General features: G+C 46.6%; 1 long non-coding RNA gene across 10 annotated transcripts; it reads right to left on the reverse strand.

Moving 5' to 3' along the window:
• Positions 1–2372: 2372 nt before the first annotated feature.
• LOC103669564 lies at positions 2373–17062 on the reverse strand. 10 transcript variants are annotated; one of them, XR_005837619.1, is made up of 5 exons: positions 16832–17062; positions 15209–15949; positions 9007–9210; positions 7285–7417; positions 2373–3459 (listed from the first exon to the last, which is right to left on the reverse strand). It is a non-coding gene; the product is annotated as an uncharacterized LOC103669564 (long non-coding RNA). The 10 variants fall into 10 exon arrangements; XR_005837617.1 differs by having other exon boundaries at positions 16815–17062; XR_005837620.1 differs by lacking the exon at positions 16832–17062 and adding an exon at positions 16699–16821.
• Between the last annotated feature and the right edge of the window lie 40481 nt (positions 17063–57543).

Consider the following 57543-nt stretch of genomic DNA (forward strand, 5'->3'; position numbering starts at 1 on the left):
AGGAGACTTCCAAAACACATGGTCTCCATAAGCCATGCACCTCCAGGTAGGGGGCCTGGAAATGATCGTGACTGTACAAAATGATACAGGTTTGTCCATCTCCAATTTGTAACAATCATCAAGGTCCTTATTCAACTGCAAAGCCACTAAGCCCTTCCAAACAGCCACAGTTGAGTAAGTATTGAAAAAAATAATAATGTAAATATAATCCTCAGGGATCGCGGAGCAAAGCAGAAGATCAACCGTCTTCCGGGGGCAGCCTCCATGCATCAGGGCTAGCAACTTTCCAGGGGTCCCCTCCTTTGCGGACGACCTCCTCAGACCTGGGGGAGACTCTGCTGGCTGTGGGTAAGCCTAAAATCAGCTGCTGGGAACGTCACTGGTGGAATTATCCTCAAGGATACGATTACTGTGTGAGCCAACAAGACTGTGGTTAAGAAGTCAGAGTTCAGACAATCCCAAACTTGAAAACGTTTTCACATGCCGTCATTCAAAGGCTTCATTTTTTTTTTACGATTAATAAATTGTTTTCAAGGCACCTGTTGCCAATACTTAATTTTCACTGAGCAGTTTTGTAGAGAACGTGGCCAAGTGTCAGTGTATAGTTCCTGCTTGATGTTGCGTATAATTTTTAGGATATTCTGAATGGCATGTGCTAATTATTTAGTACAATAGCTAATTTTATGGCTCTGAAAGACTGTAACAGAAGGGCTGTAATTACTTATAATAGGAATGTCTCGTTTTTTGTTAAAACCAAAGTGTGGGAGGCAAAAAAGAAAATAAAGGATAATTTTACACTATCCTCGGAAGAATGAAATAGTTAATATTTTCAGGACTTTGCTACTAGTAACACTGGAAGACTAACCATATGTCCTAGACTTCGAAGGAAAACATTGTAGCTTAGCGAAATTTACAGCAGTTTCTAAAATACGTGTTTAGATTTAATTTCCCAAAGCAGATGAAAATCCTTTCTAAATTGTGTCTTGTGCCACGGTTTCCTGTGTAGCATAGGTGTTCTTAAGAAAGGGGGAGAAAACTTGTCCAGATTTTCAGTAGCTGGAGGGTCTTCTTGGAGGTCCACGGGAATAATGAGAAAGCTGCCTATCGCAGTGGCGTGAGAGCAGCGGAGAATTCACACGGACAGCATTTCCTTCCATTCTCAAGACAGCCTTGTCGGAGGGGCAAGAGGGAAACTGAGGCTCACAACCCTTTGACAGCAGCACCAAGGGTTTTAAACTCATGGCTTTTGAAGCGGGAGCTCCACTCCCGGGAATCTACACCCAAAAGACAGTCACAGATGTGGTGTCCCATTCACGTATCAAACGAGCACGTTTCCCTCAGCATTTTTATAATCATGAAAAATGGGAAGCCATCGAAATATTGAGAGATGGTTTATTAAATGATGCCATGCCCAACCCAGGGACTTCAAACTGTCATTAAAATTATATTCTAATGAATATCTACTGAGAGGGGGAAATGCTCACAACTTAATATTAAATGCAAAAAACCAAACATACATTTGTAAAAATTATATATAAACACAGAAAACTACTTAGAAGGAACACATCAGAATGTTAATAATTTTCTCTAGGTGGTGAGTTTACAAACAATTTTAATTTTTGTCTTAGACCTTCCTGTATGTTTTTTTTTTTATTCTACAGTAAGTGTTTTCTGGTTTCCAATATCAAAAATAGGTATTGTTTAGAAATATAAGCATTAAGAGAGTCATCTTGTAGTCAAAAGCAGAGAACTGAGCCAGAGTCTCGAAACTTCCCCCAAATCCACTCTTTTTCTGGAATCACAAGGGTTCATGGACTCTTCCCACTCAAGCCCAATTGGAAGCAGTTTCCTTTCTGGTCCATCTTCTGCCACCCAACCCTGTCCTCCCTCCCTCCCCCAGCACTGTTTTCCCGGATTTCAGTCTTTCCCCTTCTGTCCACCCCTCATTCCTTGCACCTAACCCCACCCTGCCTGACAGCCCAGAGTCCAGTGGTCTGCAAAACCTGCTGCAGAGAGAGCATGGTGGCGGGGGCGTCCCTCTGCCGATCATTAATGATTCAATGTATGTGCCAACCATAGACAACATCTACATTATTAGGTCTGACTGCAAGGTCACTTCTTTAAAAAAAAAAAAAGATGTCTTTATTTATTTGAAAGATAGAGAGGGAGAGCAGGGGAAAGGGAAGGGCAGAGAGAGAGAGAGAGAGAGAGAGAGACAGAGAGAGAGAGAATCTCAAGCAGATTCCATGCTGAGCACAGAGCCCGATGTGGGGCTTGATCCCAAGACGGTGAGATCACAACCTGAGTCAAAACCAGGAGTCGGATGCTTAACCGACTGAGCCACCCAGGTGCCCCTGCAAGATCACTTCTAACTGTGCAGATGAAGAAATTAAAAATGACCTCATTGGCCACAGGACTTCAGATTGACCCATGTCACAAATATATATACCTGTAAATGAGAACCACAGAGGGGAGAGAGACCACCGAGGTGAGCTGATGGGTGCCCCCCCGTGCTCCGGGTAACCAGAAGCCAGACTGAGAGGCTGGAGGCTGGAGCTGGGGACAAGGACAGGCTCCATGGCTTGGCTGTGATGTCCTCACCACAGGTGTCTCTGGACCTCGGTTTCCTCATACATAACACAGGAGTAGTATCTCCCCGGTCTGCCCTATGGTGTACTCAGGAAACATGTATTGAGCACGTGCTGTGTACCCGGTGCAAGGCATATAGCAGTGGACAGAAGAGACGAGGTCCCTGCCCCGTGGAGCTGCCATCTTAGCAGCAGGAGAGTGACGGCAAATACAGAAGCACATGGGCGTGGCCTGCGACCGCAGGAGGTGGTGGGTGCCAGGAAGTCAAGCAAAGCAGGGGAGAGATGGAGAGACCAGGGTGGGCGGGCGCCCCCGGAGGGCGTCAGGGAAGACCTTTCTGGGAAGGCGACGCTGACAAAGACCTCAGTCAAGTGGGAAGCACAGATACTCTCCAGGTAAGACAGACAGATCTCCTGATGAACGGGACTAAGTGTATGAGAAAGAGAGGAATCAAGATATCTGGTGTGGACACGATCAGAACAGAAATGAAAGTGCGAAACAGCACCATGCCAAGGGTCTTGTAGACATCGAATGTTCGGTGGAGTTTCACTAAATGACCAGCAGTGCTCCTGGAGCCCCCAGGTGTCTGACCCATGAGGTGACACAGTGGGGCTCAGCCACAACGACGATGATGGTGATGATAGCGGCGATTCCGCCCACATCTGTCGTCACCCCACAGTTTTCCAGACACTTGCTCCTCCCTCGCCATTCCTTTTCCACCGCAGCCTTACAGGTACCCCCTCTCCTACCTGCCCCGGGGTGGAAAGCTGTCCCAGGAACTTCCTGCAGGTGGCAGTTCGCTGGTGGGGCATTCAACCCTCTCCACGGTTTGACCCCAAAATAAGTACTTGCTTCTCCTGTTTTCTTCTACTGTTCAAAAAAAAAAAAAAAAAAAAAAAAAGTCACCGCATGGCTAATTCCTCTAACTTAATTTGACTTCAAATATGCATACAGACCTACACTCGGTTTATTAGAGGAGAAAAATGTGAGACAATGGAGGCCCCGTTGACACCTGCAGAGCCTAGGAAGCCTGCCCACATTTTCTAGAAGAGCCATGAAAACCCAGAATTCAGGGGCCACGCTGGTAGCCCAGCCAGAGCCCACCCTCCACCTCTAACACGCGGGGCACGTGACTGCCCTAACCCCGTGGTTTTGCCCAAAGAAGCGTGGCTGATGTGATCAGTTTGAGGAAAAGTGGTACAACGGGAACAGGAGCAGTTCTTCCGATATTAAACCCACATTTCTACAGGAACGTTTTTATTCCTTCCGCTAGGACCTCTTTCCTTCCTCTTCTGATTTCGTACAGAAAAACAGCACCACAGCCAGTAAAAAATCCCTGTCTGCAACCTCCAGGATCTAGATTTCATTTTCTGTATCTTTCCCACAAATCACAATTCATTTGCCTGCAAAAATTACTCTGAAAACTTCAATTTTCTCCCTTGTTTATTCCTCCCCATGTTCTAAAGTCGCATTACTCGCTGTTAATAAAAATGGTTAAACCATTCAGTTAACTGTTTTATTATCAATTGCTATTTATTGTGAACAAGACTTCGGTTATTATGTTATTCAAAAAGCATTTGGTAATGTGCTTCTGAAAAACAGCTCTACAAAATAGTTTATTAGTGCATTAATTATATGACTTTTGAACCCCCAAACAAATGTAATGATAATACGAAATATGTCAGCCTGGTTTGCCAAATGCGGAAGCCTGCGATGTTTCTTATCCTATGTGCCAATAATATAAATAAGTGTGTGTTGTTAGGCAGGCATCTAACTGGCGTACTCACTTCCAAATAGCCTTAATATTTATTATAATGCCAAAGTAATGTCAACATTATTTACAGATTATGAAAAATAATTTAAGGCTTGAGCAAACTTGCTGTTGGACTGTAACAAGTTTCCTGATCACAGAAATATTTATTGTGATGCAGTCAGCACACACACACACTACTGTTTCCAATAATGAGCAAATACGATGAAGTTTTAACTGTTTGAAGTCTTGTCAAAATATTTTTCGGTAGGACTGGAATCTTCCGATGTGCCGAGGAACACTATTGATTATATTGTGTCGTTGGTATAACCTCACCTTTTGTATCCAAAATTTTACGGCAAATTGTTAGCTTTCCCGAAGAGCAAATAAATCATTATCCTAAATATAGGCTGTCAGGCTAGCTCAGTACTTAGCACAACCTTAAAAATTAGGCGTCTTATCTGTGCTTTTGGTAGAACGACTACTTTATTTAGCAATGCATTAAAATAAAGACTTCTTGATTGGCTCGGTAGGAAACAAAGGAGGGGAAGCCGAGAGATAAGCCGCGTGAACACATCTTAAAAATTACACAATGCTGTGCAATAAACATGAGCTCTGTTTGGATATTTTGGGTTTTCACGGAGTGGTGCAAGGAGGAGGAAAATGGTCCCTAAAAAACATCCACGAGCGCCAACAGAAGAAAACCAGCTTCTCTGCTAGGTGGTGTGAACGGCGCATCGGCCTAACAACGAAATCAACCGGCCAACGTCAGAGACGCGTTAGGAAATGTGGTTTCCAGCCTGGCATGTTTGACAAGCTCACGTCCACAGAGCCAGAATCTCTCCTGCCTTCCTTTGACTTTCCCATAAGTATTCTCAGGTTTGTTTGTTTTCCTTTTTCAAGCCTCTAGAGTCCCATTCCTTAGCATATAGTTTTCATTTGGTTCAATTCTTCTTTAAGACAGTCCAACCTGTTCAATTTTGAAGATGTCTTAATTAGTCTAATCCTGATTGGGCTCTTTCCAAAGCTCCTGTTGGCAAAGTCAGATTTCAATTAACATTCTGCTTCCATACTGCAAATGCCCTTGCTCAGACTTTTTTTTTTTTTTTTAATGTGCTATTTTGGATGCTACCTCTCTTCAGCTTTATTCTGCCTCAGAAATCAGACGGCTCCTAAAATGTTTCAAGGCACCAGGCACAGGGAAGAGTTCTGGCAAGGACTGTTCTCTGAAATGCTCAAGAAACATCGTTCTGTTGACCAGCATCTCGTTCGCGCGATGGTGAGCTTCAAGAGGACGAGACGGGCACATTCTCCTGGTTCTCCAAAAATCCGGCATCGGATCCTTTCCTTTACTGGCGACAGATTGTTGAGACCAAGGATGTGGCGATACGGTCCTGCCTCAGAGTTCTCAAGCAGCCGGTGGATAGGTGTTCAAGGCTTCCAAACACGTTAATGCATTCAGGCCCCACGTGAATCCTGTGAGGTGTTACCTGTGCCCATTTTACAGATGAAACTGCCTCGAATTCAGAGTGTTCAACTGACCTGCCCAAGACTACAGAGCCCATCAGTAGCCACGTGAGACTAGACAGTCTTCCGCTTGACCACACGATATGATGAAGTGAACACGCTTAATAAAAAAAATTTACAGATAAAAGAGGAATACAGTAGTGCCATGTTTATTCATTAGGAACTGCAGATGAGGTCTCGAACTGAAGGTAATGCCGAAGCTTTCTTCCATGTAGCCACTCTCTACTCTTGACTCAGACAGTCTGAGTTCGAAGCCCAGCTCCAGGACCTTGGACAGATGCACCTAACTTCTCTAGACCTCAGTTAATTCGTCAGTAATATGGGGATGTCAATAACGCCTATTTCATAGGGTTGCCCTGAGGATGCCATGAGGCTCCTCACACGTGTCTGACACATAATGAACTCCATGACCCCTTGAACAAATATTAGCTGTCCACCACACCGTTTCTCAACCTTAGCCCCAAAGACAATCTGGGCTGGATGATTCTTTGCTTGGAGGACTTTCCTATGCAAATGGGGGATGTTTTGCTACATCCCTGGCCTTTATTCACTAGGTACCATAGCATCTTCTCCAGTGGTGACAACCAAAATGTCTCCAGGTATTATCAAATATGGCCTGGGGACAAAGGGAATGCTGCTATGATATGACGCCCCAAGGCTGCCCAGTCCACTATGATAATCACTAACCACGTAAGGCTATTGAGCACTTGAAATATAGCTAGTGCCACACAGGGCAACCATAGTCTGGATATACTGGGTTAAATAAAATACATTATTAAAATATTCTCACCCGTTTCTTTTAACTTATGTTTTTACTCTGGCCGAGAGAAATATAAAGATGACACTCATGGTTTGCGTTAGGCTTCTCTTGGACAGCCCTGTGCTAAAGGCTTCAATCCCACCTCGAGGAAGTTCACTCCTGATGGCTATCTCAAGCCCAGACCCTTGTTTCTACTTGGCCGTCAGGCACCTCTATTGTCTAACAACTCGGTGTCAGACTCGCCGCAAAACTCATCATCTTTCCTCCATCCTGAGCCACCATCGTCTTCCCAGGTGACCAAAACTTGAAGACTGGATATCATTCTCAATTCACCCTTACACTCATCCCCTCCCTCTCAACCAAAGTCTAGTATTCGATTTCCCAGTCTGTCCCAGTGTTTCTAAATCTGAAAAGGGAATAACCAAAGCTAGGGTCTGCAGAGAAAAACTGGAAATGACCTAATTGCCATAACAGGGGCCTGGTGAGTAAACGACAGCCCATCTCCATGATGCAACACCATGCAGGATTAGAATCACAGGTAAGAATATTTAGTAGCAGGAATCATGTTTAGGAAGCACACGCAGGAGAGCATAGATTGGGACACAGCATAAAAACATGGTCTTATTTTTGTCTCAAAAGTATATCCATTGATACTCACCTAGACACATGCATGAAAAAAGCTAGATCTCTTACATGGCAGTTTGTGGACAGCTGGTGAGAACACAGATGAATTGTAGTTGAATTGTGTAGTATGCTCTGCTCCCAAGCTTTGCAATGAACACGAATTACTCCTATAAGAAAAGAAAAAGTGTATGTTCCCATCTTCCCTGTCGTGAGCTACAATCCTCGTCCCACTCATGGGTTGTTCTAGCAAGAGCATTACATTTGTGAAGCCATTTTTTAAATATAGGGGCTGATAAGCGTCACCCAGGCATTAGAATCTGATGGTCAACAGGGATGCTGTCACTCAGAGGACATCGGCAGTGTCTGGAGACGTTTTGGCTGTCAGAACAGGGAGAGATGTTACTGGCATGTAGCAGGGGGAAAGCCAGGGATGTGGCTTAACATCTTACCATCGGCAAGACCGCCCCCCCAAGCAAAGAACTGTCCATCCCCAAAGGCCAAGAGTTGAGATCACTATTGATCAGTATCACTGCTGAGAGACAGTAGTCTACAGCTAACACTTACTTGTTCAAGCGGCCTGGACCATATGGCCAGACAAAGAAGTAGTTCCACGGGAGCTATGAGCTCAGCTCAGAACCTTCAACTGTCCCTGACTGCATCTGCCTGACACCAAAAATCCCAATTAAAATCAAAACGTACTAACTTGCGTGAGGCTAGACAAGTTGCTGGGAATCGCGTGGTCACCCACAGGCGAGATAGCGAAGGGGAAGTAAACAGGAAGTACCTTCTCACACTGAGAGGCGACGTCTGGGCGTGTGCAAGTCTGGGAGGGCAGAGCCATCTGCCGAGAGCGGCCCTGCTGGACCTGTTTTGTCGAGAGTCTACAGTTTTGAACACGGTTTGTCTGGCGCCCTTCACAAGCACTACATTAACTTGCGTTCATTTGAAATTCATCATTTCCAAAGAGATATGAGACACTGGAGGCTTAGTTTCCAGGATTTTAAATGTCAGGCATCCAAAATGTGCTGTGGAGACACAGCAGCTGGAAGACGATGTTTTTGAAATTTATCTACAAACAGAAGCAGCTCCCCGAGCCGGGCTTTTTCAAAAACCAAAAAAAAAAAAAAAAAGCATTCCTCGGAACACACACGACCAGAGCCCTGATGGGCATCCTTCTTCCAAAGACAGAACAGTTCAAGTGAAAGATGAAGCGTTCACTCTCGACCTGACCTCTCGAAAGTGCGAGACAAGCCAACCTTCAGCAGAAGTGCACACCCAAAAAGGAATCTTCCTTCCACACTCGAGGAAAAATTAAATGTCGGGCCCCAGCCACACTGGCCTCCTTGCTGGTCCTCAGACATTCCCAGCACACTCTAGACTCACGGTTCGTGCCTGGGCTGGTCCTTCTAGAATGTTCCTCCCCAGATAACCATGCGGCTCCCACACGTAGCCCCTTACATCTCCCTTCCCTTCTCTAAGAGGCCCGCCCTTACTCTACTCTTTGATACTGCGATCTACCCCCTCCCCTACTCCTCCCCCTGCCAGCATTCTCCCCTCCTTACCCCGTTCTGACTTTTCTTTTTCCTAACACACTGCACAATCAGATTTATCATGCATGTCATTTATTGTCTCTTCCTCTGAAGAATGCAAGTTCTAGGAAGGCAGGACTTGTTTCAGTCACTGGTGGATCCCAAGCTCCCAGAAAGGGGCTAAGGAATTTACTGAGCATCTTCTCTGGGCTCGCTGTGATACTCACCGCGGTAGGAAGGACACAGCACACGTGCCTGCTGCCGCGTGTAAGGAAATGACAAGCCAGGTGAGCAAAGGCAAGTATCTGGGAGGCAAAGTGACTAGGAGATGCTTAGACCAGCTTGAGTTGGTTTCTGTTGCTTGCAACCAAAAGGCATCTGAGCAGTAAGACCCCACGATCGTTGCTGGTTCTCCAGGACTATGAGGGAATCTGTGGAGAGGGTGAACGTGAGGGTGGGTTGGAGCCAAGTCTTCATGGAGGAACCATGCACTCTCAGGTCGGGCAGCAGCCTGGGAGAGCACCAGCCTCCCACTGAATGCCCGGCTCCTTGCCTCCACTTCACCACCCAGCACTAGATCAGCTCACGTGACCTACTCCTCTGAGCTCTGCCCCTGAGTCTTCCGGTGCCCAGAACGGAAATGCAGAACTGCCGGCAGAGTCTGGCCACAACCGCTCTAGGGCTACAGGTGATACGTCATTCATGCAGCCCTATTGGCAGCCGCAGGCACCTTTCACCAGCGCCAAGACGATCTGCCCAGGACATCGAAAGGATTCACTGAACAGAGCAGACAGGTGAGACCCTTTCCTGTGAGGAAAATGCAGCAGAGGCACAGGAATAAACTCAGAGCCAGAGCTGAGGACCAGAGGCCGAAAGCCACAAGCTGAACCATGAACAGCAGGACCCCAAATATCAGGAGAGCTGCGGCCACAAGCTTGGAGTCCAAGGGCTCTGAAGCAGCAGTGGGGCTAGGCAGGTGGTTTCAGCCCATGAGCATCGGTTCCCTCCCTGTCACACGGGAATGTTCACTGTGGTTACCCCCAAGGGTTAAAGGAGGTAACACACACAAAGTCAGAAGCTCAGAGCGAGCACCACCTATGACCGGCTATTTCTCCGACCATTGGACCATCACGGCAGGGGGTCCATGGTAGGAGGCTTAAGAGATAACAACTACGTTTTAGGGAAAATAACCAGACAGGTATAAGGAAGAATTGATGAAGAGCTGCCAGACAGAGAAGCAGTCGGAGATGTGAGTGACAAGGGTGGCCATGACCGGGGGAAAGGACGGAGCCAGGACAGCAGTGGGGGACGGATTCGCATAAAGGAAGGAAGCTACCCTGTGTGTGGCCAGGGTCCTCCACGCACCAAGAAGTGCCCAGCAACCAGTAGATGCCCCGTCAATGCTGCTGAGTGGATGCGGGAATGATACATAGATCTGTGTGTGCATATATTCATGTATGCATGTGTATTTAATGCATATGTATAAAAACACACATAATATAGTTAACATTTATACATATATAAATACAAAAATACACATTTCACTTTCAAAAGGATTTGAAGCTGTTCGTAATAAAAATATACACATGGAATGGGACAAAACAAATTAAAAGAGAGCTGAAAGGTTCTGCTTTTAGGAAAAAGGAATGTGCCAGGAAGCTCCCTCCTTCAGGGGCAGCATGTATCTCTAAGCTTCCCACTGGCCAAGGTGATAAAGGAAACCCGCTGTGTTACTAATTCCACTGCCCCACCAATCAGCCTACAAATGAATCCAGAAGAACAAATGTTGTCTTGAAAACATCGGGCCACACATAACTCAGCTCTTCGCATGAGACGTATTTGGGCAGGATGGCAAGCAACTTCACCGACAGTTTCAAAAACTACAAAAATGTTCAGAAATATGATTTCTTTTTTATGTCAAAATCTCTACAACGCAAGGGTATCACATGAAATGATGGCTCAGCATCAGCCGTGATCCCCCCGATCATGGTATTTTTGGAAATCTTGAACTGGATGCATTTTCCTTGCCGCTGTCTATGACTTGGAGCTCACGGGCACAGGTCATCGCCCCACTGAAGGCCAGTTGACAATGCCCTTCCCGGGAGGAGGCTTAAGAAGAACTCTTCCCACCCTTCATGTTCAGTGTGCCTGGGGGCCCACTTTCAGTTACTAGAGTGAGCCACGCTTCACCGGGTGCAAATAGGCTTCCCTATACATCCCGGTGTGTCCGTGCATCCAGGACAAAATACGTCAGGCATTGAGTATAACACACATTGGATAAGATCTACCACTGACCTTCTATTGCTTTGTGGGCTCCTTTGTGGTCTCATTCGGTAGTCAACCACACTGCTGATCTCTGGCGAGGTGGCACAGGCAGCCAGGGTGCCTCATGCTAAGGGCAGGGGGACCTCTGTGCCCTCAGCTCGCTCTCCCTCTAGACCGAGATGGACGGAACGTACAGTAACCCTGGCTCAACAGAGGTGCAGGCAAAGCCCTGTGGGTGCTCCTAGGGGTAACACGGTGTCCTGCAAGGACCACCCATTTCCCTGCCGATGCTGCGAATGAATATAAGGGTCATTCCCACCTGCAAGCTCACGCACTGACAGGTGATCTCTCCGGAGGCTGGAGGCTGGAATGCCGCCTCGTGTAGTATAATTAAAAGAAACAACCAAAAAGTCCTTGCCCCCCCCTCAAGAAAATCAGAAACCCAGACAGCATAAATAATGACAAGGAGCGTCTTTCATGCACCAATGACAAGTGGGGAAGTTGTGCTCTCAACAAAGGAGGCGTACAATGGCAAGCTCTCCGATGAATAGGGACAGCGTCTGTCTAACTTGGTGCAGCACGCCACAGACTGCCAAGTACCTGTGGGTGCTTAATAAGTGCCTTTGACGGATGATGAATGCCATCATTATTAAATCTGCCATTATATTTTTTAGTGAATGAACCTTCCTTATCAATCTTTATAACCACGATTTCAATGGTATTAATTCAGTCATTTCCCATACCAAGTGCTTTTCTAAATTCTAGTCCTCAAGCCTTGTCAAAAAACAATGCATTTGATTTTTGCAATGTCACATGCCAGTATCAAAGAAAATTTAACTTATATGTTATCTGCTCAAATGGTTACGGCAGAATATGGTTCCTAAAGAACATAAAAGAATTATTTTCCAGCTTCTAACCTACAGCAATGCTTTTAGTGGAGGCTCCTTTCAACGTGGTTGATATTAGCAATACTTGATTTTCTAACACAAAGAACCATTGTTTCTAGGAGTGGTTGCTTAAAACGTAAATACTTGGATATGGCTTGTGAACTGTAATCATTTCCATTTTATTTTTTTTTTAACACTCCCCACATAAACCAGGATGGGCACAAAACTGAAAAACACAGACACCTTTTCATAAGCACAAAACAGTGGCCCCTCCAATTCTATTGGTCATTTTTACCTCGAGCTGCCTCGTTAGGCTTCAGAGTCAAGCTGAGGACCCTTCTCAATCCGGCCCAAATATTCTCTTTCTCCCATCTCTTATTTCTAGCACTCATTGGTCAAAATACAAGAACTCCTCTCTTCCTCTGCCCCCCTCTCCCTCCCTCCTCGCCTCCTCCTTACATCTCCCTCCGTTGTCCCTCCTGTCCCCAGAGAAGGAAGAGGAGACCAACTGCATAAGCACACATCAGGCTTGACATTCAGCAATATGAATGGGAATAAGACTGAGCCCTCCCAGCAAAGTGCTCACTGTTGCGTCAGGAAGACAGAGCATCAAGGGCAAAGTCTCATTCCACTTGGGGACGGCCAAAGCAGGCTGAGCAGAGTGCCAGGGCACAGGGCGTGGGGCGTCATCCTTTTGCAGGGGAACTCGGACAGAAGGAGGCTTTGAAGGTGGTGGCAGGCAGAGGTGGTGGGAGAAGCCCGTGCAGATGGAGGGGAAAGCCCAGTTAACGACGCGGAGACAAACCAGTGCCCAGTGCATTCGGGGAAGAGTAAGAGCCCAGCTGGGCTCCCAGGAGCAGTGAGGCCAAAGGTGGGACCGGCTCAGGTTATGGAGGGGGGTACATCCCACGCTAAAAGTCTGGCTGGTACTTGGCACAAAGTTATACAACGTGTGTTTCGTAGTAGGTGCTCGGTGTTCAAGACACGTGGGAGTCATGAAATATATTTAAGTCCCACTGTGCACAACTGAGGCAGACCCAGCCAGGGTGAGGCCTGAAGCTTAAAACAGTGAGGGTGGAGGTCTTTAGGAAAATGAATTATTTTATTTATTTATTTATTTATTTATTTATTTATTTATTTATTCATTTATTTATTTATTTTGAGAGAGAGAGAAAGATCATGTAAGCAGGGGGAGGGACGAGGGGCAGAGGTGGAGGTAGAGAGAGAATCTTATTAAGCAGGCTCCTTGCCCAGGGTGTATGGAGCCTGGTGCAGGGCTCAATCTCACCACCCTGAGATCAGGACTTGAGGCCAAAGCAAGAATCAGACAGTTAACCCACTGAGCCACCCCAGCGCTCCCAAGAAGGTGAATTTAAAAGCATAGGACCCTGGGAAGATGGGGGAGGAGCCTGTGCTGGTGAACGCCCCCTCCCCCCTGCCCCAGCCAAAAGTTTGGGCCTCTGGGAATGGCCCCTCCTGCTCTGCAGTGAGAAGAGCTGGATGCAGGGGGAGGACGCACTAGAAAGGGGACCCTGTGCCTGAGTGAGCACAGACTTCTTTCTCTCTCGTCCCAGCATGTCCTGTGGCCCACACGCTTGCTGTCACACGTTGTGAATTAGGTGGAAAGGTTTCTGCCCTTTCCAGCCACTGCTGAGCTCAGTGCAGGGCCTGCACGAGGGAGGGGCTCTCCTAATGCTGGGCCAGGGAGGAAGCATGACAGGGGACATCTGATCTCTCCCGCTGCAAACTGCCTCTCTCGTTCTTTCTGGAGACAGGAACTGAGCACATCTTCTCTGCCAAGTGCTGGGAATACAGCACATGAGCTACGGTCAAGGGATTGGGAGTAAATACAAAGGTCTTTCTCACTGCCCCTGAAAGCTCAGAGCCCACGAGAAAGACAGGCAACGGGGTAGTCACACTGCGTATCCCCCGAACGCCTGCTGCAGGCAAAGCATTCCAGCAACATATCTCATTTAATCCTCTCGATCCAGGAGTCAGGCAGTATCATTACATACACCCCCCGCCCCTGACAAAATGAGGTCACAGGGCTAGGGTGTGAGGGGAGGGTCAAAACATGAAGTCTAACTGCAGAGCCCCGATTTGTAACCACACACACACACACACACACACACACTCCAGACACCCAGTATTTAATGGCAACATAGAAATCCGAATTCAGGGGCGCCTGGGTGGCTCAGTCGGTTAAGCATACGCCTTTGGCTCAGGTCATGATCAAGCCCCACAGCCAGCTCCCTGCTCAGCGGGGAGCCTGCTTCTCCCTTTCCCTCTCCCTGCTTCTCCCCATGCTTGTGCTCTCTCTCTCTGTCAAGTAAATAAATAAAATATTTTTTTTTAAGATTTTATTTATTTGACAGAGATAGAGAGCCAGCGAGAGAGGGAACACAGCAGGGGAGTGGGAGAGGAAGAAGCAGGCTCCCAGCAGAGGAGCCCGATGCGGGGCTCGATCCCAGAACTCCAGGATCACACCCTGAGCCGAAGGCAGACGCTTAATGACTATGCCGCCCAGGTGCCCCAATAAATAAAATCTTTAAAAAAAATCCGGATGCAGCTGAGGGCAAGAGTGCATGCGGGGGGGGGTACAGCCAACTCGGGGGGATCACGGAGGGCTGCAAAACAGAAGGCTTGAGCTGAGTATTAAAGAATCAATAGAAGTTCGCCAAGCAGATGAAGAGGAAGGAAAAGCATTCCAGACAAAGGGAACAGCAAGTACAAAGAGAGAATGCTAGAAAACCCGTGGTCTGTGGTTTCACACTCTGGCAAAGCCACCCTCAATAGGCCGTCACTTGTACCTGGGAGGGGACAGGCATGCGGGACCTTTTTGGGACCGTTCCTCCAGGCGACCGTTAGGAGGTCCAGCAGGGAACTGTGGCAATAAGGAAGTGAATGGGGGTGGTTCTTTCCTCTGAGTGTTAATTCTTCAGGAGCCCAAATGAGGCTAACAAAAGAGAAATTACACGCAATACTGTGTCGTGGCACTTTGACATAAGTGTCAGCTTAGAATTTCAAATAAAATTAGAAGATTCTTCTAATAATTATATAGGATGGCAAATAAGGTCCAGGGGCAGGCACATGTGGGAAGAAGTGACTAATCATATTTTGCAAAAAAGCATCGGGGGCTGACCCTTCTCGGGATAATATTGCGGGGAAGTCAGACCCGAGGAAAGGTTACCAGTGGTTAATGTTAAGTAGTAATCCATCCGCCACGCACCCGCTCCTCCATATTCATAGACAACTACCCCCCATCCATATTCATTACCGTCCGAAGAGTTTTAAAGTAGCAAATGCAAGCTTGGAGGATTTCAGTTCCAATAAAAGTGCTTCCAGTGACGGACGCCACAGGCTTCCCCCACGAACGTTGGAATTAAAGTCAACTCATAAAGGAGGCTACCAGGTGGTAGGGCTGGGACAAGACCGGTCTTCCTTCGAACATCGAGAAGTGCCTCCTTCCATCGGGCGCTGGCCAGATGCCAGGCACAGTGCCCAAGAGCTTCCAAGTGCGGGCTCTGGGCTCAGATAGCCTGGGTGGGAATCCCAGCTCCAGCGCTTCACGCAGGGGGCCAAGCTATGCCAGCACACCCTGGCTCAGTTTCTCCCATCTCAACTGCCCTTCACAGGATGAACGTCAAATGAGACCATCCACGCAGCCACACCTTTGGCCCCGTGCTTGTCAGAGCGACAGAGGGCTCAGCACCGTTCAGAGTCCTGGTGATTCTTGTCTGGTGCTTCCAACACACGGTACGGGGGCCCTCGGCCCTGCAGTAGAGACGAGAAAAGGCACAGTAACGTGCACGAAGCCACCACAGGTGGGTCTGCTCCCCCCATGGCGCACCGTGCCTTCCAGCACGAGGCTTTGGAAGTTCTTGGGAAACTGAGATATGGCGCAACATGCCTTCCAGCGCAAGGCTTTGGAAGTTCTTGGGAAACTGAGATATGGGCACCGTCCCACCATGAGCCTCAATAAAGCTTCAAGGCCTCGGACTTCCTTGTAGATTAGCTTCTGAAAAGAACAGAACGCTATTAAAACTCTTCCAAGAATAGAGGTAACTTCCAACATCCCCTCTGCCACGCACGGTCGGGTTTTGGCTTTTCATTTTTAACATAATTTTGGCTCTTCGGTGAGATCCCTTCATTCTTCCACATGTATCGCGCACCTAGATTCGTGATACTTGTCCCTGTCTGTATCGCTTAAAACTGGGTGATTTCCAGTGTTTCAAAGTGCTTTCAAAGGCACGAGCGTTTGCTGCCCTCACAACAACCCCAAAGCCAAGGTAAATGTGTAGTATTGTTGTGTGCATTTTTTCAATTTCACAGAAAAGGGAACAGGCACAAGAAAAGGTAAGGAATTTGCCTAAAAAGTCACGCTGCAGTGGGAGAGTATTAGTCCAGGATTTTTGACCTGGGGAAGGGTGAGCCTCTAAATTCTGCTTGGGAGCCTGGTAGGGGATGTGGGGGAGATCCTATGGAGGAATCCGCGGTGCTAGCGAAGGTCCAGCTGGAGCGGGCAGCCTTAAAGCTCTTTCTATCCTACATTCTCTGAGGATCCCGGGGGTGCGTTGTCTGTTTGGCTATGAAGCCTGACTTATGGGTAAGTGGGAGGTGGTGCAGGACAGAGAGGCGGGCTCGGAGGAGAGCTCTGTGGGGCCCGGGATCATCAGGCTAGAAATACACATATATACGAAAGACAACAGAAACAAAGGTCTAGGCATCGCGGAAGGACAGGACGTAGTGAGGACCCAGGACACTGACCTTGCTCTCCAAGTGGTGTTTGTCAGGGTCAAGTAAGTCCTGGCCAACAGCTCCCTCCCCTCCTCACGCACACCTCCCAGATTTAGACAAACGAGGGAGAAGTTAATTCACTTTACCCTGAAATGAAACCCACCCCGGTTGCAGAGAGTGGGTGGAAAGGCAGGAAGCCGCGACTGCCCCGAGATAAAGCAGAGGCAGGGGCGCTGGCAGATCTTGATCTGGAGAAGCTTCGCCCTTGCCTTCTCGCCTGCGTCCCTGCAGCGTTCAGATCGCCAGCCGCATCCGCAACCGCGAGCGCTCACTTGCGCCCGGCCGGCGCCGGAGATGGGGGCAGATTAGGGGCACGCAAGGCGGAAGGGCGGATGCGGAAAGGAAACGCAAGAAGGGTGAAAACTGGTATTGAATTCAGCTCAACACGCGGGAGAGTAAAAACACACCTCACTCAGAAACAAAACAAAACAAAACAAAACAACACAAAAAAAGAACTCCCGAGCCTCTGGCCACGGCTGCGCCCCAGCCCGGCTCACAGGCCTGTGGTTCCTGGACAGCCTTGGCGTCCCCCGGTGGCAGGGTCCCCAGGGCGAACCTGCGCCCGCCCCACCCCCACCTCCTCTGGCAACTGCGGGTCTGGAGGAAAGCTCTGGTCAAAATGGGCTGCTCTTTAGAGAGAGAGAAACATTCGTAGTGGGGAAGTTCTCCAATCTGGGAGGATTTCCGAACGTGCACAGGGGCGCTTCTTGGGGCCCTAAAGCGGGTGGGTTCCATCAGTCCGGGCTGTCAGCGCAGGTCCCCGCGCAGCCCCTCGGATGTCACCCCCAACCTGCAAGGCGCCCTAGCGCTTGTTCGCGTTTGCAAACCCCGGAGGGGGAGGAGAAGGGGTGCCCCCTGTCCAGGGGACCAGGCCCCTCTGGGGGTGGCTGCTCGCGTTACCCACAGGGTCACAGCCCCTGTAGGAGAGGCCAGGAAGCCAAGACAGCCTCCGGGCTGCGCCTTGGGAATTCTGCGTTCTTAAGCTCCGGGGAGGGCGCGCCACCCCCGCCCAGCCCGGCGGTCCCCACGCTGCAGGGTTGACCCGGGTGAGCGCGCTCCTCCCCAGGTCCCGCCCCGCCCGGCCTCCTTTGTTTTTGTGCGGTTTTTTTTTTTTCCTTAATGTATTGTTCTTGTGGTTAAGTTCTGCACAGCCACGAATGAGATGAACGTTCCGATCCAGGGGGGTTGCCCACCTGGGCCCTGCACCACACCAGCCCTCGGCCCGCTCCCCAGGAGCCCAGGAAACTGTGGCAGCCTCCTTGCCTCCGCTGTCGCCCGGTCTTCCTTTCACCCCTCAGCTTCAGGGTTGCAAAGGCAGAGACTTTCCGCAGCAGCCACAGCAACAGGTAGCTGGAGGCATGGGCTCTGAAAGCGGGTCGCCACCCTGTCCCTTTGCCCGTGCCACACCACCCGTCCTCCTTGGCTGTCGCTGCGCCCTGCTGGGTGTGCCTGGCGTCCTGTGCGGTGCCAGCGACTGCAGACCCGCGCAGCGGCTTCCCAGCTTCCCTGAGCATTTTGTTCAGAAGGGGCATGAGCCGGGTTGCTGCCAGGACCTAAAAACACGACCTTGATGGGGCGCCTGGCCGGCCCTATCGGTGGAGCATGCCACTCTGGATCTCAGGGTCCTGAGTTCAAGCCCCACGTCCTGTGCAGCGTGTTTAAAACAAAACAAAACAGAAAACCAGTCTGCTTTGCAAATAGACTGTAAAACTGGAAGAGCTTGAGGCTTTTTTGAGGGTCCTAGAATTTCTTTTTTAGAACTTAAGAATACGGAACAGGTACCTCAAATAATAAAGTAACCTTCTACACAAATAGTGCAATGGCATGAATTGTGCATCAATAACAGGTAAATATCGTGGTGTATTTCAGGCAAATGACTGCCTATTGAGCCGCAGTGTACCATGTGAGGAGCAGAGCCTTCTCATTTCCACAGTGACCGTGGGTCCCTGCTGGGTGAGAAGCTCAAGTCTACTTTGAGACCTTCAGTAAATATGAGGCCCTCCTGAAGCCCCAGGTCTCCTCCACCAGCCCTGAGGAAAATGTCAGAGGCCAAAGTTCAACTCCTTCATTTACAAAATGGGTAAACTGAGGCCCAGAGAGGTCTAAGATCAGTCTCGCCCAGGGCAGTGGAAGTGGGGCGTAAGACAGACTTCACTGTTCTCTGGTTACACTCACGGGGGCAGCATGGAGAGCACAGTGCCCCACCTGTGGGTAGTTCTAGTCTCAATCCCATTCTACCGATGAGGAAACTGAGGAACAAGGAGGGTAAGCAATCGCATCAAGCACTCCTACACTACAGGTGAGGCTGCGTCTCCTCTGCCCCAGCTTCAGGTCAAAGAAATTCCCTCTGGTCTTCCCATCAGCGGACCAGGGTGGGTTCAACTTCGCTGTGACTCTGCCCAGACCTCCACCGCTGCGGAATTTCAAAGTTTCTCAAACTTGGATGAAATGCCATAGAATTTTTTTTCTTCTCGTGGCTCCCTCATTCCATAAGCGAAAAACAGATCCAGAGCAGGGCTCCTGCGAGACGCAGGTTGCAGGCAGGTGTATGGGTCCGGGCGTCGAGCGCAAAGCCGCAATTCCTAGATCTGCTGGGCTTTATTATTTTAAAAGGTAGAAGTTCACAGCTTCCTGCACGAAAGTCTCTTCATTTTCTTGGAGCCAAGCTTAAATGCCTCTAAAAACTTGGCCTGCCATTATTCTGTAGCTGTTAATTAAGCTCTGAAACTTTACATTATGTTTACAGTGCAGTGTGTGAATTGCAAAATAAATTAGAACCCACAGCAAAGAAGTTGGAGTTTTCAATAAATGGGACAAAAATTAAGGAAGAGTGTCTTCTTAGCAAGTACATGCACTCTGCTATTTCTCCTAAGGGAGAAAATGGACTTTTGAAAAAGCACACGTTACTTCTGAAAAATTAAACGAAATACCAAAGGGTTCGCGCTTTCCCCTGGCATGGCAGTCTGGATTGGGTAATTCTGCACAGACAAGATAGTGAAGAAGAAAAGAGAAAATAAGTGTAATGCACGAGAAAGGCATTCCTTCGCCATATAGGAAACTAAAAACACAAGATGGTATAAATCACTCATACAGTTAAAAGCAACAACAGAAAACAAAATTATAGTACGGTTTCACACAAGTTCTAAAGCAGATTCCAGGTAAATTTTATATTTGCATTTGATTTTTTAAGCAACCTGTACTAAATTCAGGAGGCCAAAAATAGGTTTAAAAGAAAGGCATAAACAAAACTCCACACAGGGATAAGCAGCTGATGTTTTGCAAACTTGTAGCCTGGAAGGCACTCTTAAAATACACTCTTTAGAGCGTTATTACTCAGTTTTTAAAATGAAATATGTATGCTTTCTTCCTTCTGTAAATTTCATTTTTGCGGGAAAAAAAAAGGGTTTAGGAGGTCTTGAAACCTCGCCCTGAAGATTATTGTTGTAAAATGGAGCAGATATATAAGCTTTTACGAACAGAAGAAGGAAAGCTTGTGTTTAAATCAGATAAACTCATTTAAAAAAAAAAAAATCCTGCCAAATCTTTCACAGCAATTCGATTCTTAAAATTTTAAGAGATTAAAGAGCAATCTTCAATCCAACTTCTTGAAATATTTGATAATTTGTTTTAAAATTAAGGATTTGACGTCTGCCTTCTCAAAACAAATGCAAAAATGGTATACATTTTAATCCATCCTGGCAGTCCAAGCATACTACTTCTCCGTGTCCTGTTATAAAAGCTGTGAGTGCATCTAAAAATAGAGAAGAAAAGAAAGACTAAAAAAAAGTTGAAGAAGGAGTGTCTCTTAAAATGTATCTGGTTTAAATCTGCATTAATACAGTATATTTCCTAGAATATCCTCATATAAATGGTTGTTAACAATATAAATTACCTAATTCTGCCCCACAAAAAATAATCCTATTGTGTTCCCTAATTTTAAAAACCTGGCATTTCAAAACCTTTCTAAGAATTCTAAGCAATATGATACATATAATGAAGAACCATAGAGGAAGAGGCTTAACGCGCAGGGACTTGGCCCTTTGCAGACCCTTGTCCCGTCCACCCCCCACCAACACCGGGAACATAATAGAGATGCAGATAGGCCAAGCCGATGTGAGGCTTTGTGAAGGGCAAATAATGAAATTACAATTCTTGCTCTTTCTTTTTCTGGCTTCCTCCCTTCTTAAATTTCTTCCTCTTTTTTTCTTTTTAAAAATTCCCATTTATTTGAGACATGGTGTGATGGAAGTTGAAAAGATTGGTGTTTGGAGCCAAGCGTTTCGAAGCCTTACACAAGCTCCTGGTTCCTAGCTGGGTGACGGTGGTCAGATGCCAAATGTCACTGAAGACTTGGTTTCCTCCTATCAATGTGGATGTGGACGTGGACGTGTTAGAGGTATAGAGAGATAAAAGTATAGATTGAGATATAGGTGTGGGCGTGAATACAGAGAATGGAAAATCAGGGGTGTGGAAATACGGACATAGATGTGGATACAGAAAAAAGACAAATACAGGTACAAAAGAGAGAGAGACATGGAAGTAGAGCTGTACGTGGATGACGTGGTATTGATAATGGTGGCGTTTACCTTGCCTGCCTCGAAGGCTCCGTGGTCACCAGATGACAGCATGCACACTATCGTTCTTTGCAAATTTAAAGCGTGAGGAGTAAAAACGGCACCTCCACTTGCATGGCATCTAGTGCTTTTTCAATGAATTTAGCGATTCGAAAGCTACGTAAGTAAGAGGGTTTGGGGAGAAAGTATCCTAATTAGAGTTCACCCCCGTATTCACTCTTCCATGCATTTATTCACTCCACAACCGTGTACTGAGTGCTTTGTAGGTAGGGAAGGGAGTTTGTTTTTCTCAACTTGCTTTTAAGTATAATTTCTTTAAGCACCTTCCCTCCTCCAGACGCTGTAGGTCACAAGCAGCCACGGACTGCTTGTCATCTCAACATCAGAAGGCTAGATGGTATTTGTCCCGCTTGGCTAATAAGGAAACGGAGGCCCAGAGAGCAGGTGGAGACCCACAGCTAGTCGGGGGGGAGTGTATGGATACAGGCTCTATCCTCAGCAGCCTTTGTCCTCCATGACTTTTAAGAAAAAATAAGAGCTCACGGAGATCCGATGCCTTGATTTGTCTGCGGGCACATGTCTCCAGACGGGGATAAATACCCCAGCTAACAATTCCTACTCTCGCAAAGGATTATCTCACCGGCAGAGGTAACAGGGGAAGGTCCTCAGGACAGGGATGTTGTAGCGGTTGTGTTATTCTCATTCGGAACGCCCATGAGCACAGTCAAGGGGGAAATGGCTGTGTGCACCCCAACTCACCTTGAAGCCTCTGTGCACGGCAGACTCATTCATCGTGCCAGGCAGGGTGGCCGCATCATTTGACAGAAGAAGAAATTGAGACGCAGAAACACTGAGTCGCCAGGGTCACACAGCAGGCAGATGGAGAAGCCCGGACGTGGACCCGTGAGCCGCGGCCTCGGGTCAGAAGTCAAGGCTGGCACATTTTTTCTGAGCACAAGCGAAAGCGGGAAGGGTGGAGGAGGGGCGCTTTTGCTTGGATTAGAATCGTGAATCGCCGCCGAGCAGGAAGAAATCCTGGGGCCCAGGGCTTCTTGGCCTCCGATTTCACGGGTGCCCTCTCTCGGGAATGGAAACAGGCACCCGTGCTCAGATTTCCTTGCGAGCGAGTTGAAGGAGGCACCTCTCTGTCCTGGGACACCCAGCAGCACCCACAGAAGGTTGCCCACTCTGCTAACAGTGCGGGGCTGGCCCTGCTGGCCGCCTGGGCTTGGTGGTTCCAGTTCTTTCTGTCCCCTGGTAATTGTACGTTTTCTGCAGTTCTCCTGTGTTCATGGTGCTGCCGTGCCGCACAAATGATGACGGACCAACTCCAAGCAGTCCTTTCTTGGTCGCCCACACTGGCTACAAAGATGTGCGTGACCTTGTGAATAAGAAATATTCCGGGGGCGCCTGGGTGGCACAGTCGTTAAGCGTCTGCCTTCGGCTCAGGGCGTGATCCCGGCGTTCTGGGATCGAGCCCCACATCAGGCTCCTCCGCTATGAACCTGCTTCTTCCTCTCCCACTCCCCTGCTTGTGTTCCCTCTCTCGCTGGCTGTCTTTATCTCTGTCAAATAAATAAATAAAATCTTAAAAAAAAAAAAATTCCGAATTCTCCATAAACAGGAAGAGGATGAAGAAAGACAAAACGCCCAAGTACCTTCTCATTGTCGTCCTTATTGGTTTGTCTGTGACATGCTTTCCATCCCCAAGGCCATCGGGACCTACCCACTGACACTTTGAAGGCCGATGCAAATTTCAAAGAAACAGGTGGAATGAACTTTGGACTAGAAGTTAAGAAATGGAGGTCTAGCCCTGCCTCCAAGGCAAGCGTATCTTTACTTTCTTCATCTATGCAGTAGGGATATAAAAATCTGCCCCGCTTGGATATACAGCAGCAGGGATGACGAAGAGAAAGGCGATGGCTACCCTCTACCGCGTGCTTATTTTGTGCCAGCTCGATCTTTATACATTTACATCCAATTCTCACCGTTACCCTGTGAGGTAGAACTATGTCCTTATCTCCAGCTCACAGAAGTGGCAACTGAGGCACAGAGAGGTCAAGTTACTTCTCCAAATCACAGAGCTGGTAAAAGGCAAAGCTTTGGATTTGATTCTAGGTCAGTTTCACCCTGAGCGTTTATGGGTCGAGTTTGAAAGCGCATCTAAAAATGCTTTTGCAAGGTTGGGGGGAAAAATGCATCCAAACACTAGAAGTTATAAAACACGTTAAACTTTTTTTGTTTTGTGTTAATTTACAGGGTTTTAGTGGGGTCTGGAGAGCTGATGGTAGTTTTGTCTCAAGTTATCAAGCTGGGCCTTGTGCACTAGAAATCTCCCCGATCCCTTCCACCTCTGAAATTCTAAGTTTTTCAAAATACAATGCTGCTATTGATGGGTCTGCCCCAGAGAGGAAGGCAGGACGAAGGTCTGAGGGAAGCCCAAATGCCAACTTCTGAAACATCACGGCACCTCACGGCACCCATGGTGACCTTGGGGAAGGTCATGGTGCCTCTCCCCTTAGCCCCAGGCCCTTCACCTCTAAGCTGGGGATCTAAAACTGCCCATCACACCAACCTGACTGGATTGGATTCAGGATGAAGGGAGAGGAGCAGACAGCTCTGGAAACAAGAGATTCCTGTGTTCAGTGTTTATTCTAAGCCTATGCTTGAGCTTTCCTCCACACCCCAGCGTTCTCTCCTGGTTGGTTCTCCACGAGTCTCCTTTAGGGGCCATATGCTGAAAAGGCAGGTGTTTATCTGGACGGTGGGCGGATTTCAGTGCCCTTCATCCTCTCTGTTGATGAGCGTGGTTCTTAGAACCAAGCTCTGCAGGCACCGTCCCTGCTTGCTGTCCCCGCTCCCCGCTCTCCCAGGACCCTGAGTTTTTCAGAGCGGATCTGGAATTGCAAAGTTCAGAAAGAGAAGCACAGGCTTTCTTTCTGTGGCTTGTTGTGTATTTCTGATGACACTCCCACCGTGTTGCGGTGAAAAACGGCATTATCAGCCATCTGCACAGGGGAAAGAAAAAAAAAAACCCAACCCAAGTAGTCTATCACTTTTAGGTTTTAGGGTAATAGTGGCTTTTACCTTCTTGCTTTGATTCATTACCTTTGCAAAAGCGTAAATCTGTCATTTTGGCACTAACTTCTATCATATGCATATTAATAAGAATAATAATCACAACATCAGTGATTTGGGATTTTATAACTGAGTTATTTTCCTTAAGTGCCAGGGCAGAGTTGGCTAGAAAGCAGCACAAATATTGCAAAGGATCGTTCCTTGGAAATGCATTTCAGAACTTTACAAGCATTGTTTTGGAGTCAAGTGGGAGTGCGCCTCACAGAACTTGCCTTTTCTAAACTCAAAATCACCCCCTGCTAATAAAACAGTACCACATCTCCCTTTTCTGGTAGCCTCTATGAAGCCAAGAATGATCTGCTGAAGTTGGAACCAATCCTTCTCCAAAAGTAATCAGTCACACCCTGATTAAGAGTCATGTTTTAGCAAGTATACCTATTTCCTTTTATTTAAGATATTTATAAGGTGCCTACAAGGCACTCAATGCTGGGCTAGGATTTAGGGACTCAGAGCTGCTGCATCTGATATGTCATGGTATGAAATCAATCTCCAGAGTATTTCTCTATTAACGTTTGTTTTATAATATGTGCAAGAGTCTTTTTTCAGGGCAGTAAAACAATGTTTCATTAATGATGGAGACAAATTAGTGTGTGTGATCCCGGCAATTTTCACTTTAAACATCAGGCCTTCTCTTGCTGAACATTCTTACAGCAAGCTGATCACAATTTGACATGCATACAATTTAGGAAGATTGATTCATTATACAATTTTTAAAATTCCGGAATTGCAATTGTCAAATAGCGATTATTCTGCTAAGGGGTTTTGATGTTCTGAGAGTAGCCTTAAAAATCCAGCCGACTGCATACGCTTGCAAAAATTTCAAAGCCAAATAAAACATTTGGCCCTGAAACGCGATGTTTATCATAGAGAGTTAGTATAAACTCAGCCTGAAAGAGCTACATCAGATCCCGATCCCACTAGCCATTAGGACCAAATAATACAAATTGATTTGTCTTTTCGGCGTGAAGGGGTTGTGAAGAAAGAATGTCAGGGAGAAAAGATGAACATTTGTTGAATGTCTTCTCTGTGCCAGAAAGTGGGTGAGGCGCTTTCATATGTATGAGCTACGTATCAAGCAGATAATCCCATCCCTATGTAAGGATACAGAGGAAGGAAGTATTAACTCAGAGGTGTCAAGCTACTTGTTTGAGGTCACACAGCATCAAGCGGCTAAGTTAGCCATCATATGCTAATCAGTCTGACCCCAAAGCCCGTATTTATCCTCCCTTCCTCACCCACGGCACTTCTGATCGGAAATCAGCTTTATTTTATTTTATTTTATTTTTCTGGTGACACAAGAAAGGTACAAGCATCTTTAAATATTGGGGAAAGACTAGTCAAAAGGAAAATGTCACCTGTAGTCCAAAAGTCCACAAATACTAACATCTCTTTCCAGTCTTTTTTCTGTGTATTATTATCATCTTCACCACGCTGCTTTGCAGAATGAGGAATGAGCCCACTCACAAAGCCTCAAGACAACTCTAAGCGTGCATTGTCTACAATTTTTAATGAAAAGTTGATATTTTTAAGTTAAAAAAAAAAAAAAAGTAAATCTCCAGACCACCCCGGGCAGCAGAATTTAAGCCCATTTGCAATCCTAACGCAGGTGGGCTCCGAGGGCCAGAGCAGCTCAGTCCCGGTGGCCTGGTCGTGTGGTCTGGCTCATCCTATTCTGTTTTTCTCTGAGCACCACCTACACCCCGAACACTTCGCTGACAATCCTCTGCCTTTTCTCCCCCAAACACAATGGAAAGTTAATTGAATGTTTTATGCCTTCGCAATATCAAAGAAATGAAAAGAACGTAGGTTTCAACCATATTTCAATAATAAGTACATTAATTTTTACCTTTTAACTGACACTTGTACTAATTTCCTTAAATGCTCTCTCTGCTTCTTTTTTGATCTGTCTGGCTTTGTTGGGCTGATGATGAAGGCTTACTTCAAATGCAAAAAGATTAGCTCTCTTTGCCTTAATAGCACAATTACAGATCGTGTGATGTCTCCATCATGAAAGAGAGCAGGGACAGACTTTTAAAGTCACACGAGTTTATTACAAAAGTGGCAGTAATAATTTTAATTACTTTACTCTACAAAAGATATCAAAATTGCCCTAATTGTCTGGTGGCATTTAGGAATTATTGTGGGTAAAATGGGAGAAAAGCATTTAGTAGAGTTTTCCCCCATTAATTAGACTTGGGTCATTGTTTTAATAAAGTACCGTGACACATTTTTCCTTGAGCCCAAATGTCATAGACCCCAGGTATACAACAGTTCTGGAGAATGCAGAGTAAGTTTCTCTGTATAATATTCGAAATGAACTAGAAACGATAACTCTAAGTACTATTTGTGGCTTACTATTTAAAGCCCAGGAAAAACAAAGAATAAAATCCTTTAATTTTGTCAAACGCGTACAATGTTTAAATTCAGCAGTGACTACAGTTCAAAAGACCAGATGTTCTTGTGTATTTATATAATTATTTTGCACAATAGTTTACCACTGGCAAAAAAAAAAAAAAAATTTCAAAGCATATTGTTGTATTTGGCATTTCTACACTTGACAAAAAAATCTAGAGACTGCATTATATTCAATTAATTCTAATTTTATTAAAGCTGAAAAGAGAGAGAACCAAATGAAGAGACAGTCGTATTAGTCTTACACTAAATTAAGTCCAAGGATAAGAAGTAACATTGATCTGAGAATAAAAAGCCTCAACTCTAATGCATTTAGGTTCACAGGGGAGAAGCTGAAGCAGTTTGACCCATTGTCAGTCTATTTTAAGATGAACATTTGTTAAATTCTAATGAAAAATGTTGCACTTAAACTCTGGCAAAGAGACAATTAGTACTTCCCCCAACCCTGCCAAGACTCAAAAAAAAAAAAAAAGAAAGAAAGAAAGAAAGAAAAAAAAAAGCCCCAGAATTTAAAAGTTAAGAGGAAAAAAAAAAAAACCTATGAGAGATAAGCACTTTCAAAATAATCTTCTGGAAGATGCTATGTTTTGATAAAATTAGATGCTTTGCACGAAATTACCTAAAACTAAGGACGTCCCGATTTGTGCTGTGTGCGGACGCTCAGGTCGGAGATGAGACAGGTTCCCGTAATGAAGGACTTTTCTGACAGTAAATTTATTAATTAAAAAAAACAGGCTTTTTTCAATAAAAGGAATGATTCTGGAATACAATAGAATGAGTGTTCTAGAGTATAATACAGTTAAAATATGAGTGAGGTGGTTACATTTATATCTTTCTCACTCTTTGTTCACATGGATGATCGGTGTGAAAAATGTCCTGGGAGGAGGAGACCCGAAGTACTTGATTATCACATCGCGAAGGGAGAGTGAAAACCTTTTCTCATTTACTATTATCCAGATTTAGTAACCTATTTGTTTTTCGTAGACCAAAAGTAAAAGAGAAAGAAAAATTTACTTTTACTTAAGAGGCAAGAGAACCCAGGGGCTCAGAGCAGCTGTTTGCTTGAGAGACAGGAAAAGGGTCTTTTGTGGCTCCTGGGGACACATCGTTGCATCCGGAGGAACAAACGGGCAGGGGCGCTGGGCTGGAGGCTGGCAGGAGAGTTCCCTTTGGAGGGAGGTAGCATTCGGGCTCTCAGGCTGGTCAACTGGACAAACCCCTTTGTCGACTCCATTGTCCGGCGTTCGAACCGGCTCTTTGCCTTCGCCACTTTGGCTCCTAGGTGCTGACTTCCCTTACCGTCCGTATTACCTGGCGCTCTGTGGATGCTGGCGTGGAATGTTCACATGGAATGTGACCCCATGAAGGCAGAGACTGTATTCGCCTTCCTCATCACTCTCTCTCTACATTGCTGGACACACAGGACGCTCAGGAAGTAAATAGAGACGCGGAGGAGAGACCGCGTATATATCATCCTACCTGGAAAAATCATCCTCCCCAAATGCTGCGCATCCAATGAAAAGCAATGCACGGCCCTGAGCTGGGTCAAAGACTGATCCCTTGGAAAGCCACTTCAGCATTCGGGGCAAGTAAGAACCACCTGGCCTCCTTCCCCGGCCCTCCTGAAGCTTTGCGCGGATGCCCCGGGGGACAGCGCAAGCCTGAAAGCGTTTCGGTGAACCTGGACAGTCCCTGGCTCGCCCTTCGCTGGATTAATAACTGCTCCGGGGACGTGCCTGTTCACACGAGCACATTGTTCCGTTAGCAGTTTGCACTTGGTGGGAAAAGATGGCTAGGCAGGCAGCTCCGTCCTTGCCAAATTCTCGAATGTGTGACACCGCAAGAAAGACACCGTCAGGAGCAGTTGCTAATTTATTTTAAGTGCCCCCTGAGTTTTTAATTTATCTGGAAAAATAAATAGATAAATCCGAGGCGCTTCCTGCCAACCCGGCCCAGCACCGGCTCTGCCAGTGGCGGTGAAGGTTTGNCGACTGCAGCCAGCAAGAGGTGTCGGCGGGCGCAGCCAACGAACGAGGCAGGGCGAGCGCCGACTATTCCTGGTTGCATTAGAATAGGATCTATCACATTTGTATAGGGCTGACCTTTCCTTTTCCTAAATTGGCTGCCGACACACATGCTAATTTTTTTTCCCCCTCTTCAGATAGTCTGCAATTCCAAACAGTACCGCGGGCTTCTCCAAGCCCGGATTCAGTGGCAAGTCTGGAATGCAATCAGCCTAGTTTAGAAATTCATTATCCAAAGTGAGGAGCCCGGCGAATATTATAGTTTCATAAATATGCAGATTTTGTTTATTTAAACATTTTTTTATTACACTTTGTGTTTTCCTAAATTGGGTCATCATTTTAATATAATTGGAATCTGATGTGTGTCCTGTTTTCCTTAAAAGCCATCTGGTTCATTTTCAACGTTCAGAAACCAAATTATTTGCAGTAATATTGGGCCTTGCTCATTGCTCCTTTTGAACCGACTCATGGCTTCGGGGTGTCGGACCAAGGAAGCCCAAGGCCATTTTGAGAGGGACAGGCTCTCCTAAAGCGCTTCCAAGCTGGACCGCTGAGAGCCGTGTCATGAAACTCTGGGGCGGACCCGAGCCAGCAGCGTTCACCTGCAGAGTATAAGTAAGCAGGGTCCCATCGGGCACCATCTTGGATGAGGGCAAATGACTGCCAATTCCCAGTGCGGCTGAAAACATAGAATGTAGCTCCTACATTCTGTCCTCACCAGATCACGAGCTCCCTGAGGGCAGGAGTCTTATGCTCTCAACACATCCGCTGCTCCACCTTTCCAAGGACTGAGCACCTAATAGGTGTTGAAGATGTATTTGTTGATTGAGGGGGATTCCAGAACTCCAAATTACAATAAAGTAGTGTGGTGTATTAGTTATCCGTTGCTGCATAGCAAATCCCTCCAAAGCTTTGCGACTGCAACAGCCACATTTACTATCCCAGAGATCCTGTGGGACCAGGAATCCAGACACGGCTTAGCTGGGTCCTCCACGCACAGGCTCTACAAAAGCAGTCAAGGTGGGGTGCCTGGGTGGCTCAGTCGGCCAAGTGTCTGCCTTCAGCTCAGGTCATGGTTCCATGGTCCTGGGATCGAGCCTTGCGTTGGGCTCCCTGCTCAGAGAGTCTGCTTCTCCCTCTGCTCCTCCCCCTGCTTGTGCTCTCTCTCTCTCTCTCTCTAATAAATAAAATAAAATAAAATAAAATAAAATAAAATAAAATAAAATAAAATAAAATAAAAACAAAAAACAAAAGCGGTCACGGTGTCTGCCAGGTCTGCAGTCATCTCCGTGCTCAACCTGGGCAGGGTCTGCTTCCAAGCTCCTGAGTCCTCGCAGATTATAACTCTCGGGGTCGCTCTCAGTTCCTTGCTCTGTGGGCCTTTCCATAAGGCTGCTCACGATATGACAGCTGGCTTCATCGGAGCAAATGAGTGGAGACCAAGGGACAGAGCATGCAAGATGGAAGTCCAGTTATCTGCACCCTAATCTCATCCCATCCCCTTTGCTGTCCTTACTGGTAAGAAGAGAGTCCAGCCCACAATCCAGGCTGGGAAGCACACAAGAACAGGAGTCCCTGGGAGTCCAGCCGGAAGCTGCTGGTCTACCGTACGTGTGTGCAATAGGAGCGCTATAGGTCGCGTTTAAGGCACGACTTCAACAACACAGCCAAGCCTCGATTCAAGACAAGAAATTGAAATGAAATGACCAACTACTCAGTCTAAAGAACAGCTGTACCCCCTCCTAAAAGCTCACCGGTATCGTTTTCTTCTTCATTTATTTAGGGATATACTGAAGAATAAGGTCGACATTTCGTCTGAAGTCCACCAGTAAGAAAATCTTTACAAGTTACACATATAATCCATGTATCATTTCTTTGACCAGCAAATATTTATTAAACCGCTCCCAAAGCAGAGCAGAATTCCGAGTCAGTTAAGTGCCATCGGTCCCGGCCCAGGGTGAGCCAGCTCTGCACGCCCACTGGTCACCTGTCTGTAGGCAAGTGTTTTACTCTCTTTCTCCATTCGCTTGTTTGTAAACGAGGATAACCACACGATTCCCTTAAAGGGGTGATTGTCAGAATGGTGGGAGCCGAGGGTGTTTTTCAGAGGTCATGACCCACTTGTGAATCTGAAATCAGTTTAGGGCAAGGCTCAGCAAGGTTTTCCCTGGAAAGGGCCAGGGGGTATTTCGCTTAGGCTTTGCAGGGCTAATGGTCTCTGTCACAACTCTACCTTTGGAGTGCAGAAGCTGCCATAGGTAGTGGGTAAATAAATGAGGGTGGCTGGGTTCCAATAAAATCTTATTAACAAAAGCAGGTGGCAGGTTGGATTTGGCCCAAGGGCCACAGTTTGCCAACCCCTGGCTCTGTGGATTACAACTAGCATTAAAAAAAAAAAAATTAAGTAGAATAGAAACATCAGTGTGTATTGCACATAGAAAAGAATGAGTGTGGTTTTTCTGAAATTTTGATTTCAGCCGTGGTGTAGACATAGATACCGCTATGGCTACCTGCACACACACATCATTTACGGGGTTGAAATGTGAGATGTATTTGTTTCTGTAGTTTGCGATTTAAAAAAAAAGAACAAGAAAGTCACAAAGTTGATGCACGCGGTGTCCTTTGTACGGCACCTGTCCCATGGCACCAGCCGAATCAATGGGAGCCACATACAATTCCATGTCCTCAAGGAGGACACCGTTTGAAAGCAGCCAATAATTGTGAGGACACCAGCCCTCCGAGAGGCTAACTATGAGCCTGTCCAAGGAAAGAGATGGGGGCTGGTTCGCGTCTAGCCCAGTTATAGGGAGTCCCCTAGAAGGATGGGGATTTCCTGACTGAGAAAGAAATAAGCTCCAAACTAGACTTGGAAGATTGGGAGGATATGGATTTTCTTTAAAAGATTTACCCATTTATTTTAGAGAAAGAGTAGCAGGGAGGGGCAGAGGGAGAAGGAGAGAGAGAATCGCAAGCAGACTCCACACCCAGCACAGAGCCCGACCTGGGGCTCGATCTCATGACCCTGAGATCCTGGCCAGAGCAGAAACCTAGAGTCAGACAATCAACCGATTGAGGCACCCACGCACCCTGGGAGGATATGGATTTTCAGTCCTGAAAGCGTTGTCATAATTAGCTGGCCGTCATCAGTTTAATTCTTCCCGAGAATTGTGCTTATTAAAGCATTCATTCATTCATCAGCAAATACCTACGGAGCAATTCTCACATGGCAACCACTGTTCTCATACTAGTGACATGGTAGCAGCCGCAACAAAATCGCTACCCCGTGGAGTTTATGTTCTAGGGAGAGAGGTGGAAAGTAAATGAACAAGTGTATAGATGGTATCGAGTATTGATATTACTTGTCAAATAGGGTAGGAACGGAGAGGTGGAGGCCAGCAAGGGGAACATTTGAGAGACATGTGACAAAGCCGGGGAGCAAAGCTGTGAATTCCTTGGGGGGGGGGGGTTCCAGGCAGGGAACAGCCAGTGCAAAGACTCCAGCCGGAAACAGCAGGGCTGCTCCACCTAGTTCTGTGCGAAAACTCAAAGAAGGTGAGAAGAGCCTCTGACTTCCAGAAGCAAACAGCCTACCCCTGCACGATGCTCTGGCTCCCTGGTCATTGCTGCCGAGTGGCAAGTCAAGGATTTGCGCCCCTTGCCTGGCGTGCTGGTTACGCAGTCTCCACGAAGGGAAGAAATCTGGTCAGAGTAAGAATCCTGCTTTTCTTCTGCATTGACTCCAGCAACTGTAATTGTAAATTACATAAACCCGGAATCACTGGCGATGGATTTTAGACCAACACATTTCTGCGCACGGAAGCCCGGTGGAGGGTATCCCAGAAGTAGCTCTCACTGCAAAATTATGTGATTTTCTTTTTCTTTTTGCTTTTAGCAATGCTTTATGGAAGTTTGCTTTTCCCCTCAAAATAAAATCAGTGTGTGTCTTTCTAATCAGCACCTATACCATAAGTGGTATTCACGTTTTCTCCCTCGTTCATGTCGTTAGTATTTGAATATGATTTAGCTTGAATGATGTATTTTGAGAATTTCAGGGTGAAATGAAATTCGATTTGGAAACTCTCCTTCCTGTTGGACTGCCTCCCCCCAGCACCATGCTCCCATACGTACACACACACATGCACAGACATCACGCAGGCACACACCCAGGCCCCCATTCACACACCTAAGTATTCCCACAGGTGGGTCTGGTCACAAAGCCTTTATTTGCTCCCATCTTGGTGCAGGGGAGGGTCACATAATGTTAACGTCCAAAAGGAAGCAAAGTGTTTGCCTGTCTATGAGCCAGCCATGACCCAGGTTCTGCCATGTGCCATGTAAGCCCCCCACGTTCAGGAAATTCAAATCTAGCAAGGGAGTCCAGACTCAGAGGACCTACTGGGCAGAGTGTTTCCTGAGTTCAGCAGTCGACGCATCTCTCGGGAGGTGTGTTAGCACGTGGAACACTTGGAAAGCAGCACAGGAGACCAGGGTGTCAAAGTTACCATCTCTCGTTTCTTGAGTATCTGCTATACTAACAGGAGGTGCAAGGTCTCAGGTACTCACTATCCATGATCTCATTTAACCTTGCCATTGCCCTGGAGTGCGGTGCTCTGATCCCCTCCTACAGATGGCAGGATGAGGACCTGACAGTAAATTGTTTGATCACTCACCATCTCAGGCTTATTAAATGTTCATACATGTAGGAACTGGTTTTGGATTCCAACTCCTAAACTTTGTCACTGTATGACCTTGGCAAATTGCTTACCTTCTTTATTCATCTGTAAAATTAGTATAACAGAAGTGCCTTCCTGTGGCAGAGACTACTGGTTACCTATCGAGTATCCACTCTACTCTTCATCCTTACTAAATCAACCCTGGGATTACCAAAGGCAGCAATGTACCCCACCTCTCTTGCACACAGGGATGGCTAAGGAGATTTAGGTGGACATCATCAGATGGGGCTCCTGGGGAAAATTTTTAAAGAGAGCCAACTAGTCTATGAGGTTCACCCTCTTGCCTTTGTCCTAGTTTCCCTTCTGCTGCCTGGAATGCAGGCATGATAGCTGGGGATACAGCAGCCATCTTGCAACCATGAGACAACATTGAAGATGGAGGTAAGAACTAAGGATGGCACAGCAGAAAGTTGGAAAGATTCTGGTCACCATTGCTGGAAATTGGAAAGATTCACTGTAAAGTCACCATAGCAGCTGTGTGGAGATCATGTAATATGAAAGAAAAATGACATCTAAAAGCTTTAAGACACTGTTATTTTGGGTTATTAACAGCTGAGCACAGTTTCTATCTGGTATAATACCTTATAGATTTGTTGAGATAATGTAAAAATAATGTGCTTTTTTTTTCTTTTTGGTACCTGGGCTACATACTCCACAAATTTGAGATATAATTATTGTTGTTACTCAATGCTTATATATGCATAAAGTCTGTAGTTAAAAAGCCTCAAGAAACCTCAAGAGAAAACCTCCTCCACTTACTTGCATCCCCATTGCATAAATGAAGCAGGTTAAATGCACAGAAGAGGAGGGACCTGCCCCAGGACCCACTGCTAGAGAGCTTGGTGGTGGGAGGATGGGTGTCGAGACCAGTTTCTCATCTTCAGGGCAGTGACTCTCTCATCATGCAGTTTCACCTCTATTTCTCCCCAAACCAATAAAGAAAAAGAAGAAATATGTCCATTTGGGGCACTTTTAGCTCAACGGTTGTGAATGGCTTGTTATGTTACAGAGCCATGACCTTCACATGGTCATCAACTGTAGCCTTTTCCTCTTTCAGTGTTTCAAGGAACCACAGAGGGGACTACAGAAGAGCTCATGACAAGGGGGTCTCGGATGCTGGCTGCTGTACAGTTATGGCTGTAGGTTATGGGGGGCATCAGAGCTTGACCTTGGGTGAGGAACCAATGGCTGGGCCCCACATCTTGTTGTTGACATTGTGGCATGGGGTTGAAGTTGGAAGGCACAAGGGAAGGTAGAGGGTAATTGTCCAGACATAGCCAAGAAGCTGGCTGATGGAAGAGCAAGGGGAAGTGAAGGTTGGAGAAAGAGCACTGGGAACATGCGGGCTTATCAAAAGGAGGCAATCAACCTGTCTGGAGTGAAAAACCAAGAGCAGAAACTCACAACACTATTTATATCAGTAACTCCAAGCTGATCATTTAATTCAAACTTTTACAGAAAGAAATATTCACCTGCGAACTTGTAGTTTGCTCATGGCACGCTACATTTACAAAATGTTTTAGAAGATCTCACTGAGGCAGGAGAACAATATTGCTTCCATCTTGCAGTTGACTCACAAGTGGCTGTCAGAGACCCTCAGTGATTTGCTCCAGGTCTCCCAGCTAGTAAGGGAGCCAGTGGGGATATAATCCTAGGTCTCCTAACTCACTGCTTCCAGTACAGAGGATTTCCCCAGACCATGACCTGACACATGTCAACATCAAATTAGGACAGATGTTCCCAGACAGTGGCACAAGCTCTGGCATGGGACAAGGGACAGAATGGCATGCATGTATAAGGTCATCTGGGAGGAAGAAATGGAAGGGAAGCAAGGTTTGAGTTCAGGGTTGCTGGCTTGTTGTTTTGACTAAAACGTCCTGTGGGCAACTCAAAGAAAATGGAAGAGACTCCAAATGTTCCTACATTGGCAATAAAGCTACGGGGATAAAGCCTTCTCCTTTCCGCCCAGCCAGAGCTGGCCCAACTCAGCCCATCCCTGACTGATCATCCCGGAACATAATGCTCCCATCCCCTGAAGTGTAACTGCACGACGATACACACAGTATTTCTTAACTGTGGGCCATCTCTTCTCGTACAAATTAATACTGGGTCTATTGCCATTCCAAAAAGGAAGTAAATTAACTTGAGTCTGCCATTTTGGAATTCCATCTCTGTCTTCCAACTTTGCGACCGAGAGCTTTCACAATGTTCAGTCCATAAAATGGAGATTTTTGAAGTTAACCTATGGATTGTTTCCGTCATTAAATTAGAAAATAGAAAGTTGCTAACACCACACCTGATATGGAGCCAGCATTTGGAAGTTCCATTTTTTGGACCTCTCTCACTGGATGCTTCTGAGGATGAGCTATGAATTCCAACTAAAGGGACTTGTTATTGAAGGAGACATTTAGAGGTTTTTATTGCCAATTCTCAAGATCTGACAAGTTATTTGTAATTTAATTCATTCATTTATTCATTCTTCAAAACAAACATGTTTTCCTTTAAAGATGTTAATCAAGTGTCTAAAAATGTTTATAGCATTTGGTTTGGTAATATCACTCTTTGGACTCTAGCCCACTGAACATTTCTAAGTACAGAAATACCTGAAATAAAGTCCACTGAAGTATTATTTATGGTGGTTGAAAACTGGGAACAATCAAAATGGAAAAAGTTTAAGTATACTATGATAACTTTGCACAATGCACTATTAGATTATCCATTATAAATTTCATGGAGAGAGTGTTTATAAGGGCATGGACAAACACGAAATTTATACGTGTGTGTATGTACATATATACACATGTATAAATAATCACAAAATACAGAGAAAAAAATTTAAGCACTTCAATATAAAAGAATTAGGAATTGGTTAAAATAATTATGGTACAGACATAAGATAAAATACTGGTATACAAGAAGATTCAATATTTCAGGGGTGCCTGAAGTATTAACTCAGTCAGTTGAGCATTGACTTTTGATTTCAGCTCAGGTTGTGATCTGAGGGTCCTGGGATTGAGCCCATCTGGGTCCCTGCTCAGCAGGGAGTCTGCCTGAGATTCTCTGTCTTCCTCCCCGTCTGTCCCTCCCTCCCACCCCACCCCCATGCTCTCTCTCTAAAATAAAATCTTTAAAAAAAACTTTTAATACACCAGAAAACTGTTTATGCTACATGAAGGAGAAACAGTGGGTTGCAAAGCAGGACGTACAACATGGCCCAAATATTTTTTAAAATATCCTTATTTTTTATGGAAGCACAGAAAAAAAATAGATAAACCCCTAAAGACCTGACGGAGTGGCTAATGAATGGTGGGATTAGAAGTGACTTTTACTTCTTTTGTGCTCTCCGGAGTTCACAAATAATGTACCATGGAATCAGGACAGGACCCCGGTCCTAGAATCCCTGGAACGAGAACAGGATCTCCACCCCCCACCAGCACTAGAAATAACAAACAGGTATGTATGGGTGCTGTTCACCAGGCATTTCCGGTTCCGGGGGGAGGGGGCGGGGGTCCTGGGGCCGGAAGGAACCATACCACGTGACTAGTTCTGGCCAGTGAGTCGTGAGCAGAAGTGAAGCGGGTCACTTCTGGGGCAGGAGGGCTTGGTTGTCAGTGTTAGAGCCCAAAGCTCCCCGTCTTTGTTAGAAGCTGGGGTTTAGCAAGTGCTGGAGAAGTACCGGTGCCAAGTGGCACCTCCAGGGCTTTTCTCTTTCATAAATTCAGAAAGGTGGGGAGTGGTTGACAAAGACATAGTGTGGCGCCTCCCTAATGTATGGCTTTCAGCTGGTCTCTGACTGACGCGCTTCAGGGAAAACCAAAATGGGGGATCAGAGTCCTTTTTATTGTTTGACTTTTAATCACGAAGCATTCACCTCCGTTTATTAAATACAGAGCCTTAGCACCCCCATTGCCTGATCAGGGCATGACCCTAAAAGGTGGAGCACATACGATCGGGTCCCTGCCATGGGTGAGACACGTGAGTCTGAACACGGTTGCCTGATGGCAGTCAGCCGCCGGGCGTTTGGGTCAGGATTTGAATTCGGATCTGCCTGCCCCCAGGTCCGACCCTGTCCAGAACCCACGGGGCCTTTGGTTTATCATCATGGCCTCTTATTGGGGTAGCGATGTCATTGTTAGGCTCATCAACCAGATAGACGCTTTTATGTTTTCTCCAGATGAAATAGACTTGCCACACTGAGTAGACATTACATCTCCCTGGAAACATGGAACCCCTCTTGCCTGAAAAGAAAAAGAAAGAAAGGAAGAAAGGAAGAAAGGAAGAAAGAAAGAAAGAAAGAAAGAAAGAAAGAAAGAAAGAAAAAGAAAGAAAAAGAAAGAAAAAGAAAAAGAAAGAAAGGGAGGGAAGGAGGGAGGAAGGAAGGAAAGGAAGGAAGGAAGGAGAAAGAAAGAAAGAAAGAAAGAAAGAAAGAAAGAAAGAAAGAAAGAAAAAGAAAGAAAGAAAGAAAAAGAAAGAGAAGAAAGAAAAAACCCCAAACAAACCACGGAGCCATTTTCCTTTCATTATCATCCCTGTCCCTTCCCCAAACGCTCAGCGTTGTAATGTTTCTGTGCATCCTCCCGGGTTGCCTGTGTGTCTCAGTTAGGTGTTAAAGAGAGAGACAACAGAGAGGAATCGGGCGGGAAAGGGTTAAACATTTTATTATTCTTGCTGCATTTGTAGTAAATTGTGTAATAGTTTTCATGTCTTAATTACTTAAATTTTATATTGAGCTATAGTGATATTATCTCTCTTTTTGTCTCTACACAATTGTATTTTATAATAGCTTTTATTAGAACCTACATGAATGGAATTTAAAATGAACACATCATTTCTGCTACTTGGGCCGTATAGAAAAGAGAGCACTTCTCTGATATTTGGCATGAAAAGTACTTTCCTTTGTATTTTATGACACATAGCAAGTTATATTAGGTGGGGACATATTGAACAGAATGGTAACTAAGGGAGACTACAGAACCTCTTTTTTCGGCTTTTAGTAACTTCCTCAGTGAAGAGGGGTTTGGGGTAGTCGGTGTATCAAGAAATACACCCCCACAAAAGAGTCACCTAATTATAGTAAAATGCAAATGATATATATATATATATATATATATTTTAAACTGAGGTTTTCTTTTAGAAAAATTGGACGTGGTCTACATATTAGAGAATTGTTGGAAAATTGGGTGTTAAATTGCAATATCGAATTTCATCTGTTAATGTAGTAGCTACATTTATTTTTTTTAATCCAATAGTTAATATTATGTGTAGCAAATTGCACAAATTGTGTCCCACTCTGGCTCTTTTTAAAAGACTGTGATCTCTCCAACATAGAGGTTGCAAAATGAACCAATCACTTGCATTCAAAGAAACGTAGCAAGGGCTTCACTACAGAGCTGAAAACGGGTTTTGTTTATTTTTTCCACCTCTCCCCATTTCTTTCTTTCTTTCTTTTTTTTTTTTTTTTACAAAACCAAGTGTAGAGGAATCTGTAAATCAAAAAGTCTCTTGCACATAGAAGCTCAAATACAAAAGGGAAGGAACTCAACAAAGGATTCAGTGGGTACTTGAGAGAGATGGCAATAGAAATAAATGTGAAGAAATATTATAGATGCATATTTAATATTGTTGTGTTTATTGCTTCATTTATAAAAGTCAACCAGCTAGAAACTGTGAATGCATAAGCTCCTCGAAGGACAGAAGTTAGAAACGGTGTAGGGCGTACTTCCACTCTGACCGTTCCCAAGGCAATTAATTTAGAAAATCATTGCTTCGTTATAATGAATGCAGTTCTTCAGGCTGGAAGGAAAAAAAATGTGAGAGCAATAGGCATTTGTTCTCGGCCAGCGTCTGTTCCTGCCTTTCCAGTTACTATGCTCTCCCAAATAAATCTTCCTACGGGACCAGCGCCATGACCTCCTCCGTGAAGCCCCCTGGGCTTCCTTGAAACAAGTGTTCACTCTCTATTTTGGCTCGCACTGTGCTTCGAATCTCAAGACAGGCTAGCTGTGGATCATTACAGGCAACCGTGCCCTTCCACTTAGTGGGGAGTCCTTTCCAGGGATGGACCTTGTCTGAATAGATTTCAATCCTAACACCTCGTCCTGTTTCCTCTCTCACGCCGCTGCTTAAAAAATATGCTGGTAGCATGCCCCTGAATGATGCCAACACCATGGGCCCCTGCTAGGCGCGGGCTGGGTTTTGCAACGCCACCCAAAACAATGACTACCTTACCTCTGCCTTTGAGAGAGTTGAAACTCTATTGATTAAATAAGTCATAAAATAATTAGATGTAAGGTGATAAAGTGCAAATTTGGGGTGACAGACTAGACTTTTTAATAATCATCAGAGGAGAAGCTCAAGGGATTGGACTCGGGGCAGGGGGGTATGGGGGGCAGCATTCCAAGATGAGAATATTACTCCAGAGGGCCTGGCCCAGCCTCTATTTCTGAAGAAGGCTGCACTATCTCATATGACATTCAGACGGTCACCATGTTTTACATAAAACCGTATTTCACTTGGAAGGAAGGCAAGGAGGGAGGGAGGGAAGGGGGGAGGAAAGGAGGAAGAGGAGGAGGGAGGAAGGAAGGCAGAAAGGAAGGAAGGGAGGGAGGGGGGAGGGAGGAAGGGGAAAAGAAGGGAGGGAAATACAAAAGCATCAGACTGTCAGACTCTTGCCTTCTTTACAAGTGTCCTTCCATGATTTTCCAATTACTAACTCCAGTCCATTTCCAGATGCCAATTCTTTTTAAGCTGCAGTGCAGCGTCCCTCCCTTTACTGGAATAGACCCTCTCTCCAAATCATTGCCAGCCCAGGTCTTCCTCCGTCTGTCCTGCCCAGTCCCACACTTCCTTCCCCGCTCCCCATAAATTGCCGATTCGTGCTCTGAGGTCTGGTTCCTCTCACTCACGCCCCCACGCTGCCGCACCCCCCCCCACATCAGTCCACTTTTATTTCTCTCTTCTTTTTATGAACATGTCCACACTGTTACTAAACATAAAGGGCTTCTTGAGGAACTAATCTCACCACATTTGTTTGGGTGTTATGGGAGTGTTCAGAATGGAGATCAAGATGCCCGAAAATAGAGTTTGTTGATTTATGAGATCGGGCTGTTTTCAATTCCCCATCAGTACGGGCAGGCACGACACAGTCAAGAAATGCAGCATCTGCTTCCACCACGTTTCATTTGTGAACTTTAGCACCAGATGTAAATCATTCATAAAATCCCAAAGCGTTGGAAGGTCTCTGTCCCTCGTTTTTACAAACATATACTCCACATACTGTAACCAATGCTCTCTTTCATTTGTTACAAGTGGTAGGAGCAGAATTTTAATGACGACCAGAAATAAATTTTCAGCAGCAGGAAACAAACAAACAAACAAACACCCAGGTAGTTCTGGAAAACCGAACATGTACTCATGGCTCGTCAGTGTTCAGGAAACAAAAAGGTGTTCCATTAGGTTATCGCAATGCAACATCTCCGCCTAAAAGACTTGAAGGGACACAAGATATATTGGCTGGTTGCTGTTCTCTTCGATTCTTTTTGGGGGTGTCAGATCTGTGTTAAGGAAGCATCTCTCAGAGATGACTGGAAAGGGCGTTTGCTTCTGGTTGAGCAGGGACCCCATCTGTCCCCTTGGCCATACCTTCTACATTGCCGTGCCTCCATCCAGACATTGAATTACATTTATGGAGGGTCTGAATAAGACCTCCTCCTTCCAAGATGTTGGTAGTCTTGCACGGGGCAGAGGGACCGAGGGGAAGATATGAACGTCAATAATGACACAATGGAGGGCTGTGGTGACGTCCCCCAGGTAGCCTGTCCCGTGTTCCGGGAACAGGAAATCCATTTCCTTTGGAAGATCTGGATGGGAAAGTCCTTTGAGGAGCTCTGCCATCTTCTGGCCAAGGAAAGGGCAGGTGACCCAAGCAAGCTCGGATAATCTATGGAGGAGAGTGAGGGCAAGAGAGACAGTGCTCAATACTGATGCACCCCAATAGGGCTGGTTCCTGCTCCTGTGCCCTTGGGGTCCTCCCAGGCCCTGTCCTTTCAAACCCCAGCGGTTCAGCCTTTGCTTTCTGACTTTGGGCTGCGCCATGCCCTTAAAATCGACTCTTTCCACAAAAATCATCGAGAGTCACTTTCAGCTGTTTGCCATGAAGTTCCTCTTATGGATCTCTCTGGAAAATATTGTGATTGTTGAAGACGGTACAGAATTTAAAGTGAGCGCAGAGCATCAGTGGCCTGGACGTGGTAGGAAGGTATCAGAGAAAGCTTCGTGGAAGAGGAGGTGTTCAAAAGATCATTAGAGGAAGAACAGGAGTACAAGCAATGGACTTCAAGCCCCTTTTGCAAAATAAAGACCAAAGTTGTGAGACTAAGGGCTCCAGAGGGATACAAATCCAGGAGTCAATGTCTACGGAATACATTCTTTGTATGAGGCCTCTATAAAATACCTATTCTTTCCTTCTATCCTCCATCTCTGCAGAGCCTCACACAACTGGAAACTCCCAATCCCAGCTCCTGCGATTCTGCCAGCTGCCTCCCTTGCTCCCTTTTCAGCAGGAAACCTCTTTTTGATTCCTCACAAAAAGAAATTCTATAATTCCCCAAATTCTTCTATAATAATTATGGGGGGTGAGCGGAGGTTCCTGGGTGGCCCATCCTTGATATTCTCCCTCTTACAGAGAATGGAATAAATGGCAGGCATATGGGAAGAATTCGGGATCTCTGCAGTAACATTTCCTTCTTGCTTTTAGGTCAGCTAGAAGGAGAGGACCCAAGGGATCCTGTGCTTAATAGCTGAATTGAAATTTTAATGAGAAATACTTATTTTATCTCTCTGAGAATTCATCCATTCATTCATTCGTGCATCCATTGGCTCATTTATCAATCAACTCATTCATTCTTGGTTATCCTCTTTAAAGATTCATCACAGGGGTGTCATGTTATAGACACATAATGAAAAGCGTACTGAATGTTCTCCCTGAAATTCCAAAAAAGGGTGATATTCTAAGTAGAAAACACATTGGTCTGGGTGTCCTGAGAGCTGGATTCAGGTCCCAACGCTGCCACTCACTAGCTATGAGAACTAGTCCTTATGCCCCTCCCTTCTTTAAACAGGAATGTGTAATCTCTGCTTGTCTGAGCCAGATGGTTGTCAGAAGGACTGAAGGAATTCATGGAGCCACAGCCCTTTGCTTTCTAACACGGACTCCCAGGTGCATGAAACTACTGTCTGGGTCCAAGCCTCCAGCTATTAAGGAGACGTGTGAACTTATAAAAGTCATTTCCACTGTCTGCTTCCCTTTTCCCTCCTCTGGGCTATGGGGGCAGGGCTGGAATACCCGATGACAAATGTTTTTTCCAGTTCAAAACACTTGTGAGTCTATAAAGTGACTTTTCACTGTATATTTCAAGAGGTATGACTCAAGACATTGGTCTACTGGTTAGATTATTTCGTCTTTCTCATGCTGGTGTCCCCCCCTCCCGCTGCAGCTCAGCCCCACCTGAAATTGCTAAGGGACACGCAGGGCAGGAACAGACCCACCTGCCCCAGTGGGCCTTTCGCCTTCTGGATGCCCACATCAGGCTAAAGAGATGATGGGCCCTGACTGGGGGCTCATGATGCCCAGACACTGAATTTGTGCCCACTCCTGGAAACACTCAATTAATCCTCTTGTCCCATAGACTTCTCCTTCCTGCAAAAAAGACCCTACGTATGACTTTCCTAAAGATCTTGCTGTCTTGCTTGCCTTTGTCTTCTTCCCTAAGACAGCCAGGACCATTCACATTTGCCTCCACACCTCACTCACTCTCTGTTTTAAAATATTAGTAAAGCAGCTAACCCCGGAGGAGAGCTTCCTCCGTGTTTGCCTGTCTGCTGGGAGCTGGGCGTGCCTAATCTCGGGAACGCCCACAAGAACATAAGGACAAAGCTCCTGGTACTCTTCATTTAGGTCTCAGAGATGTGAGGTGACCCACTCAAGATCATCTGGCTGGTCGGTGGTAGAGCCTGGGGGAACCAAGCCAGGCCTAGAGCCTAATTCTTACCCATGCTGCCACTCTTGAAAATAATTTCTCCAATTTTTCCCTTCTTTGACTGTTTCTATCCTTTCCTTCTCTTTATGCACCCACATGCGTGTGTGTGTGTGTGTGTGTGTGTGTGTGTGTGTGTGTGTTCACAGGCTTGTGGGCAGATAAGAAAACGCAAGAGGATACCACTTGATCTATCTTGAAATCTGATAAAGTCTCTTGTCCTCTCTTGGCCTTAACCCTCGATGTCAAAGTCTTTAAAAGCAGGTCACTGTATCTCCCTGAGACCTGAATTTTTAGCTCATTTTTTCAGGTTAAGAAAATTTACTCCAAACATCTGTATTAGAGCTTCCATTTCTACTGTTCTGGTTTCTTCCTTAGAATGTGCAATAATTTATCTTTTCTATTATCGGTACTTACCTTGAACTCTCACATCGATTTACCTTTTTTCTTTGCTGCTTCTTTCTAGAAGGAGTCTCAGCTTTGTCTTCCACATCACTAATTCAAATTTCTTTATTGTCAGTTTTCCGTTTTCTACCCAAAAATCAGTGTAGACTTCATTATCCTACCCCATGTCTATCCCTTAAGTCATTTATTTGTTTTACCTGTTTTTGTGTCTCTGCCATCGGGTCAGCCTGCTTTGGTTTTTCCTTCAGACTTTTTGCTCCTTTTCTAGAGCCCTTGTTTTCCTTAGGCTATGGAGAGTTTTAACCATTTTTAAAGATTGGAAAACAAGAAAGGAAATTGTGCTGGATGCCCTAAACCACCATAGAGAAGCATCTAGTCTATCTCTTGCACAGACGCAGAAGCTCTGTCAAGGGTACGTGTGTGTATATGTGTGTGTGTGTGCACATGTGTGCACATGCGTGTGTTGCAACGGGGAGAGCTGGAGAAGCTATGACTTCCCAAAGGAGAGGAAACCACCGACTTGCACAGCGTGTCTGGGTAGCTGAGTTAGGTTTCCAGGTGGCTGCTTCCACCTCCGTCACCACCCACACCCCTCAGCGCCCACACTGTCTTCCTCCAGGATGATCCGGCTCTGGATTGAGTCGTTCTGCAGGAAGAGTGAGGACGCTCGGCAGCGGGGACTTCACAGGAAGCTTGGCAGGCTGCCGCCCGAGCCACAGCACAGGGAGTTTAGATGTCAAGGTTTGGGAACTAAAAATACAAAGTGAATATGCAATGGGCAGAAGCACGGGGCCGATGTTCCCAGTGATTTTGTTCTGTAATCCACCAGAACCTGCCAGAGCAAACAGGGTGCCCCCCAATGCCAATCACCCATCAAGGCCCTGAGGCAAGCGTAGAACGTGCTTTTCCACATTCGAGTCTTCCTTGGGCTTCCTTTGGAAGGCTGGAGAAAAACAGGCAGGTTCTCCTTTGGAAGCTCTAGTCCACCCAATGAAGGAGTCCGAGAGTCCCCCTCATTCCGGGGTCCACACCTAGCTCAGAGCAAGGGTTTTTGCCACCCGCTCTGGGGATGACTCAGGGAGCTTTCTTCCTGTTTTAGCTGATGCTGTATGTAATCCCGGGTGACTAATTTCTCCTTGTGATGAATCACACAGTCAACCACAGGAAGCTGGGCCTTCAGAAAAACATGGTTTAAAAGGAGATTATCTGTGTGGCAGGGGCCAGGGGGTGGATGGTGGCTCTTCAGCCCCATTGCTACTATTCCTTTTCCAAAACCCCTTAGTCAGCGTCAAAGTTCCTCTGAGTTGTTGGAGGAAATGCTCTTGGTTCACATGGCCGTGGGCGTTGGTGGCAGGGCATGTTGGGAAAACTGTAGGGAGAAGACAGGAGGACATGTTCATGAAGGGAGCCTGAACTTCTTAGGTGTTGACCCTTTGTTCCTGCTGTTTATAATTTGCAAAGATGTTGACTTGACAAGTAGTCAGCTTCAGTGTAATCAGAATCCTGGACTGGACACTGCGGTGGCCTTTGCAGATTCTAGGATGGTCAAGTTCGGGACCTGGGGACCAGCTAGTTCAACCCCTTCCTTTCCAGTTGGTGAAAGTCTGACCTTCAAGCTCCATGAAATGCCCCACCTCTGGGTTCCCTCCTTAACCCTTGTCAGTACACCAATCTTGTGTCATTGTGATCAACAGAATAACGTCCCCCAAAGATGTTCGCATCCCAATCCTCAAAACCCGTGGCATGTCACCTTACATGGCAAAGGGACTTTGCAGATGTGAGCAAGTTAAGATCTTGAGACAGAGAGGTGACCCTGGACTATCCAAGTGGGCCTGATGGTCCTCCAAGAGTGGGGCAGAAGGGTGGGACAGAGGATGTGACGATGGAAGCAGAGGTTGCAGTGATGGTGGCCCACAAGCCAAGGAATGCAGGTGCCTCCAGAAACAGGAAAAGGCGAGGAGTCAGCTCGTTCCTGGGAGTCTCCAGAAAGGAACACAGCCCCGCCCACCCATGTTGGACTTGGGACTCCAGTACAGTGAAATAATGAATTCTTGTTGTTGTAAAAGCCACTCGGGCTGTGCCCATTTGTGACAGCAGCCAGCAGACTCTCATACCGTCCACTTCTCTTTCCCATCACTCTGCAGCTTGAGACTGAGAGAATACTTGACAGCAAGACCTGTGCCTCATCCATCCCTGTGACCTAGCACTGTGCTTGACACGCAGTAGGTCTTCACTTCACACGCCTGAGATCACACGGAGCCCTCCAAGGGGAGACGGCTGGTCCTGAACCAGGAAGGAGCAAGAGCATAGCTCCTGGTAACCGGTCTCCCCTACCGCTCTTTCTCCTGCACGCCCCAGCTGATGGCACATGCCCCGCATCTGCAGGACACACCCCAGCCTCTCCAGCCTGGCGCGTGGCAGGAAAAGGAGCCAACAACAGAGACGACTCCCACCTCAGTCCTACCTCTTGGTCATGACTTTGGCTGTAGTTCATTGAATGCTTTCTGTATGCCAGACACTGAGCTACGCCCTTTGTCTGACTTAACGTAAGCCTCACAACCACCATGGGGGCCAGGTCTGTTATGGTCCCTATTTTTTTAATATGGGAACTGAGGCTCAGAGAGAGAAAATAAGTCCAACAAAATAAAACACCCCAAGTCTGCCAGACTCCCAAGTCCTGGCTGTTAACCTCTGTTAACAGGTTATACTCATCCTCTTTGAAACTGTCTTCCTCACCCAGTCACGTGGACGCTAACGCCCATGTCAGACAGCGTGGAGAACACACTCATTCACTCATTCGTTCATTCAAGAACTTTTATTGGGTATCAGTTTGGTCCCAGACCCCATTCTGGGCACCGGGAATGCGGTGGTGAACAGACTGAGTCTGCCCTGAGAGACAGGAGGCTTGAAGCTACCTTCACAAAGAAATCAATGTGTCACGTAAAATAACATCAGGTAAAGATTACGAAGGATGTTTTCAATTAAATGAGACAATGTTAGAGAAATGAGCATGGTCCCCAGCACATAGGAGGTGCCTGAAAAATGTTTGCTGAACGTCTGTCTGGCTATAAGGGCACCAAAACGATTCCCTCATTTGGAAACATCCACTGTCCCCAAGTGCCACGCTGGGCGGGCTGGGGACAGGGCGGGGGAGGCACCCAAGAGGACCCTTGTCCTGAGAAGTGGAGGCTGAGGCAACATTGTTGGTCTCCTGAGAACCCTGCCCCAATGGCAGTTAACTTGTGGTTGGCATCAACAAGGAAGAAGTCACCAGAAATAACCACACCCGGCATTGTAGCAATGGCTCCCAGACTCTTCTTCCTGCCTCTGCCTCTCATCCTCCACTCTGTCCCGGGGGGATTCCTAACCCCCAGCACAGACCAAGTTCATTTTCTCCATTGTCCAAGGGGGAACCTCATACTTTTGAGCCTACACGGGCAGGCGCAGTGAAGCACGTCAGGTGTAGAGGGCATTACGGGGGTGAGAATGGGGGAAATGAATTTTTTTCCCCAAGAGAAATCAGTAATTTTACTTTGAAAATTCCCTGGAAGTTTTTGATGTTTGTAATTTAGAACATCATCAACCAGGACGACAGTTTGCCCAATCCGAGGCGATGCACTCCCAAGCTTGCCACAAAGGTACCAACATGTGGTCGACCACAGTGGTAATAATGATGCCGAGCGTGGCACAGAGCACAAGCCCCCGCCTGCAGGGTGCTGAGTACTTTACAAGTAGTTAGATGCGTGCTTCTCCGATCTAATGATCCCCATTTTCAAGATGGGGAAATAGAGGCTCAGAGGAGTGAGCTAGGTTTCTCAAGACCTTGCAGCTGGTGGGAGGCACCCATGGCAGGTGTCTCAGTGGGGTGCCCTCCTACCTGTCCGAGAGAGGCTGCGCACGGGCGAGCGGGGCTGCACGAGGCAAAGCTGAGGGAGCCTACAAACTTCACATGCATGCTCCTGCCAGCCCTGGGTGCTGGGACTTAGGCCAAAGACGGGGAGCATCCTGCAGGGGCAGAGGGTCCCTGGTCCAGGACCTGCATGAGGCCAGCAAGGGCTAGTCGTGCCCCTATTGACTTTGCTTAATGCCGCACCCATCCGTTTTATTCAGAGCCCTGTATGTGTTTGAAAATATTCCTCTTCATTATTCATATTGTGCCACAAGAATGATATATTTGAAGAAATCATCATGAATAAAGTGGCCAATTTAGCAGGGAGATTTACTAGGAAAATACTCAGTAAAAAATAGTCAGCCACCACATTTTCTGAAAGAGAAAAAAAAAATGCTGTTTGGGCCTTAATAGTTATAGAACAACGCTCATAGCTGCGGGATCCTATTCAATAACGTTTCCTTTGACAATCCTCGGACAAAGAAAGAAAAATTTATTTTTAATAATGATAAAAGAGGAAATAAAGTGGCTTCGATTCTAATTAAACCTAGTTGCAGAAAAAGAAAGCATTCTCTTTTCCCCTATCGCTCTGAAATAGTTTCAGGGGAGGGCAAACACGTGTGTACATTAAAAATAGAATTGCTAATAATCCTGCAAGTAAGTGTTCTGGGTTTGGGAGGCCAGATGGCAGGGCGGTGAGAGCGAGAGTCAGAAGCCCTTCTTGGCTCACTGCTCACTGGCTCTGCAGTCTGGGGGAGGGGGTAGGACGTGAGCTAGCATGCCTGCACCCCCGTTTCCTCACCCCTGCAACCGGGTTATTATTATACCCAGCAGAGATGGCCAGCTGCCCTCCAAGGTTCACGCGCCCCTTCCATGGGATACCATTGTCACTGTGTCACTGTCATTGTCATTGCATTGGTAAACCACCTCACCAGAAACAAATCAAAGCGTTTGCCGAACGCCATGGTGTAAATACTCCCACTCTGGCCAATTTCCAGCCCCCACCATGACGTCACTCACCGAACCTGGAGTCGGGAAGGGATGCGCACAGTTCATGATGGCCCAGCAAGGCAGCCACCCCACAGCAAGCTCCCAGCCAGCCTCCTGCACTGCACCTGGCTGTCGTTCTGTGGCTGCTGCTCCCCAGTCAGTGTTGCTTCCCTGCAAACTGTTAGGAGGTGGGGCTGTGTCCCCCATGCTCACGTTCAGATATTATTCTAACTAATGAGGGGCGCCTGGGTGGCACAGCGGTTAAGCGTCTGCCTTCGGCTCAGGGCGTGATCCCGGCGATCTGGGATCGAGTCCCACATCAGGCTCCTCCGCTATGAGCCTGCTTCTTCCTCTCTCACTCCCTCTGCTTGTGTTCCCTCTCTCGCTGGCTGTCTCTATCTCTGTTGAATAAATAAATAAAATCTTTAAAGAAAAAAAAAAGATATTATTCTAACTAATGAACTGGCTTGTGAGGATGGTAATCCTGATGTCAGAGACTTCTGCGGAAAGCACTTAGCTGCATGCCAGGCACATGGGGACACCAAATGTCCTCTCTATTACCAGCGAGTCACCAGAAAGAGAATAATTAGTCATTTATTGTTATACAGACAGAAACCATCCACTTTTCTCAAATAGAAATATGCTGCTGCTAGCAGAATCTAATTAATTAAGCACATTTATTGAACATCTACTACTTGCAAAGACGAGTAAGTCATCTTTTCCTTCCGCGAGGCCCATGAATTCCAGTGGGGAGAGCATCCGTGTCCATCCATGGCCATGTGAGATTGGACGCACGAGGACTCCAATGATGACAGTAATTCAGAGCAACCACTCGGTAGCTTCTCGGCACAGAGAAGTCACTGGCACTTACATCAGCACTTACCCTGGGGAAGGTTTTGTGGTTATCCCCATTTTACAGATAAAGAAACGGAGTCTCGGTAATTGTCAGAACCAGGATTTGAACCCCAGCAGTGCAAGTACAGAACCGGAGCTCCGAGGCACTGCATGGCATCACTCCCCGAAAGGAGATCAAGGACAGCACGGGGGGTTACCAAGAAATGGGATGTCTTTGTGATGAACCCTGAGGGAGAGGTGGGCCAGGCCACGTGAACTTGAGGGCCAGCGTGGTCTGGGCCATGGGAATTTGGTAAAGAAGTGGGCTCCTGAGTGTGCAGGGCCCCAGGTGTCTGGTTACAGAGTTTGGACTTGACTCTGAAAATCAAGGAACTTGAAAATAAATTCAAGACAACCAGACAGGGTTTGGATTATTCAACCTCCCTGCAAACGACTCCCAGGCTTTTACTCCAAGTCGGAGAGATTTCTCTGATTAGCTCAGATTCCATACACTTAGCAGCTTCTCTCCAGGACTCAGATTTATTTAAGTTCACCATTAAAATGCAAGCTGGAATCTGCTTTAACATCTCCATAGCAATGAATGTCCTTAAAACCAGTGCCAGTTTTAATGATTAAATTATCTTTATTTTATTTTCGGTCCTTATATCTCCGCATTTCCCCCACTCTTTATTATACTTTGACTAATTCAATTGTACGTTGCCAACACCAGTGAGGTGAGACCCTCCCCAAAGAGATCTGTTCCAGCTGTGAAATATACATGGTTAGGACATTTCTAAACGCCCTCATTTTAGTGGTGGTTATGGGGTTTTCTTATCACAATAGTTTTAAATCACAATTTATAATCGGGAATTATACAGAAAAAAGCTCTTCAGCCCAAGGAAGTTCTATGTTTACAATGTGATTGCAAGCAGCGGTAAATAAATGCCGTTTCGAAGAAATGCTTTTTCTCCCTAGTGTTTTGCAAAATATTTAAGAGGAATTAATGCTGTTTTGATTGTGGTTGTGGATGGGGGCAACCTCAGGGGCTACACATCACTGAGTGAGCCTAATGTTATCATTAACATAATGTAGATTGCAAAATAACAGCCGCAGATGGACCTGCACCAGGTTGTCAAGTGATAAAAGCTTTCCCAACACTCAGAGGGTTTTGACCCACTCCCAAGGTCAGATGCCTGCCCCCGTGGAATCATACTGTTGGAAGCTCCAACATTTGGAAGATATTTTTAAACCTTACTTTATTCACCTCCTAAAAACTTTCTGATCTGATCATGCCAGCTCCCATTCACTCCTTTGGGAGTATAGACATCACCTCTTTCAGGAAGCCTACCATGCACTCTACCACTGGGACACACCTGTCTGTTCTGGGTTCCTAGCATTCTTCCCAACCCTAGCATTCTCACTGGGAATATTCTAGAGTGTGTATTTTTCAGAGTGGGTTGTAGCTACCCACTGAACTACCCATATTTCTTCCCATCGTTGGACCAGAGCCTCACAGGTGACCTGACATCCAGCTCGGTAAGTGCTGGATGGGTGACATTTCTCCTCAGAACTCTTTTTCCTGAGGGTCCCAGGTCCAGTGGAACTCCAGGCAAGCTGGCTGGGGAGGGGAGGGTGTTGGAGCCCACCCGGATCCCTTGCTGCTAAACCCCAAGTCATTTCTATGTCCCCTTCATTCTCCCCATAGGCCTCGAGGGAGTCAGCTGCCCTGATGGGGGCGCAACTCCACTGGAGGTTTCTGATTTGCTAGTTTGAAGGGCAATTCCCGTGGGACGAGCTGATCTGCTGAATCCAAGGTGGGGAGGGAGGACACAGGAGGGATGAAAATACCCTCCAAAGGTCTGCACAACTCCTTTCTCTCCAAGGAAGCTTCTCCCAAGCCAGATATGAGATGGAGGCTATGTTTTGTCATTGGAAGGAGAGGATGAGGACCTTTTCCTAAAATAAACAAGCTTCTCTGAGTGAAGAAATAATACTTCTCATAAACTAACTCTCCCGTTCCGTCGTTTACCTAATGGTCATTTACTAGAACTTTACCACACACCCTTGGGAAAAGACAAGAGAATCTGGCATAAATATAATGGACACCCTATCCTAAAGAGTCAAGGGAAAGACAAGAGGTTAAACACAGAGCCGATCTTGACTCAGAGCTTGTTATATCCCAGGTACTGTCGTAGCACAACTTTATCTACTTTTCCTATGAGGGGGATACTTCTTTTAAGAATTTAAAAAAAAATTTTTTTTAAGATTTTATTTTTATTTATTTGACAGAGATAGAAACAGCCAGCAAGAGAGGGAACACAAGCAGGGGGAGTGGGAGAGGAAGAAGCAGGCTCATAGCGGAGGAGCCTGATGTGGAGCTCGATCCCAGAAAGCCAGGATCACGCCCTGAGCCGAAGGCAGAAGCTTAACCGCTGTGCCACCCAGGCGCCCCATGGGGATACTTCTTTTATCCCATTTCTCAGAAGAGGAAACTAAAGTACAGGGCCACCAAGTACCTTGCCCAAAGTCATGGCTACTAAGTGGCAGATCTGGGATTCAAACCCAACAATGCAGGCTCTTAACTACTCTTTCAGGTAAAACCGTCATCCATCACAATATGATGGTCTAATTGCTCTAGAAAGCTATATGTAAACATGGATGTATATACGTACATATGCTCTAGAAAGCTATATGTAAACATGCAGGAGCCCTTAAAAAGAAAAGATCAAATATGTAGGTGTGGGGGTTAGGGTTAGAAAAATGTCTCATAAAGACAAGTCATTGTGCTGGGGTTTTGAAGGGTGAATAGGAGTTGGCCTGGGCAAGCCATGAAGGAAAGGGCATCCCATGTTTGAAGACTAGAGAAAAGTTTGATGTGACTGATGTGTGGGGAGTGGAAGGAGCAAAAAAAGAGGCTAGAGAGTTAATCTGTGGTCAAACTGAGAAGAACCTTGTATAAAATGATAAGAAACCAGTTATTCTACCAAAATTAACAAGAAACGATAATAATCGGTGTTTGGGTTTTTACCTTATTTCCATTCTTTTCCTACCCACCCCTTGTAAGCATTAAAGAAAGAATTCTGGAAAGCTGCAGGGATGTGGCAGGTCCCTTCAGATAACCCTGGCTGTGGACCTTGGGGGTGAGGAGGCAGAAGGCATGGGACTGCATCAAAGAACCCACTGTCTAGAAGGGGAGGCCTGCAAGGACAGAGGCCCCGCCGCACAGTGCAGGCAGGGATGGGGCAAAATCATCTCAGATATAAAGACTTAGTCTCCCCATTGTTGATAATCAGGAAACCCCAGAAGCTCAGATAATCTGTAACCTAGATTATGAATCCTGAAATAACACAGAGGGTTATTCTTCTGCAAAGTTATTTTTAAAACATACTCATCAGATGTAGTTATACCCTGCATCTTTCATTTAAAAAAAAAAAGGCTTTGAGGCACCTTACACAACCAACATGAAATAAGATTAATAAAACAGGAATAGAAATAAGAAAATGTGGTTTTAACAAGCACGGGTCAGCAAAGTTGCTGGGACTGATTTAGAACCAGGTTCTGAGTTTCCTAGTGGCCAAAGCAAAGATGGAAACTCAATGTTATAACTTGGATTGTCCGAAAGCAATGAATGATACCAGCTACCCGAGGGGATAGACTCTTTTCTGGTTCTTAACCCTGAATGAAACATCACAAATTAGACGTTTCCCAGGACATGCAGAAAGAGCATCCTATGGCACTTCGTAACCCTGCACGAAAGTTAAGAGACATGACACTGAAAACAAGGTGCAGGAGGAAGGGAGAGTGGTCAGCATATGGGAATTTTCTGGATGACCAATTTCTATCCTGCATTTGTCCATCCCTCCACTAACAGTTAGTAAGGGCTATTAAATGCTGGGTTTTCTTCCAGGCCCGGGGAAGGTGGGGGAACAGCCCACAGGAGGAAGAAGAAACTTCAGAGGGGCATTGCGTGACCCTGTCAATGTTTGAGAAGTGAATAGCTGCTGGTGAACAGAAGTGAGCACAAAGACACTGAAGTGTGCAAGGGCTGTGCACTCTCAAGGGGCAACGTGGGCCCGTCCCAATGCCCAGCTGTGACCGTGGACAGGGAGGTGCTTGCTGGACGTGTCCAGAAGACTGACCGCAGTCCCTGCTCCGATCCCACCTCATTGTGGGACCTTTGGCATGAGCCTCCCATCCTTCTCTGTGCCAAATTTACTCCTCTACAGAAAGACAGGACTGGCCCTAGAATATCCATCTCTGTCTCTTCCTGCAAGAACATTTGGATTCTGTGTATGTATCCTCAAGCCACAAGGCTGGACTCCCTGTGCCAGCAATCAACAAATGAACCCTCCGTGTTTAAAAAGGACCCAAGGTGCTGAGCTCAGTCTAGCCCTCCTCCTCAAGTCACGTAACCACCACAGTGGGGTGTTTGCCTTCCCGTATCAGATGTTCGTATCCAACAACCAAGTCCGTGGAGATAAATAGTCCAGGAGCCAAAGTATACACTTTACATGCTCACAGGGTGACTTAATATTGAATCTAACCCACATATAATTACATTGTTCGACGCTGGGGTTGTTTTCCCGCCACTAGTATAGCCATTTATCTTCCTAACGAGATAATTTCATCAGTTACCAATTAGGAGTTTGCCGGCTGTCCATACAGGGGCTAAGTGACCTGCAGTGCAATCAGACGAACACAGCCGGGCTCCCTGAGTTCCTGGCTCAGTAAGGACTCCGCCAGCCCGTGGAAATTTCGCTTTGACTTTATAGCGTCGTGAAGGCATCAGTGCATTTTCCGGGCAGGGGCCCCACGGTTTTGGTGACATGGACACAAAGACGAAGTATCGCTAGGTTGGATGGGACAGAGCCAAGAAGGAATTCTGTGGGTGTCACGTAGCATGCTCCTGCCACATTGCGGGCGCTCAGTAAATGACGTGCTGTTCTTACCACTGCCGGATGGTTATGCACCCACTCAGGTGTGTGTCTTCAGATCTCCCCTTCTCATGCTTCCAGGATTTAAAACCTGCAGATTCAGTTCTCTGTGAGAGCCCTCCTTCTGGTTTGTAGATGGCTGTCTTCTCTCTGCATCCTCCTGGGCAGAGAGGGGAAGCTCCGGTGTCTCTTCCTCTTCTCATGAGGGCGCTAATCCCATCACAGGGCCCCACCCTCAAGGCCTCATCGATTCCTAACCACCTCCCAAAGACCCCACCTCCTAATGCCATCACACTGGGGATTAGGACCTCGACATCTGAATTTGGAGAGACACGATCAGTCCACAACATGGGGTCAGCACTGGGTGGTGGGCAGTGCCTTGGGCTGCTGGAAGAGAAAGAATGGGGTTGCCCAGAACCTGCAGGGCCTCCTAACACATAACTGGGTGCGTAGAAGCTTCCCAGATGGATTGAACATTGACTGGCTGCTTAACCAATTAACCTGTGTCTTCCCCTGGGTTCTTGGCTTAAATTAATAGAAACTTACTCTGGCTGGTTTCTGTCCAAAGGCAGGGAGAACTCACTGGCAGAATGTTGGGGGTAGACAGATCTGATGGGAGGTGGAGGACCAGGCTTGGGGGGACCCCAGGAGCAGACACAGCATCCACAACCATGCACAGCCCCTGAGGAGACACCACACACAAAAGCCGCCCCTAGGGGCTGGCCTGAAAGGCTAAGCCAAGGTCATGAGCCTACCCTCTGGCTACACCACCAAGCTGGTTGAGAGAAGGATCTGGACACCTTGCTTTGAGCTTGGGAGGGGAGGTGGCAGAGGGAAGGGGGCACCCACAACTGAGTCAGCACAGAATCCAGAATTTCCCCCAAAGGAAGGGAAGTGTAAGGACAGAGGGAGGGAGATGCAACAGTCAGAAAATTAAAAAGATTCTTGTACTAAGCCCCTCCAACACTCCTTTGGCTACTCTGATTTTGTGCACTTGGTATCCATCCTATCTGAAGCCCCTCCTACAGGAAAAGGGTCATGGGCAGCATTGAGAGCACACAGGCCCAGCACCATCGGTTAGCCCTGCAGGCTTCAGCAGGTGAACCTGACTGGTTCAGACACCTGGTAAAGGGCTGCACCTGCTGCGTACTTTCTCATCTTGATGTCTTTGGCCTCACATGTGTGGACTCGTGTGGCTTGTCCTTGCTTCTGCGTATGAGCTTCTTCCTTTTACTCAAGAATGTTTAATGTATATATTTTTTGCATAAAAGCCATTCTCCTGAATTTTGTACCTGATATTATATCATAACTGCTTACAGAGTCATGGAAAACCCTCTGTAACTCATTCATGCGTTGAGGCACTCATTGGTTTGCTCATTCACTCAACCAGTTGCCAGTCATCTGGTAAACCCGTCCTGAACACCTGCTCCGGACCAGCCTCTGCCAGGTGCCAGGACACAGCAATGGACAGGCCAGATCTCAGATCTCATGCCCTCAAGGAGCTGAGAACCTAGTGAAAGAAGCAGATGTGCCAACTGTGAACTTATATCACAGGGTGACAGCGGCTGTGAGGGGACGTTTCCAGAGAGCCCTGAAGGCACACAGAGGGCCTGCAAGCTCTGGGCTGGTGGGACAGGGATGCAGTGGGGTGGATGGGGAAGAGAAGGGCTTTGCTAGAGGAAAGGGCATCCCTGAAGGATAAGCAAGAGCTCGCCAGGTGAGTCATTTCTAATGATGAAATGTAACCTCCTGGCAAGGGTTGCTAAGCGCAAGGACGACATGATTGACGTGGCCTTTTACAAAGATAATTCCACTACAGGTAGGGAGGCCATCCCGTGGCCTTGCCAGCTACTTAACACAAATGGGGATTCACTGGTCCAAGGGAGATTCCCTGAAAGCATATTTGATTAAAGTCAGAGAAGCTCCCAAATTCCTACGGGGTGGGGGGGGGGACTTGGGTGGCCATCTGTGTGGACAAGGGGCCTAAGGGACTTTGAGGCTGAATCATTCTAGGAGACGAGGTGCTGATAGAGCTCTCACAGGAAGGGCATGGAAGCCTCCAAGCCCTGCCTTCCAATTAAAATTAAAAAAATAAATCAATACGCAAGGTGGTCTAGCTCCTTCGCACCTGAATAGAGCCCAGCTAGGAGGGAAAACAGTGACACAGAGCCTACCTTTCTGAGAAGGTAATGGGAAAAATGCAAGAGGCAGTTAAATTTGAAGTTCAGAGGCACAACAGATAATTTTCTTTTTAACGCCTGTCCCAAACACCGCCTTATCTGTGTGTATCTCAAATTCAAATTTAACTGGCGGCCTATATTTTCATTTGCCAAATCTGGCCACCTTACCTTCCGAGCTGTCTCCAGATGGAACATTGCTGCTTCCCATTATGCCACCTTGTGACTAGAAGGCTTGGCTTCCTACCCACGGGGCATCTTTCCATCTCCAGCTCTCGACAATAACCAACTTGGGACCTTTTCTGGCTAAGATGCCCCCAGAGGAGCCATTCGCAAGGTAATCCTTCCATGGAGCTTGGGTCCTTCTGGGGGCTTTCTTGCCCCTTCGCTGCACTGGAGCGCGGGACCAGAGGACCCCCTCGCTTCGGGGACTGTTTCATCGACAGGGCCAAGAAAAAAGACAGGGAAGGGATTGACAAAAGGAATCTGGGCAGAGTTATAATGTCAGGAGGAAAAGGTTTTCCACGGCATCCAGAATGACCCAGAAACCAAGGCAGCAAGGGCTGCAACCTGGAGATGAGCCCGAGAAATAATGCAAGGCACAGGAAGTATCATCACTAACCCCCCTCCCTGCCTCCTGCCCTCCCCAGCTCCCACCCCTGACAAGAGTA

This window comes from Ursus maritimus, unplaced genomic scaffold (assembly GCF_017311325.1).
Source record: "Ursus maritimus isolate PB19 unplaced genomic scaffold, ASM1731132v1 scaffold_25, whole genome shotgun sequence".
Lineage (NCBI taxonomy): Eukaryota > Metazoa > Chordata > Mammalia > Carnivora > Ursidae > Ursus > Ursus maritimus.